This window comes from Nicotiana tomentosiformis, chromosome 8 (genome assembly GCF_000390325.3).
Source record: "Nicotiana tomentosiformis chromosome 8, ASM39032v3, whole genome shotgun sequence".
In the NCBI taxonomy this organism is placed as follows: Eukaryota; Viridiplantae; Streptophyta; class Magnoliopsida; order Solanales; family Solanaceae; genus Nicotiana; species Nicotiana tomentosiformis.
Genome location: NC_090819.1, coordinates 74,161,945 through 74,234,033, shown reverse-complemented (window position 1 = coordinate 74,234,033; position 72,089 = coordinate 74,161,945). Strand labels below are relative to the sequence as shown.

General features: G+C 39.8%; 2 protein-coding genes, 1 long non-coding RNA gene and 2 other non-coding genes across 5 annotated transcripts; 2 read left to right on the top strand and 3 right to left on the bottom strand.

The window, feature by feature from the left end:
- The first annotated feature begins 13,432 nt into the window (after positions 1-13,432).
- LOC104085920 (polyphenol oxidase E, chloroplastic-like) lies at positions 13,433-15,369 on the top strand. The gene has a single exon (XM_009590042.4). It carries the CDS (start codon positions 13,460-13,462, stop codon positions 15,248-15,250), a length of 1,791 nt encoding a protein of 596 aa, XP_009588337.1. The 5' UTR covers positions 13,433-13,459; the 3' UTR covers positions 15,251-15,369.
- Positions 15,370-46,831: 31,462 nt separating this feature from the next.
- On the top strand, positions 46,832-48,322 carry LOC117274124 (uncharacterized). The gene is made up of 2 exons (XR_004504204.2): positions 46,832-46,921; positions 48,146-48,322. It is a non-coding gene; the product is annotated as an uncharacterized lncRNA (long non-coding RNA).
- Positions 48,323-49,511: 1,189 nt separating this feature from the next.
- Positions 49,512-60,778, bottom strand: LOC104085922 (peptidyl-prolyl cis-trans isomerase PASTICCINO1-like). Its single transcript, XM_070183683.1, has 7 exons — positions 60,668-60,778; positions 60,028-60,085; positions 58,930-59,078; positions 58,662-58,759; positions 58,449-58,518; positions 58,267-58,326; positions 49,512-50,019 (listed from the first exon to the last, which is right to left on the bottom strand). Exons 1-7 carry the CDS (start codon positions 60,776-60,778, stop codon positions 49,978-49,980), a joined length of 588 nt encoding a protein of 195 aa, XP_070039784.1. The 3' UTR covers positions 49,512-49,977.
- Positions 56,742-56,848, bottom strand: LOC117274126 (small nucleolar RNA R71). Its single transcript, XR_004504206.1, has one exon. It is a non-coding gene; the product is annotated as a small nucleolar RNA R71 (small nucleolar RNA).
- Positions 60,779-67,307: 6,529 nt separating the features above from the next.
- LOC117274125 (small nucleolar RNA R71) lies at positions 67,308-67,414 on the bottom strand. Its single transcript, XR_004504205.1, has one exon. It is a non-coding gene; the product is annotated as a small nucleolar RNA R71 (small nucleolar RNA).
- Positions 67,415-72,089: the final 4,675 nt, after the last annotated feature.

Sequence of the window (72,089 nt, the reverse complement as noted above, 5' to 3'; positions counted from 1 at the left end):
AATTTGGCCATGAAAATATTTTTCAGATTTCCCACGAACTCCGTGGGAATTTTGTGCATATTTTTTCCAGAATTTTAATATTTTCCACTGATCATCGTGGGAATGTTCATATTTTTATTTCTAGGTTATGAATATTTCTCAATGATTCCATGTGTAAAATAAAAAAATATCTAAATTATTTTTAATACATCCCACAGATTCAGTGGAAAACTTAAGAAAACTAAATTACTATATCATCTTACTTTTCCCACGACGTTCGTGGGAAAATATACTATGTGACCCCACCAAGGTCTCGTGAAGCCCTCAGTGGGTAAATTCCTGAGAATTATCCACGAATATCCTGGGAAACTATTTTTTTACCAGCCATATTCCCACTGAGCGTCTCCTCTGGGAATGTTGTGGGAATATTAAAATTTCACACAGATTTTTCACCGATTCTTTCGTGGGAAAAGTCTGTATTTCTAGTAGTGATCTCTCTTATCGTCGAATTATACTTTTGTGGAATCCTTGATACACATTATCTCTTCCTTGTTGAGTTATTCTTGTTGAGACTATTATTCCCTGTTATGTCTTCCTTTGTGAGCTCGTTCTACCATTTCCTTGTGTTATGAAGTTCCTGAGTTGATTTACTTGTCATATTCCCGTATTGTTGTTGTTGTTGTTGTTGTTGTATTCAGTGTTGTTAAGTCGAGGGTTATGCGTGATTGTGATATTAAAACTATTTTGCGAAAATGTTGTGGTATATAGGCACAAATTGTGAAAGTTATTTTGTTGAGTTATTATATTTTGGCACACATGTTATTATTGAGATGATTATTATGATGTTTGAACGAGGTTTCTTCCGTACTGTTATTATGATGTTTGCATGAGATTTCTACCGTGCTGTTGTTATGATGTTTGCACAAGGTTTCTGTCGTGTTGCTGTTATTATTGATACGCATGCGGTGGTATAAAGTATGGGTATTGAAACGCATGTGGTGAGATAAGGTGGGCTTGATACGCGTGGTTAGTAGAGAAACTACTAGAAGCCGTGCAGTGTTATAAGGTGGGCTAAAACGCGGGATGCTATTTCGGGAAAAATAATTTTCAAAACTAAATGTAAGGCTCCCGCGGTCATATAAGAAAAGATTGTGAATCATTTAAATGATTTAAGACTACGAGGCGGTACCTCGGTAGTGACTCTTGTTGGTATTTCCCCCATTCTTTTGTACTAGTCTTTGATTGTTAATTTCTTAGTATTCTACTAATTGTCTTTCTGCGTGTTGCGCTATTTTCTTTGAGACTACGAGGCGGTACCTCGGTAGTGACTCTTGTTTATATTTCCCCCATTCTTTTGTACTAGGATTTGATTGTTGTTTCCTTAGTATACTACTAATTGTCTTTCTATGTGTTGCGCTATTTGCTTACTTCTGTGTAGCTAATCCTGTGGTACTACTCGTTGTTTCAATTTCATTGCTGACTTTATTACACTGTACATTTTGTGGTGATCGTTTCTTATGTGCCATTTATTGTCTCTACTCTTACTTGCTGACTTGAATTTTGGTAAAATATTTGCACAAGCATACACGTAGATAAATCACCCATATCGGTCTAAGAAGATGAATCCTGATGTTTTGACCATTTACATGTACCCCCGTGTACTTGCCTTATGTGTGAGAGTTATACTGTTGGCATGAGAATTGTCTGTGCAGTCATGAGTCATTATTATTTTTGGCACGTGAGTGGTCCGTGCGGATATTAGATATTGTCATTCGTTGGGCAGTGCTGTTATGACTTGTAATGTGGCATAAGATGCCAAGTGATTAGGGTTCACGAATCGGGACCTGTGATTTGTGATTTTGAGGTTTGGTACCTCGTAGAAATTCTTGGATAAACCTGGTGTGAATACGGTTGTTCCTATTGAGTTGTCACTTATTTTCACTACTAGAAATTCGCTAAACACCGACCAAAAAAATCGACCAAATTTGGTCGGTTATGGCCAATTACCGACTAAAACGCGACCATTTATGTGTGGACGGTATTTTGACGATCGGAAAGGCATACCGACCAAAGTTAGTCGGTAATTACCGACCAACTTTGGTCGGTCAATTAAATTCAACAAAAAAAAAATATTGCAAAAAAAAACCAATCAAAGTTAATCGGTTTTTTAAATATGTAATTAAAAGATTCACCATCTGGGAATCGAACCGGGTTATATACTGTGGCAGGATACTATTCTACCAGGTCATTGGTGCATTTTGTTTTAAGACTGTCTTTTATTTGATTTATACTTTTTAATTATATTTTCGCACGAAAATAACCGACCAAAGTTGGTCGGTTTTTTAAAATGACCGGCCGAATTAATCGACCAATTTTGGTCGGTTTTTTAATATTAATTTTTATTTATTTTAATTGAAAAACCGACCAAATTTATTTTAATTGAAATATCGACCAAATTTGGTCGGCTTTTTGAAAAATAAATTTTGCGGGACTCTAAAATAGTTTCCCGCATTTTTGCGCCAAAGAAAACCGACCAAAGTTGGTCGGTTTCGTAAAAACAATTTTAAAAAACATATTTTCCCCTCCATATAACGTCATGATGATACCTAGTTTCTACGACTAGGTAAGCCTAACATTCGCAGAATAAGAAAATAAAAACAAAATTTTAACACCCAACTGTTCAAAAATACACAGCCAATCCCAAAACCCGGAACATCATGAATCACAACCTACAGAAGGAAAAATCTAGTGTCTCTATACATCAGAATTCTAACAAGGAAGATACAGAAGATAATGGACATGAGAAAGAATAGAAGGGGACTTCGAGATCTACAGACGCGGCAGATATACCTTGAAGTCTCCAAAGTTGTCCCGGCTTACTGATAGTGCGGCTGATAAGGTGCACCTGGATCTGCACACGAAAAATATGTGCAGAGAGTAGCATGAGTACACCACAATCGGTACCTAATAAGTGCCAAGCCTAACCTCGATCGAGTAGTGACGAGGTCAGGTCAGGGCCCTACTGGTAATTATATAATAAAAAAATATAGAGTGTAATACCGCAATAAAATAAAGCTGAAATTTAACAACAATGGAATCATAGAACGTAACAGCTCAGTACACAAAAACATAATAGGGGATCTCCCGAGATACCATCTTGTAGTCCCAAATGTAAATGAGCAGGGGGATCTCCCGGAATACCGTTCAGCAGTCCCAAAGTAAATGTGCAGTGGAATCTCCCGGAATACCGCTCCGTAGTCCCAAAGTAAATGTGCAGGGAAATCTCCCGGAATATCATTCTGTATCCCAAAATAAATATGCAGCGCGAGTGATAGAAATACAACTACATCACGAAATTCGTACAATTTAGACTAAGTACCAGTCAGGGAAGAAGCAGGAAAATTCACTAAGCATGCTACACATAATTCACATAAACAACTAAGACACGTAGACATGTTGTATTAGACTAAACATGATAGCTACACATATTGGAATAACTCAATCAAGAATGAAAATAGATTAGTATTCATTAAAATGGAATAACTCAAAATAACGGGAAAACATGTTCCTGCTCGGCAAGAAAATTGGGTTTTACCACAACTAGCCCGTGTATGTACTCGTCACCTCATGTACACGGCGCTCACATAGCACAATAATTCCAAATCTTAAGGGGATTTCTCCCACGCAAAGTTAGGCAAGCCACTTACCTCGAACCAAGCTCAATCAATCGGTCACAATGCCTTTTCCACGAGTATCCATCTCCAAATGGCCCAAATCTAGCCAAAAGCAATTACATATCATAAATACAACAATAGACTCATCTAATTAACGAAATCAATATTTTAACAAAAATTCCGAAATTAACTCAAAATCGTCCATGGGGCCCACATCTCGAAACCTAACAAAAGTTACAGAATATGAACGCCCATCTAACCACGAGTCCAACCATACAAATTTCACCAAAATCCGACATCAACTCGAACCTCAAATCTTCAATTAAAGTATATGAAGATTTCTGCCATTTTTAACCCAATATTTACCCATTTGAACTTAACAATCTTTCCACAACCTTATTGGTATATATACATAATACTCTTACACCCAAGAATCATACTATTAATCACCCATCTTTACTCTTAATCCGAAATTAAAAAATTGAGGAAAGAAATTCTTACCTCTTTGAAGCCCTAGCAAGATCCTTGTGAAATCTTCAAACCTTGAACAAGAATTGATGGATAAATGACTAAGTTTTCACTCTCTCTCTCTAAAATGCTCTCACCTCTCTCTAAAATATCATATTTTGGCTCAAAAATGAGCTTCAAGGGCTATAAATCGAAATTGGGTCGGGTCAAAAATTAGAAAGAATGGAAGCTCCGACACAGTTATGCGGTCGCATATGCGATCGCATAACAGGTATGCGGTCCGCATACCGGCCGCATAATTTGGCCTCCAAAGCTGGCGTTACTAACCCGGTCTGCGGTCATTATACGGTCCGCATACTTGTTCTGCGGTCGCATAATGCACTGCAAAACAGGTTTGCGGTCGCATAGTGCACCGCAGATTTTCCTCAAATCTTGCCCCTCTACTGATCCACTTTGCGACAATTATGCGGTCGGCAGAGTGATTCTACGACCGCATAATGGTCACAGAAATGACCATTTTCCGATAAAATTTTCCTTTACACATCGGTACATTGTTCAACCCAAAAAGTACGAGCCGCGGCGAATATCTATAATCTTTGTACTAATTGATCTACCTCGGCATTACCAAACCTTAATTTCCTTAGCAAAAATTTTTCCGGGGTCGTTACGCATAAGTCAATATTCGGTCAACCTTTTCAACTTAAATTCTAAACCGTGAAACTAAGTACTCCAAATCATTTCAAAACCTCACCGGACCCAAACCAATTACCATGGCAAGCCAAATAACAACTGTAATTCACAATTTGAGCAGTAAATGGGAAAACGGGATTATAATACTCAAAACGACCGGTCGGGTCGTTACATTCTCCCCTTCTTAAACAAACGTTCGTCCTAGAATGGGTTTAGAATAATACCTGGAGTCTCAAATAAGTGTGGACATTTACTCCGCATCTCCTGCTCAATCTCCCAAGTAGCTTCTCCGACTGGTTGGCCTCTCCACTGCACCTTCACTGATGCTATGTTCTTGGACCTCAGCTTTCGAATCTGCCGGTCTAAAATAGCCACCGGCTCCACATCATAAGTCAAATTACCGTCTAGCTGCACTATACTAAAATCCAAAATATGAGACGGATCTCCGACATATTTTCGGAGCATGGATATATGGAACACTGGATGAACACCTGATAGACTAGGTGGCAAAGCAAGTTCATAAGCCACCTCTCCAATTTTCTTAAGTATCTCAAAATGCCCAATATATTGAGGGCTCACTTACCCTTTTTCCCGAACCTCAACACACCCTTCATGGGTGAAATCTTGAGCAGAATCTTCTCCCCAACAATGTGAACAACATCACGAACCTTCCTGTCGGCATAACTCTTCTGTCTAGACTGTGCCGTGCGAAGCCGTTCCTGAATTACTTTAACCTTCTCTAAAGCATCCTGAACCAAGTCAGTACCCAATAGCCTAACCTCACCAGGCTCAAACCAACCCACCGGAGACCGACACTGTCTCCCAAATAAAGCTTCATACGGAGCCATCTGAATGTTTGACTGGTAGCTATTATTGTAAGCAAACTCTGCGAGTGACAGAAATTGATCCCAAGAACCTCCAAAATCAATGACACAAGCGCGTAGCATATCCTCAAATATCTGAATAGTGCGCTCAGACTGTCCGTCCGTCTGAGGGTGAAATCCTGTACTCAACTGAACCTGTGTGCCCAATTCTCGCTGCACTGCCCTCCAAAACTGTGAGGTAAACTGTGTACCCCGATCTGAAATAACGAACACTGGCATACCGTGTAGGAGAAAAATCTCGTGAATATAAATCCCAGCCAACCGCTCAGAAGAATAATTAGTACCAACTAGAATAAAATGCGCAGATTTGGTAAACCGATCTACTATCACCCAAACAGCATCAAACTTTCTCAAATTTCGTGGGAGTCTAACTACGAAGTCCATGGTAATACGCTCCCACTTCCACTCCGAAATTTCAAGTCTCTGTAGCAATCCGCCCGGTCTCTGGTGCTCGTACTTTACCTATTGACAATTTAAACACCGAGTTACAAACCCAACTATATCTTTCTTCATCCGCCTCTACCAATAGTGTTGTCTCAAATCCTTATACATCTTCGTGGTGCCTGGATGAATAGAGTACCACGAAATGTGAGCTTCCTGGAGAATTAGCTCATGCAAACCATCTACATTAGGTACGCATAGTCTGCCGTGCATCCGTAATACACCGTCATCTCCAATAGTGACTTCCTTGGCATCACCGTGCTGGACCGTGTCCTTAAAGACAAGAAGATGGGGGTCATCATACTGACGCTCCCTGATACGATCATAAAGAGAAGACCAAGGGATCACACAAGCCAATACTCGACTCAGCTCAGAAATATCCAATCTCACAAACTGGCTTGCTAAGGCCTGAACATCCAACGCTAATGGCCACTCTGCTACTGGTATATATGCTAAACTCCCCAAACTCTCTGCCCGACGACTCAAACCATCGGCCACCACATTGGCCTTCCCAGGGTGGTACAAAATAGTGATAACATAATCCTTAAGTAGCTCCAACCACCTCCGCTGACGTAAGTTAAGATCTTTCTGCTTAAACAAATGTTGCAAACTCCGATGATCGGTGTAAATCTCACAAGGAACACCGTACAAATAATGTTACCATATCTTCAAGGCATAAACAATAGCTGCTAACTCAAGGTTGTGGACAGGATGGTTCTTTTCATGCACCTTCAGCTGTCTGGACGCGTAGGCAATCACCCTACCGTCCTGTATCAGCACCGCGCCGAGACCAATCCGTGATGCATCACAATATACGGTATAAGGCCCCGAACCTGTAGGTAATACCAATATTGGGGCTATAGTCAAAGCTGTCTTGAACTTCTGAAAGCTCTCTCACATTCCTCTGTCCACCTAAACGGAGCACCCTTCTGGGTCAGCCTGGTCATAGGTGCTGCAATAGATGAGAATCCCTCTATAAAGCGACAGTACTACCCCGCCAAACCAAGAAAACTCCGGATCTCTGTAGCTGAGGACGGCCTAGGCCAGCTCTGCACTGCTTCAATCTTCTTCGGATCCACCTTTATCCCCTCACTCGATACTATATGACCCAAGAATGCCACTGAGTCTAGCCAAAACTCATACTTTAAAAATTTTGCATATAACTTCTTTTCTCTCAAGGTCTGAAGTGCAGTCCTCAGGTGCTGCTCATGATCCTCCCGACTCCAGGAGTATACCAGAATGTCGTCAATATACACAATGACGAACGAGTCAACATAAGGTCGGAACACACTATGCATCAAGTGCATAAAAGCTGCTAGGGCATTGGTCAACCCAAAAGACATAACAAGAAACTCATAGTGACTATATCTGGTCCTCAAAGCAGTCTTCGGGATATCCGACTCCCAAATCTTCAACGGATGATAACCTGAACGTAAGTCAATCTTGGAAAACACTCTGGCACCCTATAATTGATCAAATAAGTCATCAATATGAGGCAATGGATACCTGTTCTTCACTGTGACTTTGTTCAATTGGCGGTAATCAATACACATCTGCATAGAACCATCCTTCTTCTTCACAAATAAGACAGGAGCACCCCAAGGTGACACACTGGGCCGAATGAAGCCTTTATCAAGCAATTCTTGTAACTTCTCTTTCAACTCCTTCAATTCAGGAGGAGCCATACGATATGGAGGAATAGAGATGGGCCGAGTGCCCGACAACAAATCAATGCCAAAATCAATATCTCTATCGGGCGGCATGCCCAGAAGATCAACTGGAAACACATCTGGAAAGTCCCTCGCTACTGGGACTGACTCAACTATAGGGGTATCAATACTGACATCTCTCACATAAGCTAGATACGCATTACGCCCCTTCTCAACCATTCGTTGAGCTTTAAGAAAAGAAATAACTGTGCTGGGAGTATACTCTAAGGTACCTCGCCACTCTAATCGCGGTAAACTTGGCATAGCCAGCATCACGGTTTTAGCGTGACAATCAAGAATAGCATAATGGGGCGACAACCAGTCCATGCCCAAAATAATATCAAAGTCTACCATGGTGAGTAATAATAAATCGGCTTTGGTCTCAAAACCACTAAGAGTAATCAAACACAACCGATACATGCGGTCCACAACAAGAGAATCTCTCACAGGAGTAGATACATAAATACGGGAATTCAAAGAATCTCGAAATACGCCCAAATACAGGTCAAAATAAGAGGACACATAAGAATATGTAGAGCCTAGGTCAAATAATACCGACGCATCTCTATGACAGACCAGAACAATACCTGTAATGACAAAATCAGAAGCAACTGCCTCTGTACAAGCAGGAAGTGCATAATATCTGGCCTGGCCTCCCCCTCTAGGGCGACCTCTACCTCCCCGACCTCCACCTCGAGTTGGTTGAGCAGGTGGGGTGGCAGCTGGTGTTGTAATCATAGCCTGAGGACCCGGTGGATCACGTTGTGGCTGAATAGTCTGTGGAGGTGCACCCCTCTTAATCTTGGGGAAATCCCTTACCATGTGGCGAGTGTCGCCACATTCAAAACAAGCTTTGGGAGGGCGTGGCTGTTGTGACTGGCTCGGGCCAAGTCTGTTGGACTGGCCGCTAGGAACACCCCGTGCAGGAGGCACACTAGATAGTGGCGGTGCATAATAATGCTCCTGGGATCTAGAAGGAGCTAGAACACCGCTGGAGGCTGGAAGAGCTGAATGAACAAGGCGGCTCACATAACCCATACCATGGCGAGCTGCTGGGGCACGAGCTCCCGAATAATAACCAACCTCTCGAGACCTCTTGTCCTCCCTGTCCTCTCTATCCCGGGCAAACATTCCCTCGAATCTCCTGGCAATACCCACAACATGCTAATAAGAAATATCCATCTCCAATTCCCTGGCCATACTACTCCGGATGCTAGGATGGAGACCCTCAATAAACCGTTGAACCCTCTCTCGAACTGTGGCAACTAAGGCCGGTGATGTCAGGACAAATCACTGAAGCAAACAACATACTCTGACACAGTCATAGCACCCTGGCACAGCTGCTCAAACTCCACGCGCCATGAGTCCCCGAGGCTCTGAGGGACATACTCTCTCAAAAACATGTCCGAGAACTGAGTCCATATAAGTGAAGCTGCCTCAGTTGGACTACTCAACTCATAAGCACGCCACCACTGATAGACTGCTCCACTAAGCTGGAATGTGGTAAAAGAAACCCCGCTCATCTCCGCTACGCCCATAGTACGGAGAATACAATGACACTCCTCCAGGAAACTCTAAGCATCATCTGTAGCCAATCCGCTGAAGGTAGGTTGGTGGTACTTCTTGTACCTCTCAAGTCTGAGTTGTTCCGCTTCGGAAGCTGCTGCCCCAACCTCGGGCTGAGCTGGAGCTACCGGCTGCATTGGTACAATCTATGGAACCTGGTCGACCTGAGCCCGCTGCTCTGGAGTACCGGCAATGGGAGTCTGTGCTCCTCATCCGGCCTGAGATGTGGCAGGAGCAGGTGGAATCAATCCAACATAAGCTAAGGTACTGAACATGCTCAGAAACAGGGCTAGAGTCTCCTAGAAGACTGGTGTAGGAACAGATATCTCAGGTGTCTGCCCTCCAGTTTGAGCTACTGGAGGCTCCTCTGTAGCAGCTCGTGCAGGTGCTCTGGCTGCACCACATGGACGTCCTCGGCCACTACCCCTGCCCCGACCTCTCGCGGATCTAGCAGGGGGCGCAGGTACCTGTTCATCAGATCCGCTTGTACGTGTACTCACCATCTGTGAGAGAATAGAATTCAGAAGTTTAGAATCTTTGAAGTCAACAATTTTCGCATGACAAGGAATCAAAGTAGTGAAATTTTCTTAACAGTTTCATAGCCTCCCAAAGATAAGTACAGACGTACCGATCCGCAAGACTCTACTAAATCGGCTTGTGACTCATGACACCTACGAACCTAGAGTATTGATACCAACTTGTCACGACCCAAATTTCCCCTCCGTATAACACCGTGATGACACCTAGTCTCTACGACTAGATAAGCCTAACATTCGCAGAATAATAAAATGAAAACAAAATTTTAACACCCAACTGTTCAAAAATACACAGCAAATCCCAAAACCCGGAACATAGTGAATCACAACCTACAGAAGAAAAAATCTAGTGTCTCTATATATCAGAATTCTAACAAGGAAAATACAGAAGATAATGGACATGAGAAAGAGTAGAAGGGGACTCTGAGGTCTACGGACGCGACAGATATACCTTGAAGTCTCCAAAGCTGTCCCGGCTCACTGATTGTGCGGTTGATAAGGTGCACCTAGATCTGCACACGAAAAACATGTGCAGAGAGTAGCATTAGTACACCACAATCAGTACCCAGTAAGTGCCAAACCTAACCTCGATCGAGTAGTGATGAGGTCAGGTCAAGGCCCTACTGATAATTATATAATAAAACAATATAGAGTGTAATACCGCAATAAAATAAAAGCTGAAATTTAACAACAATGGAATCATAGAAGGTAACAGCTCAGTACATAGAAACACAACAGGGGATCTCCCGAGATACCGTCTCGTAGTCCCAAATGTAAATGAGCAGGGGGATCTCCCGAAATACCGTTCCATAGTCCCAAAGTAAATGTGTAGGGAAATCTCCCGGAATACCATTCTGTAGTCCCAACGTAAATGTGCAGAGGAATCTTCCGGAATACCGTTCCGTAGTCCCAAAGTAAATATGCAGGAAAATCTTCCGGAATACCGTTCCGTAGTCCCAAAGTAAATATGCAGCGCGAGTGATAGAAATATAACTACATCACGAAATTCTTACAATTTAGACTAAGTACCAGTCAGGGAAGAAGCTGGAAAATTCACTAAGCATGCTGCACATAATTCACATAAACAATTAAGACACGTAGACATGTTGTATTAGAGTAAACATGATAGCTATATATATTGGAATAACTCAATTAAGAATGAAAATAGATTAGTTTTCATTAAAATAGTATAACTCAAAATAACAGGAAAACATGTTGTTGCTCGGCAAGAAAATAGGGTTTTACCACAACTAGCCCGTGTACGTACTCGTCACCTGATGTACACGGCGCTCACATAGCACAATAGTTTCAAATCTTAAGGGGATTTCCCCCACGCAAAGTTAGGCAAGCCACTTACCTCGAACCAAGCTCAATCAATCGGTCACAATGCCTTTTTCACGAGTATCCATCTCCGAATGGCCCAAATCTAGCCAAAAGCAATTACATATCATAAATACAACAATAATAGACTCATCTAATTAACGAAATCAACATTTTAACAAAAATTCCGAAATTAACTCAAAATCGTCTATGGGGCCCACGTCTTGGAACCCAACAAAAGTTACAGAATATGAACGCCCATCCAACCACGAGTCCAACCATACAAATTTTATCAAAATTAGACATCAACTCGAACCTCAAATCTTCAATTAAAGTCTATAAAGATTTGAACCATTTTCAACCCAATCTTTACCCATCTGAACTTAATAATCTTTCCACAACCTTATTGGCATGTATACATAATACTCTTACACCCAATAATCATACTATTAATCACCCATCTTTACTCCAAACCCGAAATTGAAGAATTGAGAAAAGAAATTCTTACCTCTTTGAAGCCCTAGCAAGATCCTTGTGAAATCTTCAAACCTTGAACAAGAATTGTTGGATAAATGACTAAGTTTTTACTCTCTCTCTCTAAAATGCTCTCACCTCTCTCTAAAATATCATATTTTGGCTAAAAATGAGCTTCAAGGGCTATAAATCGAAATTGGGTCGGGTCAAAAATTAGAAAGAATGGAAGCTCCGGCGCAGTTATGCGATCGCATAACAGGTATGCGGTCCGCATACCTGTTATGCATAATTTGGTCTCCAAAGCTGGGCGTTACTGACCCGGTCTGCGGTCATTATGCGGTCCGCATACTTGTTCTGCGGTCGCATAATGCACCGCAAAATAGGTCTGCGGTCGCATAGTGCACCGCAGATTTTCCTCAAATCTTGCCCCTCTACTGATCCACTTTGCGACCATTATGCGGTCCGCAGAGTGATTCTACAACCGCATAGTGGTCACAGAAATGACCATTTTCCGATAAAATTTTCCTTTACACATCGGTGCATTGTTCAACCCAAAAAGTCTGAGCCGCGGCGAGCAAGCTCGCCGCGAGAAATATCTATAATCTTTGTACTAATTGATCCACCTCGGCACTACCAAACCTTAATTTCCTTAGCAAAAATTTCTCCGGGTTCGTTACACATAAGTCAACATCTGGTTAACCTTTTCAACTTAAATTCTAAACCTTGGAACTAAGTGCTCCAAATCATTTCAAAACCTCACCGGACCCAAACCAATTATCCCGGCAAGCCAAATAACAACTATAATTCATAATTTGAGCAGTAAATGGGGAAACGGGATTATAATACTCAAAACAGCCGGCCGGGTCGTTACAACAGGCCTCGGCGTCACCTTCTGATATTGTAATTGTATTGTTTAATTCTATTCCGAATAGTTTTATTTAGGGATTTTCTAGCAAACTCAGTAGAGCTTATGACTTGTACTACTGGTTTTGGGGTATTGCATTGCACCAAGGATCATTGGTTTTACTATAAAAATTTCAGTTTCATACTTCGTAGTTGTTCTGGTTAAATTATATCTTTAATTTAGTAAGTGATAGGATTACCTAGTCTTAGAGACTAGGTGCCGTCACGATATACTACGGGGGAAAATTTGGATAGTGACTATTACTAACATAAAGAATATATAGAGCACACATGCATCGCCGAACAAATATATAGCACGCTTAGCCCAATTAAGTTTAAGCGATTTATTTTGTTAAATCTTTTACTGAGTTAAAAAACACTAAGTGAGTACGCAATAAAATGTCATGGAAAGATTTCTACATAAGCACATAAAAGTGTTTTTTTTTTGTTTTTTTTTTTGGGTGTGGTAGGTTACAAGCGTACAAAACTTATGATCAAATCATCAAATTCTGAAAGTTTCACTTGTAAGAGAAAACAATATTCAGACATGCAAGGCTAGAAGAGGTAGATTTTTATAAATATCTTAGTTGTAATTTTGTTCTTTAGCGTATACCTTATCTAGCCGTTCATGGACATGTAAGGTTAGAAACGCGATAGCCTTTGTTTCTTGATACTTTCATGTTTGTTTCTCTCTTTTTTAATGCATGAAAAGAATAAGAACAATCAGCCGCGTGCTTCACGTGTGTACTACGTACCATTGCCTGTTTTGTATAAATAGTTTGAAACCTTTCACTGCAAAAGCACTCATCCCAGCAATGGCTTCTTCTTCTACTCTACCTTTATGCACCAGCAAAATTCTCTTTTCTTCCTTCACCAACTCATCTTTCTTTGCAAAACCCTCCCAGCATTTCCTCCATGGAAAACGTAACCAATGTTTCAAGGTTTCATGCACGGGCGAGCATGACGGAAACCAACTTGACGCCATTAAAGAAGGAGCTGTTGACAGAAGGAATGTCCTTTTGGGTTTAGGAGGGCTGTATGGCGCAGCTAATCTTGCGCCATTAGCCTCTGCTGCTCCCGTACCACCCCCCGATCAAAAATCATGTGGCACGGCCACGATAACGGATGGTCCAGCTGTACCATATAGTTGTTGCCCCCCTAAACCGGATGATATGGACAGCGTTCCATATTACAAGATCCCTCGCATGTCCAAGCTTCGTAAGCGGCCCGCTGCCCAAAACGTGACTGAGGAGTATATAGCCAAGTACCAGTTAGCCACTAGTAAAATGAAGGAATTAGACAAAGACCAATTTGATCCTCTTGGCTTCAAGCAACAAGCTAATATCCATTGTGCTTATTGCAACGATGCTTACACAATGGGTGACCAAAAGTTACAAGTTCACGAATCTTGGCTTTTCTTCCCATTTCATAGATGGTACTTGTACTTCTACGAGAGAATCTTGGGCTCCCTCATCGATGATCCAACTTTTGCTTTGCCATATTGGAACTGGGACCATCCAAGCGGCATGCGTTTGCCTCCTATGTTCGATGTCGAAGGTTCTTCCCTGTACGATGCAAGACGTAATCCACAAGTCCGTAATGGAACCATAATCGATCTTGGTTTTTTCGGTGATGAAGTCAAAACTAATGAAATACAGATGATAACTAACAACTTACTTCTAATGTATCGTCAAATGATAACTAATGCTCCATGCCCGCTGTTGTTCTTCGGAGAGCCTTACAGATTCGGATCTAAACCCAATCCGGGGCAGGGAACCATTGAAAACATCCCTCATACTCCAGTCCACATTTGGACTGGTACTGTGCGGGATACGGATTTGGGTAATGGTGTGAAATCATACGGTGAGGATATGGGTAATTTCTACTCAGCTGGTTTAGATCCAGTTTTTTACTGCCACCACGCCAATGTGGACCGCATGTGGAATGAATGGAAAGCACTAGGAGGGAAAAGAAGGGATCTCACAGACAATGATTGGTTAAACTCGGAGTTCTTTTTCTACGATGAAAACCGCGACCCATGGCGTGTGAAAGTCCGAGACTGTTTGGACAGTAAGAAGATGGGGTATGATTACGAACCAACATCCACACCATGGCGTAACTTTAAGCCAGGGAAAAAGAGCACAGAGGGCAAGGTGAATCTAAGTTCAATTAAGCCAGCCAGCAAGGTATTCCCACTCTCAAATCTGGACAGAGCGATTTGCTTTAGTATAGAGAGGCCAGCTACATCAAGGAGTCAGCAGGAGAAAGATGAATTGGAGGAGATCCTAACATTCAAGGGTGTAAAGTATGATGATAGCAAGTATATAAGGTTTGATGTGTTCCTCAATGCAGACAAGACTGTGAATGCAGATGACATTAACAAGAGAGAGTATGCAGGGAGCTATACCAGCTTGCCACATGTTCATGGACCTAATAATGCCACTCATGAGTTTAAACCAAAAGAATTCAAGCTAGCCATCACTGAACTGCTTGAGGACTGTGGTTTGGAAGATGAAGACATTATTGCGGTAACTGTGGTTCCAAAGAAGGGGGGCGAAGTGGTCAGCATCGACAATGTGGAGATTGAACTGAAGGATTGTTTTTAATTAATTAAGTCCAAATTTATGTATGTTATAAATATCAAATATATAAATAAATGTCTTCCCTTCCGATCCGATCCTATGTTTTAATCGTCTTGGAATAAAACATTTGTCTTTAATTTCAAGGCAATTTTTTCATTTCATCCTCTCTCTTTTTCTAATTTCATAACACCTAATCTCGATCATGCATCTGTACAATGAAACAAGCTCTAGTGTCTCAACAGTGAACAAAGTCGCAAGAAATTAAGCATAAATCTAGGCCTAGTGCCGTCAAAATTAAAGTGGAGCCTCATCTTTTAATTTTGATGATTTTCTCCCCGGACAACCTTACTACTAAGGTTATATCTTTTTCTTAAGGATTTTGTTATACATTTTAATATAATTAATAAAAAGTTTTTAAGCTATCAGCGAATTTTACCTTTACTGTGATAGCATGTACCAAGTTATCACTTTATATTTTATCAAGACATTTACCTATAATTACATAATTGATTTGATTGTGCAAATATTTTTTATGCCACTACTGCGTAGAAATTTTAAAGATAATGCTAAATAACAAAAATTGTTTATTAGTTCAACATCTATATGTGTACTATAATTTATTTTTACTAAATATTAATATAATAGAAGAAATTCTAAGATACATGTTGTAAAATGTCACCATTAGTTTTTTTTATGTGAACTACGTCTTAATTAAAGATTTTAAATCTGAGTACAAAATTTGGATAATTGCAATTAAAGGATTGTAAACACATAAAGATATACTAATGGTTCGAGATATGAATAACAGATTATCTTCATACCTCACTACATGTGACCAACGAAGCTAACATAATTATACATTCGCATACGAAAAATCGTTATCGTGAAAAATATGAGAAATCTAGTTCTAGGGCTGATATCGGCTCAAGCGATAAAGAAAGTCAAAAGAAAATCAAATTGTCCAATAAAAATGAAATATCTCAGTTATTTAATAGAATTGTATATGATGGGTGCAAACAAAAAACAAAAAAGACAGAGGAGATATAATATATATAGTACGAATTTAATTAACCTTCAAATCTCTTCAAGGATTTTCAAACTGATCTCACAAATAACCTTTTTGCGTAATTAATTTCTTACCAAAATAATGTTTCTTTTTTTATGACAAGAATGAGAATGAAATTGTTTGGGTAATACGGGGTTGGTTGGTTCAAAACCTAGATATCGCATGATTACAATCCTTGATTATAATTTGGATAACTTATTCTACTTTTTATATGAGATAACTTATGTCAAGATTTTTGCTATACAAATATTATCAATTTTAGCTAATACTTTCAACCAAACACATGATAAATTTAATTTCAAAATTTATACTGGAATAACCCACCTAATCTCTTGAACTAAATATATTATAATTATAAGATTATAATCATGATTAAAACCTGAATAACTTATCTCACCTTCTATATAAAATAAGTTATATCAAGATTTTGATATAAATAAATAACGATTTTAGCTAATACCTCCAACCAAACATGAGATACAATTTAATTCTAAAACTTATACGGAGATAATCCACCTAATCCGTTGAACCAAATGTTACATGCCATAGTATAAAGGATAAATAAAGGAGGGTATTCTAGTCCATTTAGGAAGATGCAAAGGGTATACTAGTTATTGTATAGGCCGGCACTTAGAAAGTTGTTAGACGAGTGTTAACAGATTGTTAATAGGGGTTATAGGTTGTTACGGAGTTAAGGAAGGAGATTAATGGTGCGTAACATAATAGGGGTTTATTATATTGTATTGATATTCATTTAGGTTGATAATAAGTGTTGCGGCCAAATGCACACGCACGTATATGCGGTTGTCAAGTACTAAAGTGACTAGAAGTCGAATGTCAAACCCACAAGAACTTGTTATCAACTATTAACTAAATTAGACTATCTTAATTATTTAAACAAGAATTAACCTAGAAGTGTTTGAATCTAAACTAACCAAAATAAAAGAAAAAATATTTAGTGAACTTTGAACAAAGGACATGTACATTTTTATGTTATCAATATGGTGAAAACGATCTAGCACTACAAGAAATCTAACGATCTACCATTTTTATGTTATCAATATGGTAAAAATGATCTAGCACTAAAAATGTATAGCAGCGACACTTGAGTTGCTGCATGTACAACTGTAACTGAATATTTTTTGTGACGACTACCGGTGGTTGCCACAAAAGACACACATTAGTGTCTTAACACGTAATCTCGATCATGCATGTGTACAATGAAACAAGCTCTAGTGTCTTAACAGTGAACAAAGTCACAGAAATTAAGCATAAATCTAGGTCTAGTGCCGTTAAAATTATAGTGGAGCCTCATCTTTTAATTTTGATGATTTTCTCCCCGGACAATGTTACTACTAACGTTATACTCCATCCGTTTCAATTTATCTAAACTTATTTTCTTTTTAGTCCGTGCCAAAAAGAATGACCTATTTCCCTATTTGGAAACAATTTACATTTATGCAATGATTTATAGCCACACAAAATATATGTATTTTATTTTACACCACAAGTTCAAAAGTCTTCTCTCTTTTCTTAAATTTCGTGTTCAGTCAAATGGGTTCACATAAATTGAAACGGAGGGATTATCTTTTTCGTAAGGATTTAGTTATACATTTTGATATAATTAATAAATAGTTTTTAAGCTATCAGTGAATTTTACTTTTACCGTGATAGCATGTTAGTTATTCTTTTTACCAAGTTATCACTTTACATTTTATCAAGAGATTTACCTAAAATTACATAATTGATTTGATTGTGCAAATATTTTTTATACTCGTAGAAATTTTAAAGATTATGCTAAATAACAAAAATCGGTTATTAGTTCAACATCTATACGTGTACCATAATTTATTTTTACTAAATATTAATATAATAGAAGAAAATTCTAAGATACATGTTGTAAAATGTCACCTTTAGTTTTTTTACTGTGAACTACGTCTTAATTAAAGATTTTAAATCTGAGTACAAAATTTGGATATTTGCAATTAAAGGATTGTAAACACATAAAGATATACTAATGGTTTGAGATATGAATAACAGATTATCTTCATACCTCCACTTCATGGGAACAACGAAGCTAACATAATTATACATTCGCATACGAAAAATCGTTATCGTGAAAATCGTGAGGCATCTAATTCTAGGGCTGATATCGGCTCAAGCGGTAAAGAAAGTCAAAAGAAAATCAAATTGTCCAATACAAATGAAATATCTTAGTTATTTAATAGAATTGTTAAATATGATGGGTGCAAACAAAAATAAAAAGACAGAGGAGAATAATATATATAGTACGAATTTAATTAACCTTCAATTCTCTTCAAGGATTTTCAAACTGATCTCACAAATTACCTTTTTTGTTAATTAATTTATTACCAAATAATGTTTCTTTTTTTATGACAAGAATGAGAATGAAATTGCTTGGGTAATACGGGTTTGGTTGGTTCAAAACCTAGATATCGCAGGATTACAATCCTTGATTATAATTAGGATTATAATTTGGATAATTTTTCCACCTTTTATATGAGATAACTTATGTCAAGATTTTGCTATACAAATATAATCAATTTTAGCTAATACTTTCAACCAAACGCATGATAACCCATCTAATCTCTTGAACTAAACGTATTATATTTATAGCATTATAATCATGATTAAAACCTGAATAACTTATCCCACCATCTATATGAAATAAGTTATATCAAGATCTTAGTATAAATAGATATCGATTTTAGCTAATACCTCCAACTAATAAAATTTAATTCTAACACTTATACCGAGATAATTCACCTAATTCGTTGAACCAAATATTACATACCATAGTATATAGGATAAGTAAAGGAGGTTATTGTAGTTCATTTAGGAAGATACAAAGGGTATAATAGTTATTGTATAGGCAGCACTTAGAAAGTTATTAGAAGACTGTTAATAGATTGTTAATAGGGGTTACAGGTTGTTACGGAGTTAAGGAAGGAGATTAATGGTACGTAACATAATAGGGGTTTATTATATTGTATTGATATTCATTTAGGTTGATAATCAGTGTTGTGGCCAAACGCACACGCACGTATATGCGATCGTCAAGTAATAAAGTGACTAGAAGCACTACAAGAATTTGAATTTTTAGTGACAACATATAGCGGCGATCATATAGGTTGCTACAATATTTATAGCATTATCAACAACATTAAAGGTCACTACAGAAGGTAAATATTTAGCAGCGACTTTTTTGAGGTCGCCTCTGATGTGGTTGAAATTTTCGGTCCAGCTAAAAATAAAATTTTGGCTCCATATTAATTGTGGCGACTTTTAACTTGTCGTCGCTAAAGATAATTTGGAGCGACTGGGTAGCTAATATACCCTAGAAATTTTAATTTAAAATAACAAAACAAAATTAAAAAAGCCTCACAGACACACTAATTAAAAGAACCGAACCCTTCACAGACACACAAACCCTCCTCTCTCTAGAAATCTCCCCTCCCCCCCCCCCCCCTAAAATTACTTTTCTGCTAAAATTTCACCCAACTCTAAATCTCTCTAATCAAAATGTGAATCTCATTTATCAGGTATGTGTTCAAATCCCTAATCTTTTCCTTTTTCTTTTAGGAACGAAAATCTCATATAGTTATTGTTCAAATCTATATCGATTTTGTGGTGGAAGAATTGCACAACTGATTTCTCTCATATAGCTGCTAGTGACCCTAATCCTTTCCTTTTTGTTTATACCCATACTAGTTTATATATAAATTTATGTTTTGTTTTTTTATAAGGATTCTTTAAGGCAAAATTTTCAATATGCAGTTAGGAATTATTGTTATTTCGGTGATTTTACATTTGTATTCTTAGATTTCATCTCGAATTTTTCTGAACCATTTGATAATCTACAGGAATACAAAAAATAAACTGCACAGAAAGACTCATATGAGGCCTATTTTTTATTGTTGTTGTTGTTGTTGTTGTTGTTGTTGTTGTTGTTGTTGATTTTCAGTCTTGACAGAATTCGACTATCTTAGTTTGGGTAAGTTAAAAGCTTCTTGTTCAGAGACCTATAGTATGTTAGTATTTCATTCTAATTTTTTTCTTTTATGGCTATATGTATAAATCAGTAGATAGATACTTTTAAATTTTATAAGGCACATATATGTTACTGTAAGGTTATAAGAAAATATAATACTTCATTGATTTGTTCCTCGTCCTATTCGTTATTACTCATGTTTTTAAGGTTGAAGCCAAACATGGTTGGTGTTTGAGTTTCAGGTGGGGTAGTGTGATGTTATGATAAGGGGATGAGGTTTTCTTGGATGAGGAGTCCATCATCATATATTGTTGTTGTTTAGTCCACCACACTGTTTCTGAAGAAATATGGTTTATGGACATCTCTTTCTAGAGAAAGAGAGAGAAATCAGTAGCTGATTTTAAAGATTTTTGCAAGTGATGTAGAAACTTAGTAGAAAAGGTGGGTATTTAAGGAAAATGGTGGGGGGTAAGGGTCAGGTATATATAAATATAATATAACCTTTGGAAAAGTGACATTCTTTTGAAACATTCTATACATTGTTTACAGTAGAATTAAATACATGTATTTGGCCACTTAAACAATAATTTGAATGTAAAATTATTTCTTGATCATCTAAAATAGAAATATAGAGCCTATCAATTATTACTCTTTGAGTCTAGTTGGGTAAGAGATGTTAAATATATTTATCAATAAGGTGTTTATAGATGTGGCAGTGTATATTTATTTTATGAATCTGGTTAATTTTCTTGTAACCAAAAGGCATGTAAGAGTAGAAACTTGTTGCAATATTTATTATTTTATTTAGAGGTGATTTGATTTGATCATTTCTCTTGTATGTTAGTTATTATCACCGCTACACTTTTATTTAATTAACTTTCTTTTTTTAAATAGAAAAGATGGATAAAAGTTGGTTGAATATTTGGAATAGAGTCGACCAAAGGTATAGAGATGGAGTAGATAACTCTCTTAATTGGGCATTCAGTCAACCAATGATGATTAACGATCCAACCGGTCGTTTTGAGTATTACAACCACGCTTTCCCTTTTACTGCTCAAATTGTACTTTACAGTTATTGTGTGAATTACCGGGGTAAATGGTTCGGGTCCGGTGAGGTTTTGAAATAAATTGGAACACTTATTTCCAAGGTTTAAAGCTTAAGTTAAAATAGTGACCGGATATCGACTTATGTGTAAACGATCACAGAATGGAATTTTGATAATCCCAATAGCTTCGTATGGTGATTTTAGACTTAGGAGCGTGTCTGAAAAATTATTTGGAGGTACGTAGTGGAATTAGGCTTGAAATGCCAAAAGATGCATTTTTGGAAAGTTTAACCGGGGGTTGACTTTTTGATATCGAGGTCGAAATACGATTCTGGAAATTAAAATAAGTCCGTAATGTGAAATGTGTCTTGTGCGCAAAATTTAAAGTCATTCCGGATTGATTTGTTATATTTCGGCACAAGATGTAGAATTTGAAAGTTCAAAGTTCGTTGATTCTGAATTGAGGAGTAATTCATCATTTCGATATTGTTAGGTGTGATTTGAGGCCTCGAGTAGGTCCGTATTATGTTATGGGACTTGTTGATATAATTGGTTGAGGTCCCGGGGGCCTCGGAGTGAGTTTCAGACGGTTAGCGGATTAAATTTGGACTTAAGGTAATGTTGGATCTGCTGCTTACGGGTGTGATCGCACTTGCGAAGATTTTTATCGCAGGTGCGAAGCCGCATGTGCGTGCAATAAGCCGCAGAAGCGGGCAAGAGTGGGACTGGGCAATGCTTGTAGGTGCAAGAAATTTTCCGCATCTGCGAGTCCACAGGTGTGAAGGTATTGGCGCAGATGCGGACTGGGGCTGGCCTGGGGCGAACACAGGTGCGAAGGGTTTGCGCATCTACGAGCCCGCAGATGCGAGAAGGGCGCCGCAGATGCGAGGTTTTGAAAGGTTAACATTGTCCGCAGGCGCGCAATTTGTTCCGCAAATGCGGATGCACAGGTGCGAGCCTAGGCACTGCAGGTGCGGAAATGCCTGGGCAGTGTTTAAAACGAGGGTTCCGAGATTTGTTCTCATTTTGGACATTTTGGAGCTTGGTTGGGCGATTTTGGAGAGGAAATTTTTCATACAACTTGGGATAATTGTTCTTAACTTCCTTGTGATTATATTCCATGAATTCATCTTCATCTTTGGTGTAAGATTATTGAATCTTCAAGAGAAATAGAAGAAAATTTCTATAATGTCACAAAATAAAATTTTCAAGTTTGAATACCGATTTGGAGTCAGATTTGAGTAAAATTAGTATGGTTAAACTTATAATTGGATGGGTTGTCATATTTTGTGAGTTTCGTCGGATTTCGAGATATGGGCCCCACGGGTAATTTTTGGGGAGTAATTTCGGATTTTATGGAAAATATTAGCATTTTGATATGGAATTAATTTCTATAAATTGTGTGGATTGAATCAGATTAATTGTGGTAGATTCGAGCCGTTCGGGAGTTGATACGCGCATAATGGGATTTTTGCATCATTTTTTAGCTTGCTCGACATTGGATTCGGCTTGTTCGAGGTAAGTAACTCTTCTAATCTTGGAGTTAAGGGTATGAACCCTGAATATATGTATTTCGTGAATTGTTGGGAGGTGAAGCACACGCTAGGTGACGGGCGTATGGGCGTGTACTATAGAAATTATGACATAATTATTTTTGTGGAATTTTGTAGTTAAATGATCTTGGCATTTTCCATGCGTTTTATGAGTTAAAGAAATTGAGATGAGAGGCATATTACAAAATCATGTTGAGACTATGTGCCAGTATTCATTTCATTGCATATCATATCTCAGTCTCTGTTGTTATTTATTGATGCATCATATCATCATTTTTGGGTTATTCTCATGACATTATGAGCCCATAAGAGAGAGACTGGAGAGATTGATGACTGAGGGAGGCCTAAGGCCTGATTGTGAGGATATGTTGGGATTGGGCTGCACGCTGCAGCATGCCATGTTGGCTTTATATATTATTACTATTATATGGATCGGGGCTGCCCGCCTGTAGCAGGCCTTATTGGCTTATTATGGCACGTGAGTTGTCCATGCGGATTCTGATATGATATTATAGCACGTGAGTTGTCCGTGCAGATTATTGCGCTTGGGCCGTAGGAGCCCCGCCGGAGTCTGTACACACCCCTAGTAAGCGCAGGTACCTACTGAGTGTGAGTGCCTAGTTCTGAGTGACTGTGAGGCATGAGTGATTGTGAGGTATGCCCGAGTGGGAAGAATAATTGTGAGGTATGCCCGAGTCGCAAGAGTGATTGTGAGGTATGCCCTAGTGGCATGAGTTACTGTGAGGTTTGCCCGAGGGACTGTATATGGGTGATGTTCTACTCGAGGGGCTGTTTATGATATTATCACTGAGCTGCATCGCATTGGCATGCACACATGACATACATGCATAGAGATGCATTTTTTTCATGCTGTACAACATCACATCATTCATGATTTCTCACACATTTGTGACAGATAAGCATAGTGATATTTTTTTTTATACACGGGTTATCCGGAAGGAAAATGAAAGATCTTATTTATTATTGAAAAGATTTTTGGGAGAAATTTATTGTTTCCAAATTATTCATATTTTTGGCAACTCCGACAAAAGATTTGAGTTTTCACCGATGGATTTGAAAGGAAAAACTATTATTTTTGAAATCATGATTTGGCTGAGCATTTTATCTTTGAGTTACTTCTGGTATTATTTGCTTTATATTGTTATGGACTGTTGTGGACTATTGGTTTTGGACCCGACCTTGGTGGAAGCTCGTCACCACTTTCAACGTAAGGTTAGGTTTGTTACTTACTCAGTACATGGGGTCGGTTGTACTGATACTACACTTCTGCACATTACGTGCAGATATTGGCCATTGTTATTGCTGTGCTCGATGGTCGCCGGATTTGGAGATGTAGCTGCGTTTTTATGGTAGCTGCCTCTTGTTCATGGTAGCTTTAGATTATAAAAACTCAGTTTATGTACTTTTCAAACAGAAGATGTATTTACTTCACATCAACTTTGTAAATTTTATTCTTAGAAGCTCATGATTTGTACTACCAGTTCTTGGGGATTGTATAAGATTAAGATCTTTATTCACTTAAATTGCTTTAATAATTATTATTGGAATTGGATAGTTGAAAGTTGGCTTACCTAGCGGGTTGGGTTAGGTTCCATCACGACTAGTTGGATTTTGGGTCGTTACAAGGTGGTATCAGAGATCTAGGTTCATAGGTTCTACAAGTCATGAGCAGGTGTCTAGTAGAGTCTTGCGGATCGGTATGATGACGTCCATACTTATCTTCGAGAGGCTACGGGGCATTTAGGATATATACTTCACATCTTTCTTTCCTTATCGTTCGATATTGATTTAGCTTGAGACATAACTCTTTGAATTCCTTCCACGTATTCGTACGCGCACATGAGTGCTCAGTATCAGTTGTGCATCGCCAGCTTGTGATTCTATGAACGAGGTTTGAGATGTGTATTATGTGTTTTGGTGATGGGTCAGTATGGAGGACTTGAGGCCAGGTTTAGACCGCAGCTTAAGCTCGGTAGCTTCGGTTGTAACTCGTACAATTGGACTTATATGTCCGATAATGACCCTACAGTGGAATTTGTGACTCGATGAGCGGTGGAATGGCAGTGTGATGGGTATGATGTAACCGCGGGATGTGTTGAGACGATTAGAATATAACGAGAAGTATTTACTTGAAATATAAAGGAAAAGGCCATTGGGTGCTTGATTTTCGATTTGAGGTGACGAACAGTCTCGAGTAAGGAATGTTTTGAAGGATCTTTCACATTGTTAAATTTTGGGACAGACCAAACACTCATGTCTGGTTAATGAGTTTGGATTCAGATAGACTAAGTGATTGCATAGTAATTATGATTGCGAAAGGGTCTAATAAGATACCAGATTGAGGATAAGCATGTGGGTTATCCCCTGCGGAGTAATCTACGTAGGAGTATTCCTTATGATGTGAGTAGAGAGTTTTTTTTCTGCCGACGGGGTGTATGGGTGGAGATTTGAATCTGAATCTGGTTGAGAAAGTTGACTTGTGTGTTAAGAGGATGAATACGAGCTTAGCGGATAATTGAGGTATTTTTATGGTTGGCGTTGTATGAACTTGGGAAGAAGTTTCGTTGGACTAACTGTGGCATTATGGCAGTAAGAGAGTATTGGTATTGTGAGTTATGAAATGTTTTAATCTATGGCTTTCAGCCAAGTGGGGGAGTTTGCTATTGACAATTTGATTTCATGATTAGGTGTTAAATTTTAATTTTGGTCTGAGGCATACTTATGGGTTATCTATGACTTGCAGAAGTTGAGATCGAGGATGACTCGAAAAAGGAAATTCCTGGTTAAGGATTATATTGCACGTATGAATAAATGAAATTCACGGGATGAGTTAGTTGTTATTGGTGAATGATTTAGTGCGCACGGAGTATGAATTTGATATGTGGTATTAAAGTAGAGTTACTTCTTTGAGTGTTGTGGTGCTAATGGGGCACGTGTCTTTTGGCCCATTTGGGCGGTGCAATTAGATTTGAGCAAAGTAGGTGACTCCCGAAAAAATTCCAGTGGGTTTGAGAATTATATATAGCAATTGAGAATGTTTCCAGACTTGTGTATGGATAAAATCCGAGATTTGCGTTTGATCGTTCCTGGACTTGCGGAAATTCTATATGACTATGGATTTTACATTTTTGTATATGGAAGGTAAGAAGAACAATTTCAAATTCACATAAGGTATTCTCAGAGTGAGTGTTATAGTTGTGGTTCTATGCTAAAGTTTGTAGGGTAAGTTGTGGTTAAACATCATGGTATTTTAGCAAGAAGAAGTATCAATCTGAAGACAAATTCGGATGGGACTTAGAGGAAATAGGATAACTGGGTAGTAGGTTGGATCAGTATGGTAATAGATATGATCGGTTCTTTGGGTGCTTATAATGTGGGGGTTTTCTACAGGTGCTTTGTGGCAATACACCTGGACTTGGCGACCTGCGTGGCTTGGTCGAGTTAGAGGAATTTAGTTTTAAGGGCTTGATTGTGTGCAAATGGATTCCAAATTATTCCTGATGGTTTCTACCGGTGTGGAGAACATATTGTGCATTGTGATTTCCTCCTGGAAAGAAGCAAGAGAAAGGTTTCTAACTAAAATAGTATGTAAATTATTGGTGACTCAAAGTTAATAATAAGATTCTTGTTCTTTTCACATGATCGCAAGATAGATGTTATGTGTTGTACGAAAGCTAGATTTTCATGAACAAGGTGGCAGTACAATCTTGAAGAGAAGGTAACGAATGTTGGACGACATGGACGGTTCAAAATAACTAGATGAATACTATTATTACTTGGTGTTGTATGAGAAGGGGGCGGACTTCAGAAGGCGCATTGTATTTTGACTTACGAATGTATAAATTAGTATTAAGGTACTCACACAGTTGATGAAATGCTGATATTCAAATTTTGCCAAGTGGCACGAAAGAATTTTTAAAGTATTTCTCATGGGATGATCGTGTATGAGAGAGGTGTTAGGCATTCGGGCGGTGGAGATGAAATCAAATATGGTGATTCCCGTGTTCTATGGATTTGGAGAATGGGAGTTCCCAGGAGCAGATTGTTTCATGGTTGTGGACTGTGAAGTTGTGGCCGGAGCTAGCCAAATGATTAAATGTGTTATGATTCAGTCATTATGAATTTTTGGAGGGATTTGTATCTATTTGTGGGTAACCCGAGTTGATTTGGGGGTCCATAGGTAGGCCCAATTAAGATGTGTATTCTATACCGAGCCGGAATGGTTGGCTCCATACCGCTATTATTGAGGGATGTGTCATTCGGTTAATGTTGAACTTATTCGAGTTCTCAAATGATATGTGAGTTACTCCTTTATGCTACGAGGAGTTGTGATTCATTGGTTATGTGCACAGATGGTGCGGTTCTATTTGAGCTTTATAGGCGAATTTCAGTGTGATGAGTATTTGGGTATTGCATGATCGATATCGTAATAATTATGTCCTTTCAGGTTTTGTGTGCTATTTTTGTTATTTGCCTCTCCGTCGTTATTAATTTGGAGCAGGGTGGCTCGGGGTATATAATATGAACCTCATGTTTGAATCGAGTGATGGTTCTACGGTGTATGATGAATTTCCAGTGTTTCGTTGTGGCGGTACTTGTTAATATGGCGGGGCAGTTCTCTCATTTGAGTCATTTTCCATGACTGGGTACATTTGAATGTTGCGTATTGGTGCATGGATGGCACGAGTTGTGGCTCCGAGTTATATGGGTGCGGTATGTCTGTGAATCAGTTATGTTTAGTAATATAAGGTCATTGGACCAGGAATGGGTACTATCAGGTTTGATTTCGATATATTCGGGAGTATAATATTGAAAGTCGGTTCAAAAAGCGATTATGGTTCTGGTTGGGGCAAGAGAGCTCCGTGACTTGTTGATTTGGTAAGTGGTCATGAAATTTCGCGTGTTTCTTTTACTATAAACAATGTACGAAGGTTTTGGGATGAGGTTTGGTTCGATATGGGTTTAACACTAGTATTTGGTTGGTTTTGGAGTAGTCACTATGGTCAGGAATAGTGCTATGAGCATGCGAGTTGTGTAATATGTTAGGTGATTATGTCCGTGGTTATGGTTATGGTTATGGTTATGGCTTGATACAGCTTGTTCAAACTCATACAGGGTGTAAATGTAAGATTCGTGTCTTGAAAGAAATTCTAAAGGTTGGAAATTAAATTCCAAGGCTTATGGGATAAAGTTAAATCAATGATTTTAGTTGTATTATGTCGTCAAGCTCATATGGAATAGGGTGATGTGGGTTCACCCCCAGGTACATGTGTGGTAAGATGGAACAGTTATTTGATGGCTTAGAAACAACTCTTGGCACGTTCGAGGACGAACGTATGTTTAAGTAGGGGAAAATGTAACGACCCGACCGGTCATTTTGAGTATTACAACCCTCCTTCCCCCTTTACTGCTCAAATTTTCCTTTACAGTTGTTGTGTAAATTTCCAGGGTAAATGGTCCGGGTCCGGTGAGGTTTTGGAATGAATTGGAACACTTAGTTTCAAGGTTTAAGGCTTAAGTTAAAATAGTGACAGGATGTTGACTTATGTGTAAACGATCCCGTAATGGAGTTTTGATGATTCCAATATCTCCATATGGTGATTTTGGACTTAGGAGCGTGTCCGAAAAATTATTTGGAGGTACGTAGTGTAATTAGGCTTGAAATGCCGAAAGATATATTTTTGGGAAGTTTGACCTGGTGGGGGGAGGGGGGGTTGACTTTTTGATATCTAGGTCGGAATCCAATTCTGGAAATTGGAATAGGTCCGTAATGTGAAATGTGACTTGTGCGCAAAATTTGAAGTCTTTCCGGATTGATTTGATATGTTTTGGCACAAGATGTAGAATTTGAAAGTTCAAAGTTTGTTGATTCTGAATTGAGGAGTAATTAATCGTTTCGATGTTGTTAGGTGTGATTTGAGACCTCAAGTAGGTTATGGGACTTGTTGATACAATTGGTTGAGGTCCCGTGGGCCTCAGGGTGAGTTTCAGACGGATAGCGGATTAAATTTGGACTTAAGGAAATGTTGGATCTGCTGCTTACGGGTGTGATCGCACTTGCAAAATTTTTTATCGTAGGTGCGAAGCCGCATGTGCGTGAAATAAGCCGCAGAAGCGGCCAAGAGTGGGAATGGGAAGTTCTCGTAGGTGCAAGGAATTTTCCGCATCTGCGAGACCGCAGGTGCGAAGGTGTTGGCGCAGATGCGTACTGGGGCTGGCCTGGGGCGAACACAGGTGCGAAGGGTTTGCGCATCTGCGAGCCCGCAGATGTGAGAAGGGCGCCCCAGATACGATATTTTGAAAGGTTGGCATTGTCCGCAGGCGCGCAATTTATTCCGCAAATGCGGATGCGCAAGTGCGAGCCCGGGCACTGCAGGTGCGGAAATGCCTGGGCAGTGTTTAAAACGAGGGTTCCGAGATTTGTTCTCATTTTGGACATTTTGGAGCTTGGTTGGGCGATTTTGGAGAGGAAATTTTTCACACAACTTGGGGTAATTGTTCTTAACTTCCTTGTGATTATATTCCATGAATTCATCTTCATCTTTGGTGTAAGATTATTGAATCTTCAAGAGAAATAGAAGAAAATTTCTATAATGTCACAAAACGAATTTTTCAAGTTTGAATACCGATTTGGAGTCAGATTTGAGTGAAAATTAGTATGGTTGAACTTGTAATTGGATGGGTTGTCATATTTTGTGAGTTTCGTCAGATTTCGAGATGTGGGCCCCATGGGTAATTTTTGGGGAGTAATTTCGGATTTTGTGGAAAATATTAGCATTTTGATATGGAATTAATTTCTATAAATTGTGTGGATTGAATCAGATTAATTGTGGTAGATTCGAGCTATTCGGGAGTTGATACGCACATAATGGGATTTGTGCAGCATTTGTTTAGCTTGCTCGATATTGGATTCGGCTTGTTCGAGGTAAGTAACTTTTCTAATCTTGGAGTTGAGGGTATGAACCCTGAATATATGTATTTCGTGAATTGTTGGGAGGTGAAGCACATGCTAGGTGACGGGCGTGCACTATAGAAATTGTGACATAATTATTTTTGTGGAATTTTGTAGTTAAATGATCTTGGCATTTTCCATGCGTTTTATGAGTTAAAGAAATTGAGATGAGAGGCACATTAAAAATCATGTTGAGACTATGTGCCAGTATTATTGGGATCCACAGAGTTCATATTGCTGTGAATTATTTGTTTAAATTGAATATTTATACTCAGCCATATACATTTCATTGCATATCATATTTAGTCTCTATTGTTATTTATTAATGCATCATATCATTATTTTTGGGCTATTCTCATGACATTGTGAGCCCATGAGAGAGAGACTGGAGAGATTGATGACTGAGGGAGGCCTAGGGCCTGATTGTGAGGATATGTTGGGATCGGGCTGCACGCTGCAGCATGCCATGTTGGCTTTATATATATTATTACTATTATATGGATCGGAGCTGCCCGCCTGTAGCAGGCCTTATTGGCTTATTATGGCACGTAAGTTGTCCGTGCGGATTCTGATATGATATTATAGCACGTGAGTTATCCATGCAGCATGTGAGTTGTCCGTGCAGATTATAGCGCTTGGGCCGTAGGAGCCCCGCTGGAGTCTGTACACACCCCTAGTGAGCGCAGGTACCTACTGAGTGTGAGTGCCTAGTTCTGAATGACTGTGAGGCATGAGTGATTGTGAGGTATGCCCGAGTGGGAAGAATGATTGGGAGGTTTGCCCGAGTGGCAAGAGTGATTATGAGGTATGCCAGAGTGGCATGAGTTACTGTGAGGTTTGCCCGAGGGACTATATATGGGTGATGTTCTACCCGAGGGGCTGTTTATGATATTATCACTGAGCTGCATCGCATTGGCATGCACACATGACATACATGCATAGAGATGTATTTTTTTCATGCTGTACAACATCACATCATTCATGATTTCTCACACATTTTTGACAGATAAGCATAGTGATGCTTTTTTTTACACGGGTTATCCGGAAGGAAAATGAAACATCTTATTTATTATTGAAAAGATTTTTGGGAGAATTTATTGTTTCCAAATTATTCATATTTTTTGCAACTCCGACAAAAGATTTGAGTTTTCACTGATGGATTTGAAAGGAAGAACTATTATTTTTGAAATCATGATTTGGCTGAGCATTTTATCTTTGAGTTACTTCTGGTATATTTGCTTTATGTTGTTATGGACTGTTGTGGTCTATTGGTTTTGGACCCGACCTTGGTGGAAGCTCGTCACCACTTTCAACGTAAGGTTAGGTTTGTTACTTACTCAGTACATGGGGTCGGTTGTACTGATACTACACTTCTGCACATTGCGTGCAGATGTTGGCCATTGTTGTTGCTGTGCTCGATGGTCGCCGGATTTGGAGATGTAGCTGCGTTCTTATGGTAGCTGCCTCTTGTTCATGGTAGCTTTAGATTATAAAAACTCTGTTTATGTACTTTTCAAATAGAAGATGTATTTATTTCATATCAGCTTTGTAAATTCTATTCTTAGAAGCTCATGATTTGTACTACCAGTTCTTGGGGATTGTATTAGATTAAGATCATTATTCACTTAAATTGCTTTAATAATTATTATTGAAATTGGATAGTTGAAAGTTGGCTTACCTAGCGGGTTGGGTTAGGTGCCATCATGACTAGTTGGATTTTAGGTCGTGACGGGTGAGCACTATGATTCGGTGTCCTTGTAAAGGGTGTATGAATATTGAGTTCAAGCTACGGGTTGGTGTAAGAGGAGATTTATTGATGAAGGATTTTTGGGATTCTTATAAAGTTTGGGACTTGCATGGAGAAGTGTCAGTTAGAGTTAAAACTTGTGTTGTAGGTAGTGATGATGAAGCAGAAGATGATAACATTAAAGAGGACAATATTAGTGAAATGATTCACGATGCTTGTGGATATACGAATGTGGAGGATAATAATAATAATTCAGAGGACAACGAAGAACCAAATATACATGCAACAAAGTTCTACGAATTGTTAATAGATGCTGAGACAGAACTTTATCCTGGTTGTAAAAAAGTCTCGAAGTTATCTTTTGTCATTAAACTACTTCACTTGAAGTGTCTTAACCATTGGAGCAACAAATCTATGGATGCACTATTGAGATTCTTTAAAGAAGTTCTTCCCGAGGGGTCATTTGTGACAAATTCTTTCTATGAAACAAAGAAAGTTCTTTGTGACCTCGGCTTGGGGTACACCAAAATAGATGCATGTCGGAATGATTGTATTTTATATTGGCATGATTATGCTGATATTCAAGCATGTCCTAAGTGCGGTAAGTCTAGATAGAAGTCCGAAGAACACGAAGGCAAGAAAGTAGCTCATAAAATCTTGCGGCATTTTCAAATCATACCAAGGCTTCAAAGATTGTACATGGAAAGAGAGACAGCTAAAAAGATGAGGTGGCACAAGGAGAAAAATATTGATGATGGTGTCTTGTGACATCCGTCTGACTCAATAGCATGAAAATCCTTTGATGTACAACATCCTACCTTTTCAGCTGAGTTAAGAAATGTTCGACTAGGCTTAGCGGGTGATGGGTTCCGACCTTATGGGAACATGAGTTCTAATCATAGTATTTGGCCAGTCGTACTAGCTACATATAATTTGACATCTTCCATCTTTGAACGAACCTGCTGCTTTGTTTTCAAAATTTCTTGGTTTTTTGTTATTTATTTATGTAGTTAGGATATCGAAAATAATATTACATTTATTGTCAAGATAAATTTGAAGTTCACAACGGGCTGCAAGAGCATAGGTTTCAAGCCTTTGTAATTAGCACTATGCAAAGGCTTTTTAGAGCATGGAAAGCTCGACTCAACAGGTTGTACTCTAAGTACAATACTAATGAAGAAAGACTGTCTTATGGATCTGAAGATGTTGAGCTTGAGGACTGGAAATACCTAATACAATATTTTGGAAGTCAGGATTTTAAGGTACTAACTTAATACCTGAAGATTCTGCTAACCAAAGGGAACCATTCACATCTTTGAAAGGTGGTTTATTAATCTGTTTACTTACAGGTTGTAAGTGAGAGGAATAAAAGAAATAGAGAAAAGCAAATAACTATGCATACTTGTGGTACAAGGTCTTTTGCAGAAGTAGAGGAATCTACGGTAAAAATATATTTAGTCCCCTACTATCACATATTCTTCTTTGTTATTTACATATTTATATATTTGCTTATATATTTTTTCTCCAAAATTATATTGCAGAGAAATACTATTATTGGATAAATAGACACACGAGATGAAGTTTGGGAGATCCAACATATACGCAAGGATGATAGAGTAGAACTGGTGTGGGTGGATTCAACATAGCCTCTCGAAGATAAGTACAGACGTCTCTGTACCGATCTGCAAGACTCTATTAGGCCTGCTCATAACTTGTGAGACCTACGTGAACCTAGGACTCTCATACCATGTTGTCACGACTCAATTTCACCTATAGGTCGTGATGGCGCCCAACACTATAGCTAGGCAAGACAACTAATAAATTAAAAATATATCGATAAAATTTAAATCCAAGAAAAATATAAACACCAAATTCTACCAATGTGTGTGCCAAGACCTCGTGTCAAAAGTGTATGAGCATCTAGTAGATTATACAAAACCTCTAATACTGTCTGAAATAAAAATAAACAGAATGAAAAATACAAGGAGAGACACTAGTAGCTGCAGAACGGCTCAGAAAGGCAGCTCACCACTATGCCCCTGGATAACGTAGGTGTAAGACGATATGTCCCCCACTAGTACTTGCCTCAGGTCCTGCACAAAAAGTGCATCAAGTGTAGTATGAGTATGTAAATAATATGTACCCAATAAGTATCAAGCCTAATCTCGAAGTGGTAGAGATGAGATGGCCGACTTTGACACCCACTATGGGTCAATAATAATAATTGAAATACAACTAGAATATCTAAATCAATATAATTCACATAATTTTCCAATAATTTATTTAACCAGCAGAAATAATCAAATTCCTTCAAATGAAACAATTCTCAATATATTAATTAAATTCCTTCAATTCAAATAATTTCTAATTTATCAATTAATCTCATTTACAGGAATAACAATTAATTCCTTAACAATCAGAAATAATAATTCATTAAATTCCGAGGATTGTCCAATTTATCAATTAGCTTCGCAAGCTGAAATAAACTATTAAGGTATCGTGTAGTTATTATTATTAAGCACGATTTCTACCGAGGACGTACGACCCGATCCAGAGTGTCGTGTGCACTGCCGAGGGACGTGCGGCACGATCCATAGATGCATCTATCCTGCTGAGGCGTTCGGCCCGCTCCACAAGAAAGGAGGAAAGTTTTCTTATGTACCTCCGGGAATGAGAGTATGTTTATTATAAGATAAATTCGAGAGGATGAACAATTATTTTTAACAATTTATTTAATCTAAACAAAAATTAAGCATATGAAGATTTCATCTTTTACTACCTTTCATAACAATTCACAATATACACATCAAATAATTTAATTAATAAAGAATACAATTTACACAAGTAATTCATGCTTTGAGTCCTAAACTACCCGGACTTTAGCATTAATAGTAGCTACGCACGGACTCTCGTCACCTCGTGCGTACGTAGCCCCCGCAATTAGCAATAATTATTTAATTTAATCCCTATGGGGTAATTTTCCCCTCACATGATTAGACAAGAGACTTACCTCGTCTCAAAGTCCACTTTCCGATTACCACTTCGCGTTGAATTCTCGATTCGACGCCGAAAAATTTAAAACTATCCAAATATTATACAAAATAATTAATATATGCTAAATGATTCGAAATTTATCTATTAAATAAATTACCTTATCCAAAATGGTAAAATTCTTAAAATTCACCCCGGGCCCACGTGCCCGGATTTCGGACATTTTCAGATACAAACGTTGCCCATAACCTCAAGAACTCAAATATATAATTTTTACCCAATTCCATAACTATTTTCGTTGTTAAAATCTCACTTTTATAAAAATTTAGGTTTTTCACCTAAACCCTTTATTTCTAAGATTTACTAGTTATAGTCTACCTATAATCTATGTATTTAACTCAAGGTGCATAGAATTAACTTATCTTCTGATTGCTAGTTGAAACCCCCCTCTCAAAAGCTCTAAAATTGCCCAACAATGGATGAAAAATAGAAAGAAATGGACTGAGTTTTCGTCCGTTTTAAGGTTCTGCCCAGACAGGTTTTTTGCACCTGCGGAAGAAGTACCGCACATGCGGCTTTCGCACCTGCGGAAATTCCTCGCAGGTGCACATTTTCCCTCTTTTCCTAGTTCCGCACCTGCGAAAGAAGTACTAGCTTCTGTGCAAGCGCAGGTGCGCCCATTCCTTCACACCTGCACATTCCTTGGACCTCAACTGGCGAACCTATTTATCAACAATGGCAAATGGCTCTTCATCAATACCCAAACTCTTATCTAGCTGAACTATGCTGAAGTCCAACACATGTGACAGGTCAGCATGATACTTCCGGAGCATAGATACATGGAAAGTCGGATGAACTCCCGATAGACTGGGAGGCAATGCAAGCTCATAAGCAACCTCCCCAACTCGTCTCAACACCTCAAATGGGCCTATAAACCTTGGGATCAACTTACTCTTCTTCCCGAATCTCTTAATTCCCTTCATCGGCGAAACCTTCAAGATAACTATTTCACCTACCATAAATGATAAATCACGCACTTTTTGATCCACGTAACTCTTCTGTCTAGACCGTGCTGTACGAAATCGCTCCTGAATCATCTTTACTTTTTCCAAGGCATCCTTCACCAAATCAGTACCATATAACTTAGCCTCACCGGGCTCAAACCATCCTATAGGTGAACGACATCGACAGCCATATAAAGCCTCAAATAGAGTCATCTCGATGATGGATTGGTAACTGTTATTATAAGCAAACTCAGCCAAAGGCAGGAAATGATCCCACTGACCTCCAAAGTCAATCACACATGCCATGAGCATATCCTCCAAAATCTAAACTGTCCACTCTGACTGCCCGTCGGTCTGCGGATGAAAGACTGTGCTGAGCTCTACACGGGTCCCTAATTCACTCTGTACTGCTCTCTAGAAATGTGAAGTAAACGGAGGGCCTCTATCTGATATGATAGAAATTGGCACACCGTGCAACCGAACTATCTCCTGAATATAAATTTGGGCCAACCTCTGTGAAGTATACGTAGTCACAACAGTAATAAAGTGTGCCGACTTGGTCAACCTGTCAACAATGACCCAAACTGCATCAAACTTCTTCAAGGTCCGTGGCAATCCGACTACAAAGTCCATAGTAATGCGTTCCCATTTCCACTCCGGTATAGTCATTTGCTGGAGTAGTCCACCTGGCCTCTGGTGCTCATAATTAACCTGCAGATAATTTAGACACCTAGCTACATACTCAACTATGTCCTTTTTCATTCGTCGCCACAAATTATGGTGCCTCAAGTCACGATACATCTTCGTAGCACCTGGATGAATAGAATACCGAGAACTGTGTGCCTCCTCCAGGATCTTTTTCCTTAGTTCATCCACATTAGGAACACACAGACGATCCTAGATTCGCAGAACACCATCCGCACCAATAGTAACTTCCTTGGCACCACCTTGTAGTACCATTTCTCGAAGAATCATTAAGTGTGGATCATCATACTACGAGCGTTGATCTACTCAAATAGTGAAGACTGAGCTACGACACATGCAAGAACTCAGCTGAGCTCTGAAATATCTAGCCGCACAAGTCTGTTGGCCAAGGACTGGATATCCAAAGCTAATGGCCTCTTTTCTGCTAAAATGAAAGCCAAACTACCCATGCTCTCCGCCTTTCTACTTAAGGCATCTGTAACCACATTTGCTTTACCCGGATGATATAGGATAGTAATATTATAATCTTTCAGTAATTCCAGCCATCTGCGCTGCCTCAAATTTAGGTCCCTCTGCTTGAGCAAATGCTACAAACTGCGATAATCAGTATAAACTTCACAAGACATCCCATAAAGATAATGCCTCTAAATCTTAAGAGCATGAACAATTGCAGCTAACTCCAAATCATGTACTGGATAATTCTTCTCGTGGGGCTTCAGCTGACGTGAAGCATAAGCAATAACTCGCTTTTCTTGCATTAATACACAACCCAAACCAACACGTGAAGCGTCACAATACACTGTATACATCCCCGAACCGGAGGGCAACACTAACTCTGGTGTTGTAGTCAATGCTGTCTTGAGCTTCTGAAAGCTTACCTCACAATCATCGGACCATTAGAAATGAGCACCCTTCTAGGTTAATTTGGTCAAAGGCATTGCAATATATGAAAAACCTTCCACGAATCGACGATAATAACCTGCTAAACCCAGAAAACTCCTAATCTCAGTCGCCAAAGTGGGACGATGCCAATTCTGAACTGCCTCAATCTTTTTGGGATTAACCTTAACACCCTCACCCGATACAATATGCCCCAAAAATGCTATAGACTTTATCCAGAACTCACATTTGGAGAACTTAGCATATAGCTTTTGTTCCCGCAATGTCTGAAGCACTACTCTCATTTGCTGCTCGTACTCCTCCTTACTGCGCTAGTAGATCAAAATGTTATCTATGAAAATAATGACAAATGAATCAATATATGGCCTGAATACCCTGTTCATCAAATCCATAAACGTTGTCGGGGCATTAGTTAAACCAAAAGACATTACCAGAAACTCATAATGACCATATCTAGTATGGAAAGCAATTTTCGAAACATCCGAATCTCGAATCTTCAACTGATGATACCCCGACCTCAAGTCGATCTTAGAGAACACACTAGCACCCTGCAACTGGTCAAATAGGTCATCAATACACGGCAACGGGTACTTGTTCTTAATAGTAACTTTGTTCAATTGGCGATAATCAATGCACATCCACAGTGTCCCATCCTTCTTCTTCAAAAATAATACCGGTGCACCCCAAGGCGATACACTCGGTCTGACGAACCCTTTGGCTAGTAACTCCTCAAGCTGTTCTTTCAACTCTTTCAATTCTTTCAGAGCCATGCGATATGGTGGAATAGATATAGGCTGAGTATCTGGAGCCAAGTCAATACATAAATCAATATCACGATCAGGTGGCATACCTGGAAGATCTGAAGGAAATACATCGGAGAACTCCCAAACTACAGGCACTGAATCAATAGTCGTAGTCTCTGCAGTGGTATCCCGAACATAAGCTAGATAAGCTAAACAACCCTTCTCAACCAACGAACCCTTCCACTCCAACCTAGGCAAAGATGGTATAGCCAAGGTAACAGTTTTGGCATGACAATCTAGAATAGCATGATATGGAGATAACCAGTCCATACCCAGAATAATTTCAAAATCGGTCATCTTAAGCAATAGAAGATCTTTTCTAGTTGTATAACCACAAAATATAATAATATAGGATCGGTAGATCTGTTTCACAACAACAGAATTGCCCACAGGAGTGGACACATAAACATGAGTACTCACGGACTCACGAAAAACACCCAGGAATGGAGCAAATAGAGATGACATATATGAATACATAGATCCTGAATCAAATAATACTAAGGCATCTTTGCCGAAATAGAAATAATACATGTAATCACGGCATTTGAGGCCTCTGCATCAGGTGTGGCCGAAAAAGCATAAAATCGAGCTGGAGCGCCAACTGGCTGGCCTCCACTTGGCTGACCTCCACCTCTAGGATGGCCCCTACCCACCTCTCCTCCACCTCTTGGTGGTCGGACTACTAGTGGAGCAACTGGTGCGGTAATCATAGGCCGCTGACCCTGCTGCACTAGTCTACCTCGCAGTGTAGGGCAGAATCTTCACATGTGACAAGGGTCCCCGCACTCGTAACAACTCTTCGGTGCGATGGGCTGCTGACTAAGTGTTTGGCCCTGGGGACCTAAATACCCACTGGAAGGACCCTGAATAGCTGGTGGGCGATAAGAACTCTCTAGTATAGCAATGAGATAAGGTCGCACTGAAGCACCTCGAGGAGGCGGTGGTGCTGGATATGGGGCCTGCTCGACTTCCCTCTCACAAACTAACATATGCCCCGAGACGGAGCACCTCTGAACTCTCCAGAATACCTGAACCGCTTATCTCTCATATTTTGCTCTCGGCTCCGCTGACGCACACCCTCAATCCTCCGGGATATCTCCACAACTAGCTCATAAGAAGTACCCATCTCAACCTCTCGAGCCATAGTGGACTGATTGCCAGTATGTAAACCAGCTACAAACCTCCGGACTCTCTCTGCCTCAGTAGGGAGTATCATAAGTGCATGGAGAGATAATTCAGAGAACCTCGCCACATAATCGGTCACTAACATCTGACCCTACTGGAGCTGCTCAAACTAAAACTGCAATTCTTCCCTCTAGGATGGTGGAATATACATGTCCAGGAAGATACAGGTGAACCTGTCCCAAGTCATGGGAGCAGAATCTACTGGTCTGCCAAGAACAGTATCTACGGGCCCTGCCCTCTAGCTGAAAAGTAGCGAAGTCAACCCCATGAGATTCTAAAATCCTCATGTTGTGCAGTCTGCCCTTGCAACGATCAATGAAGTCCTGTGGATCCTCATGTCTCTCACCCCCAAAAATAGGAGGATGTATTCTAGTTCATCTGTCCAATAGTTTCTGAAGATCAGCGGCTACAGCTGGCCTGGGCTCAGGTGTAGCTGCTGCCATTGGCTGGGCTCTACCCACTGGTAGTGCACTCTGGGTCTGATATACAGCAGCTGCCTGTCCATGAGCCTGTGCGGTCGGAGTCTATTCTCCCCCGCTCGCCTGAGATGTGGCTGGGTCTGCCGGAAATAAACCGGCCTAAATCATAGTGTCCATGAACCGCAATATACGACCCATGACATCCTGAAATCCCGGTGCAAATGTGATATCCATCGGAGTTGGCTCTACCACAGGAACCTCATCCCGTTCCTCAACAATGGGGTTCTCTGCTGGACCCACTGGCGTCATAACTGGAATAGTCATGGGACATCCTAGCCCTCTACCATGAGCTGGAGCCCTCCCTCGGCCTCTAGCAACTGGGGAGTAGCTCTTCCCTGGTCTGGAACCTTATTAGAGTTCGTTCTCACCATCTGTGAGAGAACAAAAGAAGGATATTTAGTACTACATTAATTTCACGATGGAATATGAAGAAAGGTAGTTTCCTAACACCCTATAGCCTCTTGAAGATAAGTACAGACGTCTCTGTACCAATCCGCAAGACTCTATTAAGCCTGCTCATAACTTTTGAGACCTACGTGAACCTAGGGCTCTGATACCATGTTGTCACGACCAAATTTCACCTATAGGTCGTGATGGCGCCCGACACTATAGCTAGGTAAGCCAACTAATAAATTAAACATATATCGATAAAATTTAAATCCAAGAAAAATATAAACACCAAATCCTACCAATGTGTATGCCAAGACCTGATGTCACAAGTGTATGAGCATCTAGTAGATTATACAAAACCTCTAATACTGTCTGAAATAAAAAAAAATAGCAATAAAAATACAAGGAGAGACACTAGTGGCTACAGAATGACTCAGAAAGGCAGCTCACCACTATGCCCCTGGATAACGTGGGTGTAAGACGATAGGCCCCCCCACTAGTACTTGCCTCAGGTCCTGCACAAAAAGTGCAGCAAGTGTAGTATGAGTATGTAAACAATGTGTACCTAGTAAGTATCAAGCCTAATCTTGAAGTGGTAGAGACGAGTTGGACGACTTTGACACTCACTATGGGTCAATAATAATAATTGAAATACAACTAGAATTTCTAAATCAATATGATTCACATAATTTACAATAATTCATTTAACCAGCAGAAATAATCAAATTCCTTCAAATGCAACAATTCTCAATATATTAATTAAATTCCTTCAATTCAAATAATTTCCAATTTATCAATTAATCTCATTTACAGGAGTAACAATTAATTCCTTAACAAGCAGGAATAATAATTCATTAAATTACAAGGATTCTCCAATTTATCAATTAGCTTCGCAAGCTGAAATAAACTATTAAGGTATCGTGTAATTATTATTATTAAGCACGATTTCTGCCGAGGACGTACGGTCCGATCCAGAGTGTCGTATACACTGCCGAGGGACGTGCGACACTATCCATAGATGCATCTATCCTGTCGAGGCGTTCGGCCCGCTCCACAAGAAAGGAGGACATTTTTCCTATGTACCTCCGGGAATGAGAGTATGTTTATTATAAGATAAATTTGAGATGATGAAAAATTTGTTTTAAAATTTTATTTAATCTAAACAAAAATTAAGCATAAGAAGATTTGATCTTTTACTACCTTTCATAACAATTCACAATATACACATCAAATAATTTAATTAATAAAGAATATAATTTACACAAGTAATTCATGTTTTGAGTCCTAAACTACCCGGACTTTAGCATTAATAGTAGCTACGCACGGACACTCATCATCTCGTACGTACGTAGCCCCCGCAATTAGCAACAATTATTTTATTTAATCCCTATGGGGTAATTCCCCTCTCACAAGATTATACAAGAGACTTACCTCATCTCAAAGTCCACTTTCCGATTACCACGTCGCGTTGAATTCTCGATTCGACGCCGAAAACTCCGAAACTATTCAAATATTATACAAAATAATTAATATATGCTAAATGATTCGAAATTTATCTATTAAATAAATTACCTTATCCAAAATGGTAAAATTCTTAAAATTCACCCCGGGCTCACGTGCCCGGATTTCTGAAATTTTTAGATGAAAACGTTGCCCATAACCTCAAGAACTCATATATATAATTTCTACCCAATTCCATAACTATTTTCGTGGTTAAAATCACACTTTTATAAAAATCTAGTTTTTTCACCTAAACCCTTGATTTCTAAGATTTACTAGTTATAATCTACATATAATCTATGTATTTAACTCAAGGTGTGTAGAATTAACTTACCTTCCGATTGCTAGTTGAAACCCCCCTCTCAAAAGCTCTGAAATCACCCAACAATGGATCCAAAATAGAAAGAAATGGACTGAGTTTTCGTCCGTTTTAAGGTTCTGCCCAGACATGTTTTTCGCACCTGCAGAAGGAGTACCGCACATGCGGCTTTCGCACCTGCGAAAATTCCTTGCAGGTGCGCATTTTCCCTCTTTTCATGGTTCCGCACCTGTGGAAGAAGTGCTCGCTTCTGTGCAAGCGCAGGTGCGCGCATTCCATTGCACCTGTGCATCAAGCCTTCGCACCTGCACGTTCGCAGGTGCGCCAAAATACTTCGCACCTGCGATGGCTGGGCATGCTCCTCTCCTTCACACTTGCGATTGGTGGCCTCGCGCCTGCGGCTGTCCAAGCGCATGTGCGATTATGACAGTAGCTAGGAGCTTCAATCCTTGCTTAATTTTTCAAAATTGGTCCAAGTCTCGTCCGGTTAACACTCGGGACCCCTGGGGCCCCGCCCGAACATACCAACAACTTTCAAATCATAAAACGGACTCGCTCAAACTCTCGGAACGCGTAAAATAACATCAAATCTAAGAATCATACCCTAAACCAAATTGATTCAAACTTAAGAATTTCAAGTTGTTCAATTTACTTCCAATGCGCCGAAATATACTTAAACTACTCGGAATGACACGAATTTTTGCGTGCAAGTCTTAAATCACTATACGGAACTATTCCCAAACTCGGAATTCCAAACGGACTTCAATTACTCAAAAACCTGCTCCAAACTAAATTTAAAGAATTTTAAACCTTCAAATAGTTTATTTTTACTATTAAGCGTCAAAACGCTCTCGGGTTATTCAAAACCCGATTCAGACATACGCCCAAGTCCAAAATTATCATACGAACCTACTGGAACCGTTAAATCCCGATTCCGGGGCCGCTTTCTCAAAATGTTGACCAAAGTCAAAATTGGCCATTTAAAGTCAACTTAAGGAACCAAGTGTTTCGATTTCAATCCAAACACCTCCAAATCCCGAACCAACTATCCCGACGTGTCATAAATTAATAAAAGCATATTTGGGGAGTTTTATTTTAGGTAACGGGTTTCTAAAATTTAAAATGACCGGTTAGGTCATTACACAAAGATAGAGTCCAGCGTGTCTTCCACTATGGAAGTTGTGCATCAAGAGATGCAAGCCGAGATGGATAGGAAGTTGCAAGAAGAACGTGAACAAATGGTTGCTCAGTTGCAAAGAAATATGGAACTTGAGTTGCAAAGGAAGTTGGATTAGGAGCGTGAACCCGCAAATGCATAAGTAGACATGTCACGACCCAATTTTCCCTCTGTTGGGTATCGTGATGGCACCTACTCTTAGGGACTAGGTAAGCATAACAATAATTAAAACAACAACATTATTTAAATAGAATCTCTTAAAATTCCCAAAACCGGTAGTACAAGTCATAAGCTCTACAGAGTGTTTCTAGAAAACTCTAAATACAACTGTCCAGAAATAAGAATAAACAGTGCAAAACGAAAACTGGAAGGTGACTCCGAAGCTTGCGAACGCAGCAGCAGGTTTACCTCGAGTCTCCATAGCAATAGTCCACACAGCTAGCTAACAAACAAGTACCTGGATCTGCACAAAAATGTGCAGAAGAGTAGAATGATCACACCACAGCGGTGCCCAGTAAGTATCAAGACTAACCTCGATGGAGTAGTGATGAGGAACAGTCAAGACACCCACTGGTCTAATAAACCGAACAGATATAAGTACATGAATAACAGAAGTATGATGTCTACATAAAGACTATGCAATATGGCTCACAATACATTAATGGCATTAAAGCAAGAAACATCAAGTATCAGCGGAATATCATGAAAATGACGCAGCCATAGTGAATGGGACACAACCAAAATCTGAAATCACGAATACAGCAAGGACAAGTAATAACTCAGTAATTACAACCGCTTTTACATCAGGTTTTAGTCAACAACTCCATGAGGTACCGAACCTCGGACAATTCATAACTCATGGGTCTCAATACCCGAACCCTAACACTTGGCATCCTGTGCCCTCATAACACCTCATAACCACACTGACGACTCACATGCCAATAGAGCCATTCTCACATAGAAGACAATTAAACAAGGGTGAGCATCTATGCTCAACAATATCAAGAACACCTCTTATCCGATAAGAGTGCTTAACTACGTGTATGCTTGTACAAGTGTCCTAACATAGTCCATACCAGCAAATAAGCATAAGAAAGAAGAAGAACGGACAACACGTAGAATATTTTCTCACAGCTTTCACAAGATAAAGCTCACACAGGTACGTATACCACTACACAAATATCAGCAACAAGAATGCCCCCAAGCCATAAATCATCACAAATCAATCCCTGACACAGCCCACCTTGTCTTGCCACGTGTGCAATAGTAACATAAATGCCCGCCTTGTCTCGCCATATATGCATAATAATGTTCCCACCTTGTCTCACCACATGCGCAATCCACACATATATATATCCCACCTTGTAACGCCGCATGTGCAAATATCAATAGTAACAATAGTACGATAGAAACCTCGTGCAACCCCATAACAACAATCGCACGACAGAAACCTCGTGCATCACAATAATAACAACCGCACGACAGAAACCTCGTGCATCACCATAACAAATACAACAACAACAATGGAAATAATACAAAGTACGACAAGTAAATAAATTCAAGAACTTTTAAATCACAGGAAAATGTGGGACCAAATCACAAGGAATAACCACAGTAAATAATGCTAGGCGTAAAGAGAACAACTCAACAAAGGGAAACTAATGTGTATCAACGATCCCACAATATACATTTCAATAATATGGAAACTAACACGAGTCAATTAATTCCAAATAAAACAAGTCAACGAAGATATATGATATCTAAAACTTCTTTTAAGGTTGAGAAATTACTAAGAATTTTTAACAATTTAATTAAGGATAAGCAGCGGAACGATAATCATAACCTCAATTAAGACTGAACAAATTATAGAATGAAATAATATAAATTCCAAGTAAAGATAAGCAGTTATGAAAAGATAGCGTGGCTATAAAAGAGATAACAATCTCAATTAAGGCACATATGAATCAAGTAACGATAATAGTGGATCATGAAGAAATTTATTCTAATTAAGCAGGTAGATGTGAATCTAGTAATTAAGATATATAATCATAACAAGAACAACTGCATATTCAATGAATACAAGGACCTAAGGACCCTAAAAGGCCAACTTTCTACAAATAAGTCTGTGCACGCACTTGTCACCTCGTGCACACGGGCTACAATCAACACAGAAGACTCAAATCCTAAGGGGGAAATCCCCCACACAAGGTTAGGCAAGATACTTACCTCGAACCAAGCTCAATCAGTCCGCAAGAATGCCCTTTCCTCGATTATCAGACTGTGAATGGCCCAAATCTAGCCAAACGAAAATTGCATATCATGAATACAACCACAATAGACTCATCTAATTAGTGAAATCAATATTTTAACAAATATTCCAAAATCCGCCCTAAAAAGTTGACCTGGGTCCACATCTCGAAATGGAGTAAAAGTCATAAAATACGAACACCCATTCACTCACGAGTCTAACCACACTAAAATCATCAAATTCCGATACCATTTCGTCCCTCAAATCGTGATTTTTCATTTTGAAAATTTTCTTTAAAAACCACCATTTTCCTCAACTCAAAACACAAATTAAATGACAAAAATAAAGATAGAATCATAGAAATAAATAAATTCTAGTTGAAGAACACTTACCCAATCTATTTTCTTGAAAAACCTACAAGGAAACTCCCAAAACCGAAGTCTAAAACTTAAAATATGAAGAAAATGGCTAAACCCTCGACTTAATGTTTCTGCCAGGACTTCCGCATCTGCGGACTAGGAGACGCACCTGCGCACTCGCATTTGTGAGAAAGAGTCCGCATCTGCGAACTCAGCTGGCCAGGCCTGGAACTGCATCTGCTGATTTACAGCCGCACCAGCGGCACCGCATAAGCGAAAGGGGGAAACGCAGAAGCGATCTTCTTCGCAGATGCGATCGAGGGACCGCATAAGCGGCCTTCGCACCTGCGTGCAAACTTTCGCAGAAACGAGCAAGCTCCCAGGCCTCAAGGATCGCAGAAGCGACCAGGCTCATGCAGAAGGGGAGCCGCGCCTGCGTTCCAACCGTTGCAGGTGCGAAAACACCAGAACTAGACCTGTTCAAAACCATGAAAAACATCTGAAACTCGTCTGAAACACACATGAGGCCCCAGGGACCTCGTCCAAGCATACCAACAAGTTCCATACCCTAATACGGACTCGCTCGAGGTCTCAAATCACATCAAACAATGTTGAACTTACGAATCGCACCATGAATCGAACTTATAAATTTTCAAATCTTTCAATTTCTAAAACCCGTGCCGAAACCTACCAAATCAATCTGGAATGACGTCAAATTTTGCAAGCAAGTCCCAAATAACATAATGGAGCTGTTCCAACTCTCGGAATTGCATTCCGACCCCGATATCAAAAAGTCCACTTCCGGTCCAAAATTTTCAAAAATTTGACTTTTGCCATTTCAAGTCTAAATCAGCTACAGACCTCGGATTGATAGTCCGGACACACTCCTAAGTCCAAAATCACCCGATGGAGCTAATTGAACCGACAGAACTCTATTCCGGAGTCGTCTTCACATAGTTCTGACTACGGTTAAAATCTTAAGACTTAAGCTTCCGTTTTAGGGACTAAGTGTCCCAAATCACTTCGAAATAACCGGTAACTGAATTCAACCACGCACGTAAGTCAATACACATAATATGAAGCTGCTCAGGGCCTTATGCCGCCCAACGAGACTTAAATTCTCAAAATGACCGGCCGGGTTGTTACAAGACAAGAGGATCCATCTAGAAGTGGACAAGAGGATGCATGAACAATTTGCTAGTTTCATGACCAGAATGCAATAACAACAACAACAATAGGTACTTGCTCTGCTGATTCTTAACAATTCTTCTTACTTCTCGGCATTTCTTCTTCCTTCATTTTGGACAATTCTTCTGTCCCTTAATCCCTATCTTCTTATCAACTTCTCATTCTTTAACTTTCATCCTCGTGATAATAGACTATTGGGCTGTTTTTTATTTATGTGAAATCTGAATTTTTGCAAACCTTAGCTGTGTGGCCTTCAGGGGCTTAATTAGTTGATAATAGACTATTGAGCTATTTTTTGTTTATGTGAAATCTGGATTTTTGCAAACCTTAGCTGTGTGGGCTGCTTCAAGGGTTGTTGCTGCTGAAATCTGGATTTTTGCAAACATTAGTTGTACCGTGCTTCAGGGGCTGCTGCTGCTAAAATCTGGATTTTGCAAACCTTAGTTGTACCGTAGCTGTTTCTTTGCAAACTTTAGTTGTGTGGGCTGCTGCTGCTATTTAGTTGGTACTTGTGTGGTTTCTCCTGTGTTGATTCATGACAATTTATACTAGTTAATGAGTGGCCTTGTTGTTGATCCCATGTTGGATGATCAAATATTTCCTCTTATATATAACTTAAGTAGAAAGATCCCATGTTTTATTACCTCTTCATGTTTATTATTTGGAGCAATTAATAGATTGCTATTTGCAACTAGCTGCAAATAAGCTATCCATATGATCTGCTAGAAAAATTGAGAAGGATGTAAATGTAATATTGTCACCTGCTGTAACTTTAGCAGGATAGTTCAGCGAGAAGAATAATACCAATCCATATATGAAAATTAGAGAGCTAATAATCCTCATGGATTCAATTGAAAATTCTCTTTTTCTTGATGTGTTCACAGTTCATCACCATACACTGTATTTGCAGAAAGACAGTATTCCAAGAAAAGCAATTACTATTTACTTTTTCGTCATGAAAAAATGTGATTTCTTTGACTATTAGAATAATGAGTGGAGAAATTGAAAGGGGGAAATGATCAGTTTAGTTGATCAGTGGACAAGATGCCAATGAAGCATAAGTTTGTCCTGAATATGAAAGTCCAATAACTCTTTTTAGATAAAAAGAAGCACATCATCTTTAAACTTAGTAGATCACCTTTTGTTATCCTTGAAGTTTTTCTATGCATGTTTTTTGATATAAAAAATCTCATTATGTTCCATATATATATATATATATATATATATATATATATATATATATATATATATATATATATATTTTCTTCTCTTAGCAGGGACAAGACACTTAAACAATGGTATCGTTCAAGGATGGTGTCGACCAAGGAGCAACTACAAGGTACTTAATATTTTGTCATTTTTGGGATATGTATATGCGTACAATTACAATGAACAATGAAGTGTCGTGTAGTATTATGTAATTGACTTTTTAGTAATGAAAATATTTATAATATTGTTTGAAAAATTCTTTTGGTATTTTTTAAATATTATTGGTTGCTTTGAATAATAGTAGTCAATTGATGTGAATATCCAGTCATTAAATTTAGAGAATTAGGTTCCTACCGGAAATATATATAATTTTGGTCATTATAGTTTTTGAGAAGATAGGTTTTAGTGGCAATATTATTTTATCACAAAATATTAATAATTGTTGCAATGTTAAATTTACCACTATTGGTTTATTTCTTTTGCAGCGATTTTAGTCGCTATAGAAAGTTATTGTGTCTTTCATGGTTTATTATATTGTAGCGACACGAGTCGCCACTAATAGTCATTTATAGTGGCGACATTAACTTGCCACTGCAAAAATATTTTGGCAGCGATAGTAGTCGCCGCTAAAGGTGAATAGCAGTGGCGACCCAACTAAATTTTTATTCTTGTGGAACCATTTTTGTAGCGAGTTTTTTCACCTTTTGTGGCAACTATGTCGCCGCAAAATATCTTTCAGTTTCGGTTTTGCTTGTAGTAACACAAATGTCGCCACTGATAACATGTAGCAGCGACTTTCAGGGATTTTGTAGCGACTTTGGTCGCCGCAATAAGGCTGATTTCTTGTAGTGAAGTCGGATGTCGAAGCCACGAGGACTTTTTATCAACTATTAACTAAATTAGACTATCCTAATTATCTAAACAAGAATTAATCTAGAAGTGTTTGAATCTAAAATAACTAAAATAAAATAAAAAAACAAATAGTGAACTTTTAACAAAGGACATGCAGATTTTTATGTTATCAATATGATGAAAATGATCTAGGGTTATGGACTATCTAGCAATCCTAATGTATTCTTCAATTTAATTGACTAATTAATTTATCTAATTTATTGGTTGACGGAGTTAATATTGCTCATAAGAATCTATCGAGTAATTACTCGTCTATTGAAGTTAATCTAATACCTATATGTTTATAGAGACAGAATCAACAAGAATGTATTTATATTACCTGTTTAATAACCAAGCAAGGCAATTAACAAATATCTATCGTAACCGCGAATCCATTCCCCGATGCTCGGGATAAAAAACTTGCTCTACTCAATCCTATGTGCAATTTAGAATTCCCATTTTTTAGATCAATTCTAGGTTCGTGGATAGTAATTAATTGGTGATCAAGCAATAAAATAATTAAGCGCAAGATTGAATAAATAAACCAATATGATAAATCAATAAATTAAAATTAATATCCGAATAATAATAGTCATGAAAGAACCACAACCCTAGAACGTGAAGTTTAGCTCCACATAGACATGGTAGCAAAATAATAAATCATACAAATAAACATAAAAATACTAAGTTTGGCGGAAGAAATATAGAATATGATGAATTTCGGCCTCCACGGCGGCTCTGTGCTCTGTCCTCGTCAAAAGTTACTTTAAAAAATGTCCTCACCCCCCAAAATAAAATAGGTTTAGGACCCTTTTTATACGAGTTAGGGGTGTGTAGGACCGAAATAACATAGTCCCGCGTGAAATAGGAGAATTCCCGTCACCCAGCGCCCAGGGTAGCGTGGGGCGCTACCCCTGGCGCTGGAAAAAACATGCTTCTGGAAGTTGGGCCACAGGTAGCCTGGGCGCTACACTGTCCACTTTTCTCCTTTTGTTCTATTTTTGCTTCAAATCATGCACTTTTGCCCTACATTGCCTCTGGGTGACTCCTACACATAAAAATACCACGAATTAAAATAAATCATTACATTCCACATCTAAATTTCATAAAATACGAGTAAAATGCGAGGCGGCATGCATATAAATATACACACTTTAAGCCGAATATCAATACCCCACACTTAAAAGTTGCTCGTCCTCGAGTCAACCAACAAATTACTTTATCTTTGAGCACTATACACCAATGACCATGGTTAATAGCAACAATTAAACTCTAGAATATGCAATCACATACATTTCCCTTTGCTTATGCCATTCTTCAAAAATATTTAAACAAAAACAACATGCTCACAACAATCCTAGCCATAAAAACCGACTCAACGTCACAATGCACTCATGGCTTAAACACCCAACATCCTAGAGAAGTCTAATAATGTTAAATATCCCTCGTGAAATCATGTTCCCTCACAATAAGAACACGAGAGTAAGTTGAATCCACACATTCAAATCAAATGCTCAAATATATTTTAAGGACTGACATATATCAAGGAAAATTGCTCACTCTTACAAAAGAAGTCACATGCATGCAATTGGTACCATAGGCCTGCCATTAATGTAAATCTCTACTAATGTAAGCTTACTCAATGTAAAATAAATTAGGACTTTTTCATGATTGTAATATGAGCTAAGGAACGGGTAGGATGTATTCGGGAATAATAACTAACCCTACTAAGAACTTTAACACATCACCGGATAACTTAAGCGCAAATTCTTCAATCCATTTCAATTTCACAAACAATATCACCCCAATAATATTTTCTTTTTCTTTAAGCACTGTCGTCATTTACACTCCAATAGCAAAAACAAGATATTTATTCGTCTACATTTTTTTTCTTTTTTTTCTCTTTTTTTCAACTATGTTTTTTCTCTTTTGCAATTTCCACTAGAGGCGTATTCTTTCACAAAATAAGTGCACCTTTCTTGCTTTCATTAGTTCCACTCAAAAGCCACCCCACACTTAGTCCCTCCTACTTCTTTTGGAGCTTATTTCACAATTAAAATACCTTAAGAGGTAAAAAAGATTAAAACAATATCAATTAAGAATAAAAGGGGTATAGGCTTGTAATGTGGGTGCCAAATAAAAGTCTATAGGCTCAAAAGGGTTTACTAGAGATAATTTTTATTTGTGATAAGCCATAAAGCTCAAAAGAGATCAAAGAAAGCCAAAAATAATTTTTCAAACCGAGCATCCCCTAAAATTTTGCTTCGAGCCAACCAGACCGCATGACGAGCCAACTCTGAAAATCTCATCTCATGTTGGGTCACAGACATACCCTCCTGCGTAGCTACTCGAACTGCCTACGCAACTCCTCCCTGCGGGTCAGTGGCACAAATTTCTCCAAGAAGAGAATGCAGAACTCGTGCCATGTAAGTGGTACAACATTGGATGGCCTACTCCGCTCATAGGCCTCCCACCATCTAAAGACTGCCCCCATCAGCTGAAAAGTAGTAAATGAGACCTCACTAGTCTCCAGAATACCCTCCGTGTGAAGAATCCAATGGAACCTATCCAAGAAGTCCTGAGCATCCTCTGACTAAGTCCTACTGAATGATGGAGGCTTGATGTCAATACTTGCACTTTGGAGTTGTGATTTCAGCCAAGAACAAGTGAGAAAAGGTCCTTCTGATGCTCTGACATAGAACTGTCTACTCAGGCAACTTGGGCTTTTTAATTTTAAGCATATATAAGGGGGGTGTAGGTGATGAAATCTCTGACCTGCCTCCCCCATACGTGTTGCCACCAAGCCGTATCGGACGAGCTACCTTGGGGGAAACCTCAAGGGCCTGCCTAGATGACTCAAAGGAGTGTAAAAGGTATCCATACGAGTTTGGGAACTTGTATGGACGGCGCAACGCTTTCGGGCTAGCGTTGGGCATCAAAGTGGTGTTGGAGGCTCGATGTGTGGGATGGCCAGCCCCGCGGGCTGCCGAATGTTGGAACGAGACCTCTGTGCCGATTGGATACTTGACGCACCTGTCATAGGGGCATCATGTGTCGACTTGTGAGCATGGCTTGGGTTCAACCATACAAGCAAGGGTCTGCTGGCCTAAAGGTGCAATTGTGGGGCGACACTGCACTATTCGGGATGGAAGCGTGTCACGAGGGCAATGTATGGGCATGGCACGAAAGACGTGCATGACAATGGCCAAGGGCTAAAGGTTGCCTTACTCAGGCGAGGCACGAGCTAGTCGCGGATGCACTAGGCGAGTGTCAAGCTTGAGGATTGGGCTGTGCATGCAGGAGCGATGCTCAGTCTTAGGCGAGGGACGAGACATGTCCTAAGCCAATCCCCCAGGGCGCGCATCGATCACGATCCTAAGATGAAGCACCACGACATGTGTAGGGCCAAGGGCCTAGGCATCTTACGGGCGGCACAAGTTGGGGCGATCCTACAGGAGAGCCCAACCGACAGGCACAGGATCGTGCTTGGGAATCCTGGGATAGGAAATAGGCTGGCCTGCAGCGAGGGGAACTGCAGGCGCCGCACGGTCGAGCAGGTGCCTCTACCTAATGTAAGGATTTGGGCCTGTGACACTTAGTATTAGAGCTTATTAAGGCCATACTATGCCATGGCACAACATCAAGGCAAAGGGTGGATATGGCGAGCGTATTTTGGATGTCAGTGCACAGATCACGTCAAAGCAGATATTAATGTTCATATGCCACCAGAGATCGAGAACCCGATACTAATAGTCGAAGAAAGAAATGGTTGATTCCATTGTCTTTCAAGAGTCTAAGGTGCTACTGAATAAGGTGATATGCCGATAAGTCAGATGGCCAAGAGAAAGGCATGTTTGCCAGGTCGTACAACAATATTACGAAGAGTGGGAGCCTTGGACTATAAACTTTGGGCATGATCATAGCGGAGATCTTGCCAAGGATGCGTACAACGCATCAAGTTGAGTGTCTTTCCTACGGGAGAAGACCTTTGGGTTGCCTGAGGGCATTGCCAAGGTGGGGAATCAAATTCGAGGGTATAGCGAAGCTTCGGAATTGGGCGAGTTTCCAAGTTAGAAGGTGTCATCATTCTGGAAAGGAGTATGTCGAATTATCGGGGACCGTGAGTGTCCAGGTGTGAGGCACACCGAACCGGGAAGCCATGCTAGCAGGACCAAGAGGGTGCCTGTCTATAGGGCGAGTATTGAAGTACTACCGGGAGCATTGGCTACTTGCTGAGGAAGTGACAACTAGAAAACAAAGAGCTTTGTTCGGAAATGCGGCGATGCTATGACTTTGGGAATGTAGTACTCACCAAAGGTCATCCCAAATGCTGGCCGAATGCCGAGTGGGACGACAGAGCTAAGATGTATCCTCCACATTGATTGTGGGAGGATCCCGCCTATGCAAGAGACATATGCACGAAGTCGTGGGTCTGGAAGCAAACACATCTTCAAGGTAGTGAGGGAAATTAAAAGCTACGGGAGCGGAATGCTACGGGAGCTATGCCAAGATGGCGTCTTAATGCTACGGGAGAAAAAGGCTACGGGAGCCATGCCAAGGGCATCTTAAGGCTACAGGAGCGACGTCAGAAGAGCACATTGATGTGCTAACCTGTGAAGGAAAGCTTCAGACAGATAAGAAGGCCGTGAGGGTCATGTTGTGATTGACTAGTGTGAGTCAATCACAAAGTGAGACACCCGAGGGTGCAAGTGCGGAGGCACTTTACATGTGAACACCGAAAGGAGGTGAAGTGCAGAGGCACGCTTGGAAGATACTTGGGGGAGAAGTGCATGGGGAACGACTCTTTTTGAGAAAGGACTTCGAGGAAGTCCAACCCACAGGACAAAGGGAGCTGAAATGGGCATACCTGAGAGGGCAGACTCCGGGATGTCTTAAGCCATGATGTGACCTATCATAGGGGCATCATGTGTCGACTTGTGAGCATGGCTTGGGTTCAACCATGCAAGCAAGGGTCTGTTGGCCTAAAGGTGCAGTTGTGGGGCGACACTGCACTATTCGGGATGGAAGCGTGTTGCGAGGGAAATGTATGGGCAGGGCACGAAAGACGCGCATGACAAAGGCAAAGGGATAAAGGTTTCCTTACTCGGGCGAGGAACGAGCTAGTCGCGGATGCACTAGGCGAGTGTCAAGCTTGAGGATTGGGCTGTGCACACGGGAGCGATACTCAGTCTTGGGCGAGGGACAAGACATGTCCTAAGACAATCCCCCAGGGCGCGCATGGATTGAGATCCTATGATGAAGCGCCACGGCATGTGTAGGGCCAAAGGCCTAGGCATCTTACGGGCTGCATAAGTTGGGGCAAGCCTACGGGCAAGCGCCACCAACAGGCACAAGATTGTGCTTGGGAATCCCGGGATAGGAAACAGGCTGGCCTGCAGCGAGAGGAACTGCAGGTGCCACACGAGCGAGCAGGTGCCGCTACCCAATGTAAGGATTTGGGCCCATGACATTGAGCCTCTCAAATCTCTCTAGTCTCTTCTTCTCCTCATCACTCATAACAGGACCCACTTGGGCCTGAGCGACTGCATCCGGCTGGGCTGGTAGTACCCCCGGTGTTTGAGGTCCCTGCACAACTTGCTCTGAAGTACGGGCGGCAGGAGACTGAGTTCCTCCACCGGCCTAAGAAGTGGCTGGTGCGCCCTGAACATATATCGCCTGAGAAAGGCTAGTGCAAACAGTCAATATCTGGGTGATGTGATGCCAAAATGCTATACTTTTAGCACATTACTCTCCTTATATTTTGTTGGTCTAATGATTTATTGTGCGCTATTTAAGCTAAATTGTGTTATTTTATGTGTAGGAACATCGGAAGGAATCATCAAATAAATATTGCACATAAAGAGGACAAAAATACAAGAAAAGAGCACAAAAGCATCAAGTATCCAAACCGTGCTATAGACCAGGCTTAGCACAGAGCTCGTCTAGCACAGTTTAGACTATGCTACAGAGCTCATCTAGAACGGTTTATTCTGCACTACAGATCTCGCCCAGTACAGTTTATACCGCGCTACAGAGCTCGCCCAGCAAGGTTTAGACCGCACTATAGACTAGGATTCGTGAGGTCTATAGCACGGTAATTAAACGTCGTGGGTTAAAAGACCCAAACCAGAAAATTGAACCTGGGGATTGACATAAATACTCCCCAAATGAGTTATTCTAGGGTTGGACATAACTTTGGAGAAGAAATAGGTTGTCAAGCACTGTGGAGCAAGAATCAAACGAGTTTTCCCCTCCTTTATCTCTTTACTTTGTAGTTTTATGTCTTTTAACATTATGTTGATTGTTGTTGTATTTATGAGTAGCTAAATTCTCTTATCTAAGGTTTGATGGAACCTATTGGAGGATGATTCTTTACTGCATTTAATATAAATTTGCCTTTAATTTTTCTCTACTTGTTCAACTACATTTTCATTGTTCTTAATTGAAGAGCTCTCAATTAACTGAGCCTATTTAGTGTATATATTACTCGAGAGAGAGTTCTCATTTAGGTAGTTGTTGAACAACATAACTCCTAACGTAGTTGAGAGATCGATACGGATGGTTTAAAGGCGGGATTAGAGATAACAAAGCCTTGGTGCGATCGTCGTGAATGGTACATTAGTGTCAGCTAGCGTAGTTCGAGAGAATACGTCTAATAAATTATAGTAGTTACTCGATAGAAATCTACGACACTTAAAGTACTCATGATCGGTAGAAAATATTTAGGCGAATTTATAAAAAACGTAGCGGGGAAGATTCCGGCAATAGGGAAAATCATAACCTTAGACTTTTCCAAATCTTGTCTACAATATTTACCTTGTTAGTTATAAATTACTACATTTTTAATTACTTTGATCTTAGTTAGTAAACTCTTAAATTGTTATATAATATTTCTGAAAGTTGATTACTTGAATTCGTGCAAAACTATTAGTTGTAATTAACACGTTATTTCCCTGTGGAATTCGACTTCAGACTTGTAAACCGAATTATATTTGCAACGACCTCTTAGTCCTTTTTATAAGGCATAGTTGGGCGTGATCAAATTTTGGCGTTGTTGCCGGGGAAGCGACAGTGTTACTAATTACAACTATAAGAATTTGTAGGATTATTAGTTTAGTCAATTTTATCCATTTTTATTCGTTATATTGAAATTTTAACGTTTGTGGTCTTATGTGTTATAGGTGTATGCCTATAAACTCTTCAAGAACTGGTGAATTGTTTGAAGCATTATCGGATCCTGAAAAAACTTTCAAGGCATTAAATATTTCAAACAAGAAAGACAAACAACATCATCACCTAAGAGAACAAATTGAACCAAACATAGGTGACACTTTGGATAATCAAAACAATAGAAACAATGTGAATGACCCGAACAATGAGGGTGTGACACCTCTTGTGCCAGAAGTAGCTTTGTATGATTGGGCATAACCTACTGCTGAAAATTTGACAACTGCAATTGCAGCCCCTCAGATACAAGCGGAGTCATTTAAAATCACAAAAAACATGCTACATTTGCTGCAAAACAAGGGACTGTTTTCCGGGTCTTACATTGAAGATCCACAACAACATCTGAAAAATTTTCTGTCAATTTGTGTCACGTAAAGACAATCGAATATGACACCAGAAGCAATAAGACTGCTATTGTTTCCATTCCCAGTGACAGGAGAAGCCCAGACTTGGCTTAATTCGCTCCCCATAAATTTCATTACCACTTGGGAGGAATTAGTCAAGCAGTTTTTGAACAAGTTTTACCCACCAAATAAGACCGCCAAGCAAGTTGATGAAATATTGAGCTTCAGGAAGAAACCAGCTGAAACATTACAAGAAATATGAGAGAGGTTCAAAGGTATGCTGGTTAAGTGTCCACATCATGGCATTCCAGATCAGATGTTGGGACAACGATTTTACTAGGGATTGGCGGATAATTTGAAGGCCAATGTTGATGCTTCAGCAAGTGGAGCATTTTTGAGTAAGTCATTTAGAGAATGTAAAGTCATGCTAGATAAAATGGCTCAAAACTCAGGCTGGATGACAAGATACACTACAATCACCCTTATAGTTCACTCAGTAGCATTGGACCCAAACAATTCCATAATCGAGAACATACTTACTCTGATGACACAAATGAATATCCTCACCAAGAATATTGATGAATCAGGCCAGAAGCAGGTACACATAGTTGACATGACTAAAGGGGAATTATGTACACCATGCATTAACCAACCATACGTGTGTTCATGGAGTGGTGAAAGTAACAACCAGAACTATCAAGAGAACATGAACTATGTGGGAAACTATGGAGGCCAGAGGAAAGATGGTCAGAATTGGGGGAAGCAAAATCAACAATATAGACTAGCACATCAACAATACAATAACACCAACAATCCTGGAGCTATGCAACCACAGGGTCAAGTAGTACATTACTAAAGGCAACCTGGGTACAGTCAGCATAATCAACAGTTAGTTATCAACAACCTTAACAACAACAGCTAGTGAGACAAGATGATGGGTTGTCTGAAATTAAAGGAATGTTGCAGCAACTGATTGGGTCTAATGGAAAAATGCAAGAGAAGGTGGAAGTACATGAGTTAGCGATAAAAGGTATTGAGATTCAATTAAGGAAAATATCTATGGCTCTGAATAATCGTCCCCATGGGACTTTACCTGCAGACACACATGTCAATCCGAAGGAGCAGGGACCGAATCAACTTATGGCGGTGAGCCTGAGAAATGGTAGAGATCTTGATTTAGAGCAGGAAATTGCTCGTGAGAGCCAGTCATCTGAAACACTTTTGACAGTGCCAATCGAGTTTGATGAGTCAACTAAGCTAACAGAAGTAAGAGTGTAACCAGCCTATGAGGAAATTAACAAAGAACAAAAGGTTGTGGAGGAGACTGATAAAGTGCAGGAGAAGGCATTAGAAAAAGTGCCTGAGCAGGATCTAACTCAAGCTACAACAAAGAAGCGACCTCTGGCACCCTTACCGCAGAGGTTGGCCAAATATCAGAAGGATGAACAGCACAAAAAAAATTCATGGAAATGCTACCTTAGGAAAATTCATGGCAAATGACTTCCCTAGGATCAAATATATCCAGATTACAGGTTAACAGTTGAGGCCCTAAACCTAGTCCAAGCATCCAGATTAATATTAGGACAAAGCGCCCGTTTAATGCATATACCAACCATACTCAAAGCTATAGACATGTATCTATCGTGGAAACTCAATAATCATTTAAAAAGCAGCAGAATATCTGTATTAATCAAAGTTTCTGCAAACATACACTTGATACATACCGTGCCTTTGATCTTCTCTACATCTTCCATAATTTCTCTGAAACTGAAACCAGTCCAGTCCTGCAATTTGGCACGGAGCACAAGCATTCAGTCCTATGAATCAGCAGTGCGTGCAGATTCTTTCCCCTTCTCTCACCTTACCATTTTACTATCTTATACATAGCCTCTATTGGTACTTTTACCTTCGGTGTGTTAAAGTCAAGAAGCTCAATTTCCCACTGCACGTAAGCACCTTCAGGAACATTAGCTGGCCTGAGCACATGAAAAATGAATTATAAAATGCTATGATTAGCGGGGAATTCTCATCAGAAAAGACGTGTTCGTGATGATCAGAATTCAAATTGAGAGCACCAAGAAAAGGCAAAAGTACAAGCCCAAGTTTTCTACCTCCTAACCTTTCAAATTTGTCATAAGCATAATCAGGCGGCCATGTTACGAGAGCTATCTCTCCAGGCAACATCAAACGAACACACATTTCAAACCCTTGAGGTACCTAGATGTTGAAAATAAAGAACTTAGTCATACAAACTGGAAGAATTAAAATCAAAAGAATGTTTAACTCCTAGATACAGTATCCTTGTAAGCAAGCTATACTGACAATGGTGAAATAAAAAGACAAACAAAAACAAGGAATAGATCATGTTATGAGGTCAAATGACTTACAAGCCCTTCTCCAGAGCTGAACTCCAAAGGCTGACCATTGTTATTGAATTTTGTATCGAAGAACACCGTCTTTTCTTCATTAAGAAGCAAGCCTTTGTAGTGTACACGCAGTAGACTGTCTTGCAGAGGGCAATCCATAGGAAATTCACCTAATTATTTCATAAAAGTGCGAATGCTTTTTTCAGTTAATATTAACCCTACCGTATAAACGCAACAGGTGTTCATGGCATTGGAATCAAAAGGACATCTAACACCTCCATCAATAGGAACATCTTAAATACAAGAGTGAAGACAATAACTGTCGACTCCATACAGAAACCAAGCAAAACTATTATCATATCTTACCATGAATACAGTTAATATCCTATAACAAAGTCCCATAAAAGAACGACCTTGGTGCCTAAATAAGAACGTTTACACCTAGATTAGTCATAGACCTTTTGTCTGTCAGTAAGTGTTGACCACTAATTAAGGAGTCGTAGGATAGATTAGCGGCAGTCAGACACTATAGTAGATAAGTTATAAGTATCATGCAATATAATTTAAAATAAGATGGACCAGAAGGAGTGGGAAAACTCTTTCTGGGTTTTGTAAATCAACATCCAAGTGTTTTCACCTCACTGGACATCTATTCCTCCCAATCATTAAGATAATTGTCGTCTTAAAAGAATTGGCAAATTTGAGGTTACGTCAGATTCAATTGCATTTACCCAAAAGGGAAATAATTAAGCAAATGATGTAAGTAAATAAATGAGCTATAGTTTCTCAAAATAGTCAATCATAAATACTGCAGTTTAACAGTTGAGAAAGATAACCAATTCATGAAAAGGACATAAATTTAGGGAAGTAAATGCCGTGTGAAACAAGGGAATAAGATGAATCACCATGTGGATAACAAATAGACTGTACTGTAGGTCTCAGATAAGCTGTTTGATTCTGATATAAATACTATTAAAACCCAAAAATAGAATAGCTCAATTGTCTTATGTCACTCGGATATATTATACAGTACTTGAAAGATCATAGAGATGAGGGGTGCTGAAGAGGTAACAATATATAAGCTCAAAGTCGCGTGTGGAACTTAAGTCTCAACGGTACCTCTTCCATCACGAATTCGGCATTTTATGAGGCGTCCATCGCCAAGCACATCTCGCACCTGCGTCAACAATACCCGCATTTAGATTTTCAAAGCAGAAAAGCAGTAAAAGATAAATCGAGCAGACTTCTTCCTTGCCCATAAAATGTAAATCGCACTGAATTTAAAAGTCTGCGCCACTTTTCCAAATTAAAAAGCAAATGCATAAAACACAATCAACCAAACAAATCATACCTCAATACTAATCAGTTCGACTCAGCCATACAAATCTCATATTCATTCTCGCTTTATTCAGACCTGTTTCGTTCCAACACTAAGTAATTTGTTTCTTACAGGAATTAGCAGTTCATTAATACTATATGTTCCCTAGATCTCTCACTTACCTTAGACATATTCCAACTAGATTGAAAAAGATGCCTGATTAGCGCCAGATCTAATCTAAGTGTAATAATAACAACTAAGTCTTAATTCCAACTAGTTGATATCACATATATGGATCCTTTGCTTCCACTGTATTTTTTCTCTGGTTAACTTTACCCATCATTCCACAAATGAGTCACTACCCCCCAAGAAGCCCAAAAATCTGAAACAAATATGAGAAACCAAAATTACACTAATTTGTGCTCCATGGAACCTACACACCACACCAGTGCTCTGAAGAAACAAGTTCCTTTCTTTGGCCTCAAGCATATTAGTCAACAATGGAGACACATAGACGTTTATGTTTACACCTGTGGTTATCTTTGCACCCATCCTTATGAAAGTGGAATTCAAGCATGAGATTATAAAAAAATGGTAAAGTAGTTACAATTATAATGAAATACTTCCTACCAATAGAGAAATTATATCAAGCACAAGCAGAGGCGGATCCAGGATTTAAACTCTATGGGTTCAATTTTTAAATTTTTTGCATTGAACACATTATACTTTTAAAGTTATGGGTTCATCTCTACTATTTTTAAAATTTTAATGAATTTTTACATATAAAAATTTACTCAGCGTCGAAAGTTATGGGTTCAATTGAACCCGGTGAGTATATGCTACATCCGCCCCTAAGCACAAGACAAAAGATCATGATTACATTCAGAGGAATACACCAAATTATAGTGGTGAGGCTAAACAAACACCAAATTGAAAGACTGAACTCATTAAACATGTAACTGCGAGTTACTGAGTGAAATGGGAATATCATTGAAGACCTATGTTACACTGACTTGAGTATTGGTATGTATCAGGGTATAGGTTACAGGTGTGTATACAACACCTACATGTCATCAGAGTATGGTCATTGATTCTGATGTAGCTTGATGACTGAGTGAGGCTGAGGGCCTGATTGATTCTGATATTGATACTGATTTATGATAGCGCTTGGGCTGAAGGATCCCCTCGGGAGTCTGTAACACACCCCCAGTGAGCGCGGATAATATTATTGAGGGATGGATTTCCCTGGACATGGATTTATCCGAAGTACTTACTACCTGGAGATGGATTTTTCCACACGGTTGGATTGCCCTTTTTTCCTCGGTACTGGGTGACTTATAGTCACTGTTGTATATGTTCTGGGATGTATTTTCCTGGGCCGTATAGGCCATATACAGTATCGAGTGGTTGAGCATGATGAGTGGAAAGTGTGAGACAGTGAGATTGAGTACTCTTAGAGTGTGAGTACATAATTCATCTCTGAGATACATTACATTGACATGCACACATGACATACATGCATCGAGATGTACTTTCCTCATGTTGTATGGTATTACATCATTCATGAGTTTCTCACACATGTTGTCAGATGGGCATAGTGATGCATTTGTTTTACACTGGTTATCTGGAAAGAAAATAAAACATCTTATTTATTATTATTGAAAGGATTTTTGGGAAAAATTATTGTTTTCAAACTTATTCATATTTTTGGCAACTTCGGTAAATGATTTGGGTTTCAATGATGTACTTGAAAAGGGCAGAACTATTTTTGGAAATCATGATTTTGCTGTGCATCTTATCTCTGAGTTACTTCTTGTATTATTTGCTTTATGTTGTTATGAACTATTCTTGATATTTGGTGGTGGACACGACCTTGGTATAAGCTCGTCACTACTTTCAACCTAAGGCTAGGTTTGTTACTTACTCAGTATATGGGGTCGGTTGTACTGATACTACACTTCTGCATATTACGTGCAGATGTTGGTTGTTGTTGTTGCTGTGCTCGATGGTTGCCGGATTCGAAGATGTACCTGCGTTCCGGTTGTAGCTGCCTCTTGTTCATGGTAGCCTTAGATTTATAACAATCTATTCATGTACATTTCGGACATATGATGTATTATTTCATATCAGTTTTGTAAATTCTATTCTTAGAAGCTCATGATTTGTACTACCAGTTCATGGGAAAATGTATAAGATTAAGACCTTTATTTACTTAAATTGCTTTAATAATTATTATTGGAATTGGGTAGTTGAAAGTTGACTTACCTAGCGGGTTGGGTTAGGTTCCATCACGACTAGTTGGATTTTGAGTCATGACAAGAGTCTACTATAGTTAGTGTCAAATGCCAATACAAGAGAGAAAAGATAATACGAAAGGAGAAACAAGGATTACAGACGCCGGCAGCTACCTCATAAGTCTCCGATAATCAGCTCGCGCACGAACTCAACGACCGTCATAACCGTACACACCTGAATCTGCACATGAAGTGCATGGAGTAGCATCAGTACAACCAACTCAGCAAGTAACATAATTAAATAAGGAACTGAGAAGAAATGACAAGCTATAAAAAAATACAGATCATTTCAAAGGTTTTTAGTAAAGGATGAACATGCTTTCAAATCCGGTGGTATAAGTCAAATCAGTTCGAGCTCAAGTGAAACAGATATGAATCTTCCAGAAATTTCACAACAACAATAGATAACAACTAAGTGCAACAATAAATAAAAGCACGTACATCCTCTCAAGACAGCAGTCACTCAACTCATCTCAACAGTTCATACTCTCGGCTCTCAGCCCTCAATACACACTTTCAATAGGTACATGCACTCACTTAGGGTATGCAGACTCCAGAGGGGCTGGTTGCCTGAGGGCATTGCCAAGGTGAGGAATCGAATTCGAGGGTATAGTGAAGCTTTGGAATTGGGCGAGTTTCCAAGTTAGAAGGTGTCATCATTCTGGAAAGGAGTATGTCAAATTATTAGGGACCGTGAGTGTCCAGGTGCGAGGCACACCGAACTGGGAAGCCGTGCTAGCAGGACCAAGAGGGTGCATGTCTATAGGGCGAGTATTGAAGTACTACCGGGAGCATTGGCTACTTGCTGAGGAAGTGACAACTAGAAAACAAAGAGCTTTGTTCGGAAATGCGGCGATGCTATGACTTTGGGAATGTAGTACTCACCAAAGGTCATCCCAAATGCTGGCCGAATGCCGAGTGGGACGACAGAGCTAAGATGTATCCTCCACATTGATTGTGGGAGGATCCCGCCTATGCAAGAGGCATATGGGTGAAGTCGTGGGTCTAGAAGCGAACACATCTTCAAGGTAGTGAGGGAAATTAAAAGCTACGGGAGCGGAATGCTACGGGAGCTATGCCAAGAGGGCGTCTTAATGCTATGGGAGCAAAAGGCTACGGGAGCCATGCCAAGGGCATCTTAAGGCTACGGGAGCGGCATCAGAAGAGCACATTGATGTGCTAACCTGTGAAGGAAATCTTTAGACGGACATGAAGACCGTGAGGGTCATGGTGTGATTGACTAGTGTGAGTCAATCACAAAGTGAGACACCACAGGGTGGAAGTGCGGAGGCACTTTCCAAGTGAACACCGAAATGAGGTGAAGTGCAGAGGCACGCTTGGAAGATACTTGGGGGAGAAGTGCATGGGGAACAACTCCTTTTGAGAAAGGACTTCGAGGAAGTCCAACCCACAAGACAAAGGGAGCTGAAATGGGCATACCTGAGAGGGCAGACTCCGGGATGTCTTAAGCCATGATGTGTCATCAGGGAAGATGACATTATGAGTATGGGAGGATGTCACAACTCGCACTTTGGAGTTCTGATTTTGGCCAAGAACTGGTGAGAAAAGGTGCTTCTGATGGTGTGACGTAGAACTGTCTACTCGGGCAACTTGGGCTTTTTAATTGTAAGCATATATAAGGGGGGTATAGGTGATGAAAGCTCCGACCTGCCTCCCACATACGTGCTGCCACCAAGCCATATCGAACGAGCTACCTTGGGGGAAACCTCAAAGGCCTGCCTAGATGACTCAAAGGAGTGCCAAAGGTATCCATACGAGTTTGGGAACTCGTATGAACGTGGCAACGCCTTCGGGCTAGCATTGGGCATCAAAGTGGTGCTGGAGGCTCGATGTGTGGGATGGCCAGCCCCGCGGGCTGCCGAATGTTAGAACGAGACCTCCGTGCCGATTGGATACTTAACGCACATATCATAGGGGCATCATGTGTCAACTTGTGAGCATGGCTTGGGTTCAACCATGCAAGCAAGGGTCCATTGGCCTAAAGGTGCAGTTGTGGGGCGACACTGCACTATTCGGGATGAAAGCGTGTCGCGAGGGCAATGTATGGGCATGGCACGAAAGACGCGCATGCCAATGGCCAAGGGCTAAAGGTTGCCTTACTCAGGCGAGGAAAGAGCAAGTCGCGGATGCACTAGGCGAGTGTCAAGCTTGAGGATTGGGCTGTGCACGCTGGAGCGATGCTGAGTCTTGGGCGAGGGACAGGACATGTCCTAAGCCAATCCCCCAGGGCGCACATGGATTGTGATCCTAAGATGAAGCGCCACGACATGTGTAGGGCCAAGGGCCTAGGCATCTTACGGGCTGCACAAGTTGGAGTGAGCCTATGGGCAAGCCTCACCGACAGGCACAAGATTATGCTTGGGAATCCTGGGATAGGAAACAGGCTGGCCTGCAGCGAGGGGAACTTCAGGCACCGCACGGGCGAGCAGGTGCCGCTACCCAATGTAAGGATTTGGGCCCATGACATTGAGCCTCTCAAATCTCTCTAGTCTTTTCTTCTTATCATCACTCATAATAGGACCCACTTGGGCCTGAGCGACCGCATCCGGTTGGGCTGGTAGTACCCCCGGTGTTTGAGGTCCCTGCACCACCTGCTCTGAAGTATGGGCGGCAGGAGACTGAGTTCCTCCACTGGACTAAGAAGTGGATGGTACGCCCTGAACATATATTGCCTGAGCAAGGCTAGTGCAAACAGTCAATATCTGGGTGATGTGATGCCAAAATGCTATACTTTTAGCACATTACTCTCCTTATATTTTGTTGGTCTAATGATTTATTGTGCACTATTTAAGCTAAATTGTGTTGTTTTATGTGTAGGAACATCGGAAGGAATCATCAAATGAAAATTGCACAAAAAGAGGACAAAAATACAAGAAAAGAGCACAAAAGCATCAAGTATCCAAACCGTGCTATAGACCAGGCTTAGCACAGAGCTCGCCTAGCACGGTTTAGACCATGCTACATAGCTCATCTAGAACGGTTTATTCTGCACTACAGATCTCGCCCATCACGGTTTATACCGCGCTACAGAGCTCGCCCAGCAAGGTTTAGACCGCACTATAGACTAGGATTCGCGAGGTTTATAGCACGGTAATTAAAAGTCGTGGGTTAAAAGACCCAAACTAGAAAATTAAACCTGGGGATTGACATAAATACTCCCCAAATGAGTTATTCTAGGGTTGGACATAACTTTGGAGAAGAAATAGGTTGTCAAGCACTGTGGAGCAAGAATCAAACGAGTTTTCCCCTCCTTTATCTCTTTACTTTGTAGTTTTATATCTTTTAACATTATGTTGATTGTTGTTGTATTTATGAGTAGCTAAATTCTCTTATCTAAGGTTTGATGGAACCTATTGGAGGATGATTCTTTACTGCATTTAATATAAATTTGCCTTTAATATTTCTCTACTTGTTCAACTACATTTTCATTGTTCTTAATTGAAGAGCTCTCAATTAACTGAGCCTATTTAGTGTATATATTACTCGAGAGAGAGTTCTCATTTAGGTAGTTGTTGAACAATATCACTCCTAACGTAGTTGAGAGATCGATACGGATGGTTTAAAGGCGGGATTTGATATAACAAAGCCTTGGTGCGATCGTCGTGAGTGGTATATTAGTGTCAGCTAGCGTAGTTCGAGAGCATACGTCTAGCAAATTATAGTAGTTACTCGATAGAGATCTACGACACTTAAAGTACTCACGATAGGTAGAAAATATTTAGGCGAATTTATAAAAAACGTAGCGGGGAAGATTCCGGCAATAGGGGAAATCATAACCTTAGACTTTTCCAAATCTTGTCTATAATATTTACCTTGTTAGTTATAAATTACTACATTTTTAATTACTTTGATCTTAGTTAGTAAACTCTCAAATTGTTATATAATATTTTTGAAAGTTGATTACTTGAATTCGTGCAAAACTATTAGTTGTAATTAACACGTTATTTTCCTGTGGAATTCGACTCTGGACTTGTAAACCGAATTATATTTGCAACGACCTCTTAGTCCTTTTTATAAGGCATAGTTGGGCGTGATCAAATTTTGGCGCTGTTGCTGGGGAAGCGACAGTGTTACTAATTACAACTATAAGAATTTGTAGGATTATTAGTTTAGTCAATTTTGTCCATTTTTATTCGTTATATTGAAATTTTAACGTTTGTGGTCTTATGTGTTATAGGTGTATGCCTATAAACTCTTCAAGAACAGGTGAATTGTTTGAAGCATTACCGGATTCTGAGAAAACTTTCAAGGCATTAAATATTTCAAACAAGAAAGACAAACAACATCATCACCCAAGAGAACAAATTGAACCAAACATGGGTGACACTTTGGATAATCAAAACAATAGAAACAATTGGAATGACCCGAACAATGAGGGTGTGACACCTTTTGTGCCAGAAGTAGCTTTGTATGATTGGGCACAACCTACTGCTGAAAATTTGACAACTGCAATTGCAGCCCCTCAGATACAAGCGGAGTCATTTAAAATCACAAAAAACATGCTACATTTGCTGCAAAACAAGGGACTGTTTTCCGGGTCTTACATTGAAGATCCACAACAACATCTGAAAAATTTTCTGTCAATTTGTGTCACGCAAAGACAATCGAATATGACACCACAAGCAATAAGACTGCTATTGTTTCCATTCTCAGTGACAGGAGAAGCCTAGACTTGGCTTAATTCGCTCCCCATAAATTTCATTATTACTTGGGAGGAATTAGTCAAGCAGTTTTTGAACAAGTTTTACCCACCAAATAAGACCGCCAAGCAAGTTGATGAAATATTGAGCTTCAGGAAGAAACCAGCTGAAACATTACAAGAAATATGGGAGAGGTTTAAAGGTATGCTGGTTAAGTGTCCACATCATGGCGTTCCAGATCAGATGTTGGGACAACGATTTTACTAGGGATTGGCAGATAATTTGATGGCCAATGTTGATGCTTCAGCAGGTGGAGCATTTTTGAGCAAGTCATTTAGAGAATGTAAAGTCATGCTAGATAAAATGGCTCAAAACTCAGGTTGGATGACAAGAGACACTACAATCACCCCTATAGTTCACTCAGTAGCATTGGACCCAAACAATTCCATAATCGAGAATATGGCTACTCTGATGACACAAATGAATATCCTAAGCAAGAAGATTGATGAATCAGGCCAGAAGCAGGTACACATAGTTGACATGACTAAAAGGGATTATGTACACCATGCATTAACCAACCATACGTGTGTTCATGGAGTGGTGAAAGTGACAACCAGAACTATCAAGAGAACATGAACTATGTGGGAAACTATGGAGGCCAGAGGAAAGGTGGTCAGAATTGGGGGAAGCAAAATCAACAATATAGACCAGCACATCAACAATACAATAACACCAACAATCCTGGAGCTATGCAACCACAGGGTCAAGTAGTACATTACTAAAGGCAACATGGGTACAGTCAGCATAATCAACAGCTAGTTATCAACAACCTTAACAACAACAGCTAGTGAGAGAAGATGATGGGTTATCTAAAATTAAAGGAATGTTGCAGCAACTGATTGGGTCTAATGGAAAAATGCAAGAGAAGGTGGAAGTACATGAGTTAGCGATAAAAGGTATTGAGATTTAATTAAGGCAAATATCTATGGCTCTGAATAATCGTCCCCAAGGGACTTTACCTGCAGACACACATGTCAATCCGAAGGAGCAGGGACCGAATCAACTTATGGCGGTGAGCCTGAGAAATGGTAGAGATCTTGATTTAGAGCAGGAAATTGCTCGTGAGAGCCAGTCATCTGAAACACTTTTGACAGTGCCAATCGAGTTTGATGAGTCAACTGAGCTAACAGAAGTAAGAGTGTAACCAGCCCATGAGGAAATAAACAAAGAAAAACGGGTTGTGGAGGAGACTGATAAAGTGCAGGAGAAGGCATTAGAAAAAGTGCCTGAGCAGGATCTAACTCAAGCTACAACAAAGAAGCGACCTCCGGCACCCTTACCGCGGAGGTTGGCCAAATATCAGAAGGATGAACAGCACACGAAAAATTCATGGAAATGCTGAAGCAAATTCAGGTAAACATTCCTCTAATTGATGCTTTGAGGGAGATGCCCGGTTATGCAAAAATGATGAAGGACTTGATGTCTCGTAAGTTAGACTTCCAAGACTTGGCAACTGTCATGTTGACACAAACTTATAGTGTTGTTGTGTCAAGACCTATTGCTGAGAAGTTATCTGACCCCTGAAGCTTCACAATTCCATGCACCATAGGTAGCTATGCATTTGCCAAAGCTTTGTGTGATTTGGGAGCAAGTATAAATCTTATGCCATTGTCTATCTATAAAAGGCTAGGCATTGGAAGAGCAAGGCCCACATCCATGTTACTGCAGCTAGCTGACCGAACGATAAAAAGGCCCTCATGTATACATGACGTTGTACTTGTGCAAGTTGGAAAATTCGTGTTTCCAGTAGATTTTGTCATTTTGGACTGCAAGGTTGATGAGGAGATCCCCATAATTTTGGGAAGTCCATTTTTAGCCACAGGGAGAGCTCTGATTGATTGTGAAATGGGGAGCTGAAAATGAGGCTGAATAATAAAAAAATAACATTTAATGTGTAGAAGTCTATGCGGCAACCCAGTGAGTTTGCAAATTGCTCTTTGTTAGACACAGTGGATGTAATCATGGATGAAGATGATGAGGCACTTAATGAAAAAGCCCTCTAACAGCCTGCCTTATGAACTTAAAAGAAGTAAATGGTGAGGAATTAGCGGAATGGGTGTTGGCTCTTCAAGGGCAAGGGTATTGGAAAAGAGAGCTCAAATTCGAGCCTTTACACTCAGAAGAAATAAAGACCCCTCCATCCAAGCCATAGATCGAAGCACCACTACAATTGGAGCTGAAACCACTACCATCTCACCTCAGGTATGCTTTCTTGGGACCTAATTCGACTTTACCTGTTATTATCTCATCTGGTTTGTTAGATGTGCAGGTAGAACAACTTTTGCAGGTGTTGAAGGAGTGCAAGAATGCAATTGGTTGGACCATTGCAGACATTAAGGGTATCAGCCCGGCCTTCTGTATGCATAAAATTCTATTGGAAAATGGGCACAATTCCTCTAGAGAACATCAAATAAGGTTGAACACTAACATGAAGGAAGTTGTAAAGAAAGAAGTGATCAAATGGTTAGATGCGGGAATTATTTTTCCCATCTTAGATAGCAATTGGGTTAGCCCAGTTCAGTGTGTGCCAAAGAATGGCGAGATGACTGTTGTGCAGAATGAGAACAATGAGTTAATCTTAACAAGAATAGTCACGGGATTGCGGATTGGCATGGACTACAGAAGATTGAACAAGGCCATCCGAAAAGATTATTTCCCAATGCCGTTCAATGATCAGATGCTAGATAGATTGGCAGGGAAGTCACACTTTTGCTTCTTGGATGGATGCTCGGTGTACAATCAAATATCTATTGCCCCGGAGGATAGAGAGAAAACGTCATTCACATGTCCATATGGAATTTATGCTTTTCAGAGAATATCGTTTGGCCTATACAATGCACCCTTCACATTCCAAAGGTGCATGATGGCCATCTTCACAGATATGGTAGAGGAATAATGGAGGTTTTCATGGATGATTTCTCAGTGGTGAGAAACTCTTTTGATGATTGACTTAGAAATCTTAAAAGAGTGTTGTGGAGATGTATGGAGACTAATCTAGTGCTAAACTGGGAAAAATGCCATTTTATGGTACCGGAAGGTATAGTCTTGGGATACCTAGTGTCAAGTAAGGGCATTGAGGTGGACCACGCCAAGATTGATGTAATAGAGAAGCTGCCACCACCCACTTCCGTCAAGACAATAAGAAGTTTCCTTGGTCACATCGGTTTTTATAGGCGGTTCATAAAAGATTTTTCCAAGATTGCTAACCCTTTGTGTAAATTGCTTGAAAAACATTACCCTTTTTGTATTTTCTGATGACTGCGGGGTAGCTTTCGAAGGATTGAAGAAGAGGCTAGTGTCTGCACATATCATAGTTGCACCCGACTGGGAGAAACCATTTGAGCTGATGTGTGATGTAAGTGACCATGCTGTGGGAGCAGTACTTGGACAAAGAAAACATAAAATCATGCATCCAATCTACTATGCAAGTAGAACATTGAATAGCGCTCAACTAAATTACATAGTGACAGAAAAAAGAGATGCTAGCAGTGGTGTTCGCATTTGACAAATTCTGGTCCTACTTGATAGGTTCGAAGGTAATTGTTTATACTGACCATGCTGCTCTCAGGTACCTAATTGATAAAAAGGAAGCAAAGTCACGCCTGATTCGATGGGTTCTACTCCTACAAGAGTTTGACTTAGAAATTCATGACCGAAAAGGGACAGAAAACCAAGTTGCCGATCACTTGTCCACGCTTGAAGGAGCTGAAACGAAGGTTGAGGTGAAAAATATCACGGATACTTTCCCGGATGAACTGTTAGCCACGAGCCTTGAGGAAGCGCCATGGTATGCAGACATTGCAAACTACCTGGCAAGCGGTATTATTTCCTATGAATTGTCTTCTGTGTAGAAAACAAAGTTCTTTCGTGATTGTCGCATGTATTTCTGGGATGAACCATATTTATTTCGGATTTGTATTGATAACATGATCTGGAGATATATTCCCGAGATAGACCAAGCTTCTGTTTTGCAGGCATGTCATGCTTTGCCTTATGGGGGTCATTTTAGAGGAGTACTGCTAAAGTTTTGGAGTCGGGTTTCTATTGGCCGACGTTGTTTAAAGATGTACATTTTTGGGTAAAGAGCTGTGATGAGTGTCAAAGGACGGGGAATATTTCCCGTCGACATGAGATGCCCATGAACCCAATCCAAGAAGTGAAAGTATTTGATGTATGTGGAATCGACTTTATGGGACCATTTGTTAGCTCATACATCAACAAGTATATACTAGTAGCAGTGGACTATGTTTCAAAAAGGGTAGAAGCTGTAGCACTCCCAACAAATGATGCGAAGGGAGTTATGGCTTTTCTAAGAAAAAATAACTTCACCCGATTTGGAAGTCCAAGTGCGATTATTAGTGATGGAGGAACTCACTTCTGCAACCGAGCCTTCGCAAAGTTGCTGGAAATATATGGTGTACACCATAAGGTTGCCACTCCGTATACCCACAAATAAGTGGTCAAGTTGAGGTGTCAAACAGAGAAATCAAGAGTGTTTTGACCAAAACTGTAAATGCTACTAGGACTGATTGGGAAAAGAATTGGATGATACACTATGGGCCTACTGCACTGCATTCAAAACTCCGATTGGTATATCACCGTACAAATTGGTGTTCGGAAAGGCATGTCACTTACCGGTGGAGCTAGAACATAGAGTTTTTTGGGCATTATGGCAATTAAATCTTGACATGGAGGTCGTTGGTACAAGTAGAGTCACAAAACTTCATGAACTCGATGAGTTCCGTTACCATGCTTTTGAAAGCACCATGCTATACAAGGAAAGGATGAAGATCATGCACGACAAGCATATTCAAGAGAGGATTTTCAAACCCGGAGATGTCGTGTTGT

Bases quoted from the DNA above. Each gene is read 5' to 3' on its own strand.
- LOC104085920 (XM_009590042.4), top strand. From the start codon at position 13,460: ATGGCTTCTTCTTCTACTCTACCTTTATGCACCAGCAAAATTCTCTTT.
- LOC104085922 (XM_070183683.1), bottom strand. From the start codon at position 60,778: ATGGGTGCAAAGATAACCACAGGTGTAAACATAAACGTCTATGTGTCT. The intron at 59,079-60,027 runs GTACCGTTGAGA...TGAAATAATTAG, and splicing joins CCGAATTCGTGATGGAAGAG to GTGAATTTCCTATGGATTGC. The intron at 58,327-58,448 runs GTAAAAGTACCA...GCCAAATTGCAG, and splicing joins TTGACTTTAACACACCGAAG to GACTGGACTGGTTTCAGTTT.